Source organism: Cupressus sempervirens, chromosome 10 (genome assembly GCF_028749045.1).
Source record: "Cupressus sempervirens isolate cs-2001-9-10 chromosome 10, ASM2874904v1, whole genome shotgun sequence".
Lineage (NCBI taxonomy): Eukaryota > Viridiplantae > Streptophyta > Pinopsida > Cupressales > Cupressaceae > Cupressus > Cupressus sempervirens.
In genome coordinates this window covers 780,756,877-780,828,965 of record NC_143127.1, presented here as the reverse complement: position 1 = coordinate 780,828,965, position 72,089 = coordinate 780,756,877, and positions in this window count along the sequence as shown.

Below are 72,089 nucleotides of genomic sequence, written 5' to 3'. Positions count from 1 at the left end.
TGTTTTTTTTCTATTTATATCCCTTTGTTTCCCAAATATTCAAACAATGTCGTAAAATAGTATTCCATAAAAAAAAAAATTCTTTTTTTCATCACTAATTTAAAATTGATACTCTCTTATAATGACTTGTGCTTGATATGTACTTTACACACCATTTGAATTTATTTGTGGATGTCAATAAGACACCTAATCCATAATACTAATGTTGTAGGAGCACCTAGGTAGGCTAAAGCTTAGACCTAAGGCTTCTTTGGTGTTTTTGGCATATAGTGATGCTAGCCACATACCTAGAGTAATAATGGAGTCAACTTGTCCCTAAGATGGGGTTAAATAGGTTTGAAGAGTCCCACAATACAACATTGCTCTTAATTGCTCAAAAAGTGCTCATTTGGCTACATAGAGAATTTTTGCATTTTGAGGGACAGATAGGGAAAGAAATATTTTTAGGGTCCTAATTAGGTGTTTTGGGTTCATATTAGGCCTTTTGAAAATTTTGGTAACAAGGAAAGTATGGGTAGATAATTTGCAAAATTGCAAAAATTGCTCATTTCTTGCAAAGTTGTCATTGACAACTTTTGCAACTTTTTATGCAAAAAGAGAAACTTCCTCATGGAAGCTCTTCAACCACTTAAATTAGGTGGAAATTTACATTACAATCCTATATAAGGTTAAACTAACCCTTTTCAATAGATTGGAATAAGGAGAAATGACAATGGAATGCAATCATCATTTTCTTTATTACAATAGTTTTTTGTTTTGAGTGTTCCTTCATGCTTTGTATAGAGTAGTTTGAGGGTTTTGTGTATTTGAAGAATTAGTGGATGTTGGCCTTCATTTTTTAAAAGTTTTTTTGTTATTTTAGAGAGCTTTTTTTGTTCAAATAAATTATTTTATAAGTTAGCAGGTTGCTGTTCTAAACTGGGCAGCTAGCACAAAATGGGGTCTTAGGGCCTTTTCCCACCATATGAAATGTATGACCTTTTGGGATGTGGAAATATAATCCTTTTACATTATCTATAGAAAAGGAGATCCCATTGGAAGCAAAGAAAGTATTTTTAGTGTGATGCCTTAGGAAAGCAAACCATCTTTTGTCAGGGATCACAACTCTAAAAAAGAGTGTTTGGAGTGGATTGAAAGGTTTGATTCATCTATTCAAGAATATAGTGAGTAAGTAAATGGTGAAGGATAAATCCAATATAGTGGAGGATTCCTAGTAAGTAATTTTAGGAGGTTCAAAACCTAAGTACAACCAAAATCCTTAAAACCCTCAAATAAAGGCTAAAATTGTGTTGGGGTTGTACAAGCAAGTTAAGGGCTTAAGAGCTAAAAAATATTCAAGTACTCCAAAAAGGGTATAGAGAAAGGTGATTTTTTTTTCCATTGTTAAATTTTTTTTCAAAATATCTCAATTTTAGTGCATTTGAAGGGCTAATTCTTATAGCGTTTATCTAAGCAACCGAGTATAAATTGACCTGTGGATTGCAATCTTAATAGGATTTTGCACTCTTTTTGGGTGTAGTATGTTGATGAGTAACCTAAGTCATGCCTAGGTATTCATTTGACCAAATGGAAAGGTCCAAGGAGTAGTGGGAATATTTGTGTGTTTTTGTGGAAGTTTGAGCAATCTTATATTAACTTGTTGATGTACATCAGCAAAAGAAGTGGGATCTCTTTGATAGAATCCCTAGAGGAATAGGTTGTGAAAGAAGTTCTATTTTATTAGGTTTAAGACCTAAGAAGACCCTAGAGATCTTAGGGTTTGTGAGAAATATTGGTTGTCACTTCAGAGTGGTATCAGAGAAAATTAATGATTTGGAAACAATTGGTGGATGTGTGCAGCTACTAGAGAGTTAGTAGGTGAAACCATCATAGTGACAAATGTAGAAATAGCCAAGGAAGTTGATAAAAAAAGGGATAAGAAAAAATTTATTGAAGAATCTCTAGCAGTGGTAAAGTTGCAAATGGATGCATTTGTTGAAGCAGCCAGGATGAAAGAAGAAGAAGAATTTGAGAAGGGCAAAGAGGTAGTAGAGGATAATGTAGTCCTTGAATCTCACCCTATCTTGAATGAAGATCCATTCTTGAAGGCTATCAAATCCCTAGGAGGAAAATATTTGGAAGCTCTACAACTTTTAAGTGGAAAGATGGACATAGATGCAGTCATGGAATGGATAGATGGCATGGAGAATCATTTTCAATGTGAGGGAGTATTAGAGGCATAAAAGGTTAAACTTGATAACTCAAGGCTTAGAGGCTCATCTCTAGCATGGTGGAAATATGTACAAGATGAAAGAATCAACATGGCTAAGACTCCTATAGCTAACTAGAAGGATATGGTCACTAAATTAATGGTGAACTTCCTGCTTGAAGACTTTGAAATTCAGCTCCACAAGAGAAGGAAAGAAATGAAGAAAAAATACCTAGATGTGACCTCTTATACTGAGAAATTTCAAAGGTTATATCTAAGATCTAAGAATCAAGAAGATGAACCAATCAAAGTGGCAGGATATCTAGGTGGCTTGAAGTGGAATATCCAAGAGGAGCTTAGTTTGTGGGCATCTACCATAATTTAGAGATGTCATTAGCTTTCTCTAAAGGTGGAGGAAAAGAACAAAAGAAAAGGAGATTCTAACTTCAAGGATAGAGGCAAGGGAAAAAATGAAAGAGGGAAAAGAGGTGGCTACTAGGGTAGAGGTAGTGAGCAGAAGAATCAAGGAGAAAGCAATTTCACAGAGAAACCTAGTGATAACTCCTTGAGAGGTGGTTATAATAGAGGGAGAGGCAACCAAGGAGGGTCAAGTAGATAGAGAGGATCAAGTAGATTCAATTCATACTTTGCAAGTATGAAATGTTACAATTGTGTTCACTTGGGTACTCTAGCCTCAAATGCCCAGAGGAGCCTTCTTCCTCAAATCAAGACAAAAGAATGACATATGTGCAAAAGAATTGCAAGAAAGAACCTGATGTAGAACACATTGAGTCTAAAAAATGGTGAGAACCTCAATTTTAGGATACTGGTGATAAAACAACCATCTCCTAATGAACCTAAAAATAGAAGGGCATTTTTTAGGATAAAATACAAAAATCCTAGGAAAAGTATGCAAAGTAGTGGTTGATTCTAGTTTTATTGATAATGTAATATCAGTGGAGTCTATTACTAAGTTGAAATCATAGAAGATATCTCATGACAACCCTTACAAGGTTACTTGGCTCAACAAGGAACAAAGAATCTTGGTGAATGAGAAAGTTTGGGTGGATTTCTCCATAGTAGGATACAAGGAAAAACTATTGTGTGATGTTTTGCCTATGGATGCTTGTCATCTTTTGCTAATTGGACCTTGGAAATTTGATAGGATAGTTGTGTATGATGGTAAAGAAAATGCCATAACTTTTAATAAGGGAGGAAAGACCTTCAAAATTTAGTCCTTATTGGAAGGGAACGAATCACAAGAAAAAGTTCGTAGTATACTATTTTTTAGTGGGAAATAGTTTGTTAAAGACCTCAAGGATGAGGAATCTCAAAGTCTTGAAGTCTAAAGCAAAGAAGAATGCAGCCAAGGAACTCTTACCAATTAAATTCCAAACATTGGTCATCAATATGTACAAGGATATAGTGAGTGATAGTACTCCAGCTATCCTACCTCATAGGAGAGTTATTAGTCATCAAATTGAATTTTTTCCATGTGCTTCATTTCCTAATAAAGAAGCATACAAGTTGAATCTAGATCAAAACATAGAAGTGGCAAGACAAGTCCAAGAATTGATGGATCAAGGATTGATAAAAAAGAGCATAAGCCCATGTGAAGTTCATGTTGTGTTGGCATCTAAAAAGGGAGGGAAATGGAGATTATGTATAGACTCAAAATTCATGAATATGGTTACAATTAGGTATAGGTTTCTCATACCTAGTTTTAAAGACCTTATGGATTGTCTTGGAAGGGCTAAATACTTCACCAAGATGGACGTGAAGAGTGGTTATCACCAAATAAGGATAAAATAGGGAGATGAATGGAAAAGAACATTTAAGACTAATAATGGTCTTAATGAATGGCTCGTAATGTCATTTGATCCTTCTAATGCTCCTAGCACATTCATGAGGCTCATAAAATGAAGTGCTCTAGGATTTCATAGGTAGATTTGTATTTGTATATCTAGATAATATACTTATTTTTATCAAGACTAAAAAGATCATATCAAGCATGTTGAGGCATTTTGAAGAGGCTTCATGTAGAGAAGCTAGCCATAAATCTTGAGAAGTGTGACTTCTTCAAGGAAGAATTTGTGTACCTATTCTTTGTGGTGTCTCAATGCATATTAAAGATGGACAAGAAGAAGGTTGTTTCTTTACTAGATTGGCCAACACCTACCACATCTACTGAGTTAAGAAGTTTCCATGGGTTGTCTCAATTCTATAGGAAATTCATTAGGAATTTCAGTTGTATTTGTGCACCTTTGTTGGATAACATAAAGGGTGGAGTCAATTCTATGTATAAGTGGACTTTAGAAGCTGAAAAGTCAGTTGAAATGTTGAAGAAACAAGTAGCTACTCAACCTATCCTACAATTGCCTAGTTTTGAGAAATTGTTCACCTTAGAATGTGATGTAAATTTCTTAGCAGTAGGTGTTGTTTTGAGTCAAGGTAGACTAGTGGCTTTTTATAGACAAAAGCTTAATGAGGCCAAAAAGAAGTATTCATCCTATGTCCTAGAGATCTATGCCTTAATTCAAAATCTTAGGAAGTGGAGACATTATTTTTTGCCCAAATAATTTGTTGTGTTTACAAATAATCAAGATCTTAGCTACATAATAATTCTAAAGAAATTGAGCAATAGACACTTGAAGTGGATGTGCCTTTTAATTCACAATCATGCATAAGAAGGGACAATTCAACAAAGTAGTAGATACACTAAGTAGGAGGATTATGATAGTCCGCGAGATTTAACTGCAAAGTGTTAGAATAGAGAGTTTTTAGAATCTTTACAAGGAAGATGAAGAAATTTTTGAAGCCTATAGGGTATGCATGTATTTTGAATATCATTTTCATAGCAAATTTTTAGAATATACCTTGTAAAATTGATTGCTATTCAAGGGTGATAAGTTGTGTGTACCAAGGGATTCCATGAGAGAGAACCTAATATATTAGAATCATAATGAAAGCCTAAGTGGTCATTTTGGTATCAATAAAACCATAGAACTAGTGCAATGGTTATATTATTGGCCAAAACTAGCAAGGGATGTAACCAAGTATGTGGAGCAGTGCATGGTGTGCATTAAAGCCAAAGGAGGAATCAATAATGTAGGTTTATAATAGCCTTTACCAATTCTAAATAGGTCATGAGATTGTGTAAGTATGGACTTTGTTATAGGTTTACCAAAAACCAAGAAAGGATAGGATAACATTTATGTTGTTGTAGATAGACTCAACAAAATGGGTCATTTCATTCCATGTAGGACAAATAATGATGCTAGTCACATTTCCTACATATTTTTCAAAGAGGTTTTATAGATTTATGGACTCATGTTAAGAATTGTATTAGATAGGGATGTTAAATTTATGAGTCATTTCTGGAAAGCCTTGTGGAAAAAGCTTGGTACAAACATATCATTTGGTTCAACTTACCATCCCCAAATTGATGGTCAAACTTAAGTGGTAAATAGGACCTTAAGGAACCTTCTAAGGTGCCCAACTAAGGAATGTGGTCAAGGTTGGAATGCTATCATTTCACAAGAGGAGTATGCATATAAAAAGAGTATAGCCACTAGAAAGAGTCCTTTTGAGATAGTTTATGGAATGCATCCAAGGGGTGTATGTGAACTGATATATCTTGGTGATACAGATCAAAGAAGTGGACAAGCTGAAGACTTTGTTAAAACCATGAAGGAGATTCAAGAGCAAGTCAAGAAGACCATCCAAGATAACACTCAAAATCTCAAGGCGAAAGTGGATGAAAAGAGGACAAATATTGATTTTGTTGTTGTTTACTATGTAATGGTCCATTTTGATAAAGCATAGCTTCAAAAATGTTTTTGTAACATACTATAGATGAAGAGGGTAGGTCCTTTCAAAATCTTGGAAAAGAATGTAGAAAATGCCTATAAGGTAGACTTACCTTCATGTTTAGGCATATCCACCATTTCCAATGTGCAAGAGTTGGTGGCATAAAAAAGTACTATACCTTATATTAGTCCATATGTTCATCTTAACCTTGAACCTACTACAACACCTAGTATCAACAAGTTGGAAGCAATGAAAGTGTTAGACTTAAGGGTGAAGAAGTCTACAAGGGACAAGATGTATATGGAACATCTCAGTCAATGGAAGGGAAATCAAACTTGAAAGGCTAATTTGGTTGCTGAAAAAAAGATAAATGAGGTTGGAATATCCTTAAAAATGTTTCCATTAGGTAGGACTTTTTTTTTTTTTTTATGGAGGATGTATGGTGCAGGAGCACCTAGGTAGGTTAAAGGGTAGACCTAGGGCTTCTTTGGTGTTTTTGGCTTGTAGTGGTTCTCAGCACATCATAAGAGAAATAATAGGATCAAATTGGTCCTAAGGTGGGGTTAAATAGGTTTGAAGAGTCCCACAATGCAATATTGCTCCTAATTGCTCAAAAAGTGCTCATTTGGCTCCATTGAGCATTTTTGGGTTTTGACAGCAAAATACAAAATGCAAGTATTTTAGGGTCCTTATTACTTGTTTTCTATCCATATTAGGAATTTTGGAAATATGTGTAGCAAGTAGAGAAAGTTTTGGTAGATAATTTGCAAAATTGCAAATATTGCTCATTTCTTCCAACGTTGTCATTGACAACTTTTGCAACTTTTATGCAAAAAGAGAAAATTCTTTGTGGAAGCCCTTCAATCAATTAAAGTAGTTGGAAAGGTACATTCCAATCCTATATAAGGTTGAACTAAACCTTTTTAAGAGGTTGGAAGAAAGAGAAATGATAGTGTATAGTATGTAATCAACATTTTCTTTATTACAATAGTTTCTTGTTTTGAGTGTTTCTTCATGCTTTATATAGATTTGTTTTAGTGATAGGGGAACAATCCAAGAAAAAAATGAACACAATAGGAAATGGGGAATATTATTATCATAAATGATATACTATTTCATTTAGTACAACAAAAATAGACTCTACGACCTACCCTATGGGCTTACAATGTTATTAGATTATGGAGAAAACCCTTCTTATAGTACCCTCTCCCAAACTCCATCAAAATCTACCTTTACAATGTTAGAAATATCTTTAAGTAAACCAAATTAGGTTTAGAGTTAGGAATATATTTTAGAATATTCCATTTGGCATCCCTTTCCAAAACAGAAGGTTCTAGAAAACATGTTAGAAGTCAGTGTGAAATTAGAAGAATCCAGAAATGGTGGTCCAACTTTCAAGAGGCATAACTTTTGATTTGGGGCTCCAATTGATGAACTATTTATATTTCCAAAAAGAACTTCAAGAATGCTATAGACCTTAGGATGAGCTCTAATCATCCCCAATTTTTTTTTCCCATATGAGGCCATTTAGTGACTCAAATTTGACTTTAAAGTACTCTTAGGGGGTCTCCATGAAACGTAAAACTACAATAACTTTTAAACCGCAAAGTCGTTTGACTTGATTCTTTTTTGGGAGTACTTTAAGTTACAATTATCATCATCCTTCCATCTTACACCCTATAACTCATCACAATTATGGCTCAATTATAAAATAACCTATTTTCTACATTAGCACATACCCCAAGGTGCTCAAAAACACTAAACCAAAAAACTAATAGTGGAACTATGAGAGTTGGAATCTTAATTCGACCCAAATGGGTATCTAGAAATGAAAAAACATTATATAGAAGCTAAAAATATGTATATTTTTGGGTGATATAGGATTGCCCTTACACCACTGGATGCTCTTGCATCAGACACCCAGGGTAGATTAAAAAGTGACCCTATCACTTTTTAGCTGGTAGAGGAAAACCCAAATGGGAAACCTTTATTGTAGATATCCGAGTTGAGTCTTCTATTGGTCATCCTTTCCATTTCACTATGTATTCTTCATACTGCCTATTTTTGGTACTCTAGCCCACATGACTTTCCAAAATTTCTTCCATCTATTCCTTTGCACAAATTAGAATTGGACATGGCTCCAACATTAATTCCTCATCTACACCACCATCATGATATTCTGTTAAGTTTGCAATATTGAAAATAGAAGAAATATGAATCTCATCTTGTAACTCCACCTCATATGCATTTCCTGAGTATGTTTCTTTAAAATTTTGCAGGGGCCAAATTTCTTCATCTTTAGCTTGTTGTAGCTACCCACTAGAAATCATTCCTTCCTCAAATATACCATAACCTGATCTCCAACTTGGAACTCCTTATGTCTCCTCTTTTGATCTACCCTACCCTTATACTGTAGGTTCATCTTGATAATATGTGCTTGCACCTCCTAATGTAGGTTCTTGAAATGTTTAACAAAGTCTCCTGCTTCAACATTTGTCCTCTCTCCTTGCTCCATCTTCCCCAACTCTAGTAGAGTCCTTAGACTACTCCCATACAAAATTTGGAATGGTGATCTACCAATATTCCTACCTATAAAATTATTTTAAGAAACTTTTGGTTGTGGTAGAATCAAATCCCATTCCTTGGGTTTATCTCCTACTAAACACCCTAGTAAATTTCCTAGGCTTCTATTCACTACCTATGTTTTTCAATCAATTTTTAGATGATGTGTAGAACTAAAATTCAATTTTATCTTCAACTTCTTCCAAAAAGTCCTCTAGAAATACCCAAAAAATTTAGTATCCCTATGATAAACAATAATTTTTGGGAGACCATGTAGCCTCACCACCTCTTTGAAAAAAATTTGCAATATGCACTGCCTCATGAGTCTTGTGGCATGGAATGAAATGTGCCATCTTGGAGAACCTATCAACCACCACAAATACTAAGTCATTACCCCTTTTTTTTCCTAGCAATTCAAGAACAAAATCCATACTTATGTCCTCTGAAGACTTTGATGGAACAAGTAATGGCTGATAAAGTCTAGTATTTTCACTCAATCCTTTGGTTGTTTGAGATACTTGACAACTATGCACAAACTTCTTCATGTCTTGAGACAATTAAGGCCAAAAATAATGTTCTCTAATAATAGAAATGGTCTTATCTTGACCAAAGTGTCATGCCATCCCTCCACTATGCTTCTTCTTGATCAAGTTTTCCCTCATGGAACTCCTTGGAATACATAATTGACTTCCCTCAAACAACATACAATCCTAAATCATGTAATCTAGTCACCTAGTCCTATCTAGAGTAATAGGTTCTTTACAAGCCTTCCAAGCCTCTACAAAATTAGGAACATCAGGGTACAGATTCTTGAGTTCATCAAGCCCAACCACTTCAACATGCACTATTGCTAGAAACAGCTATCTCCTACTTAATGCATCTATAATTATATTAGACCTTCCACTTAATACAAATGTATAGCTTTGCATGAACTCTACCCATTTCAAATGTCTCTGATTCAATTTACCTTGGCTATTTAGGTATTGTAATGCCTGGTGATCAGTATACAAGACAAATTTATTTGCTAACAAATAATGCCTCCATTTCTTTAAGGCCTAAACTATTGCATATAACTCCTAATCATAAACATAATACTTCTTTTCATCATTCAATTTTTCACTAAAATAGGCAATAGGCTTACCTTCTTGGCTCAACACACCCCCAATAGCACTAACACTATCATCACAATCTACTTGGAACACTTTGTTGAAATTAGGAAGTGCCAACATAGGTTTCTCTGTCACCTTCTTCTTTAGCAATTCAAAACTCCTTGTAGCTCATGTAGTCCACTTGAACTCTTTTCTATCCCTCCTCATTGTTTTATGTAGAGATGCAAATATACTACTAAAATTCCTAATGAACTTCCTATAAAAACTAGCCAAACCATGGAATGACCTCACCTTAGTTGTAAACCTTGGAGTAGGCCATTCCAAGATGACCTTCACCTTTTCTGGGTTCATTTTGAAACCGTCAATTGATACAAAAAACCCAAAATATACTAACTCCCTCTTGACAAAGATACACTTCTTCAAATTAAACAAAAATGAATCTTCCCTCAACCATTCAAGGACACTACCAATGTGCAATAAATTTTCATTCAAAGACTTACTAAAAATCAAAATATCATCCAGATAGACAATAACAATTTTTTTCAAAAATTTCTTGAGTACATCATTCATAAGACACATGAAGGTGCTTAGCACATTGGTTAGTCCAAAGGGCATGACTAACCACTCATATAGACCCTCCTTGGTCTTGAATGTAGTCTTCCACTCATATCCCTCTTGTATCTGTATCTTGTGATAACCACTCTTGAGATCTATCTTTGTGAAATATTGAGCTCCACTCAAATAGTCCATAAGATCATCCATTCTTGGCAAAAGAAGCCAATACTTGATGGTTATTCTATTTATGGCCTAAGAGTCTGTACACATTTTCCACTCTACACCCTTCTTTGGTACTAGCACTATGGGTGCTAAACATGGAATCAGGCTCTCTTGAATCAAACCTTTCCTCAATAGCTCCTGAACTTTTCTATTTAGCTATTCAATCTCATTAGGAGTCATCCTATGAGTAGCCTTGTTAGGAAAACTAGCTACAGGGACTAAATCTATTTGTTGACTAATTTTTCTTACTGGCAACAACCCTTTTGGAACATAATCAGAGATGACATTTCCATACTCACTTAATAGACTTGAGACTTCAAGTTAAACTTCACTACTACCTTCCTTACCTTTTCTAGGAATCAAATCATAACACATATGCTGATGTTTCATGCCATCCAGAAAATTCTTCCATCAACAAGACATACCCTAGCACTATTGCATACCTTTTCACCCTCCTTTGTCAAGGGCCTCAATTTGTGGTGAATTCCATCCTTTGTCAAAGAGTATGTATTTTCATGACCATCATGTATAGCATGCCTATCTATCAGAATCTACCTTAGGGTAGAATTTACCCAAGATCAAGGAACTCAAAACATAAGCACAACTTAGACCAGAGTAAGATCAGAATAACTATGTAGTATTCAATACAATGTACAAGTACACTAGGAGTGCCTAAATATAAAGGCCTCTAAGATTCATCTAGAATGCCTCAGAATCACCATCATGATACATCCAATAACTAGGCACATGTCCACCAGATATGGGTTATCCTCCATTAATCATGAAATTAAATTGCAATAATGAGAGGATAAGCCTACACAGGTGTGGCACTCAAATCAGTGTTGTAGACACCATGTGCTAAATTAGGAGTGAAAATAACTATGTTTTCAACATGACAACTTAGTGAATGATCCAACCTCTTGTGTTGTAGACACCATGTGCATAATTAGAGTTGCATACTTCTATTTGTCAACATGAAAACTCAAAAATGTGCACAAGCTCCTAAGTGTCTCATCAAGAGAAATAATAAAATAATACACTAACCTAAGTAAACTTAAGTAAAGTGTAAATAGTAAATACCTATTTACACCAACACCCTCCCTTAAGTGCAACTTATGGGAATGCACCTAAGCTCACTAATGCATAATCGGTCCTAGCTACAAGGCCATGTTAGGTGTCCATGTACAAAAGCAATGCTTGAAAGATGCAATGAAATCTCTCATAAAGTAGAGAAAGAGAGAAAACTCATAGGAAAAACCCTCCTCTAAAAAGAGAGATAAGTACAATAGAGAAGATGAGAGCGAAGAATGCCTCAAAAGAGGAAAAATTCCCTCCTAGAAGAAGAAGAAGAAGAAGAAGAGAGAAGTCAAGGGACTCCCTTTTTGCAATATCCTACACCCCCAAGAGATCTTACAAATGAGTATACTTGACCTTGGTGAAGGGTTTAGTAAAGATATCAGTGACCTGCTCTGCTGTAGGATAGTACTATAGTGCAATGATTTTCTCATGTATAATCTCTCTAATACAGTGCATATGAACCTCAATGTGCTTTGTCTACTGATGCTAAACTAGATGCTTAGAGATTTCAATGGCACTTTGATTGTCACAATGAATAACTATCAACTTAGGTAGATCAAATCCAAAGTCCTCTAGGATGTTTTGTAATCAAAGAGCCTCTATAGATGCATTGATAGTTTCTCGATACTTAGCCTCTATGGAAGAAAAAGAAACATTGTTTTTCTTCTTACTTTGCCAATAAAGAGGGTCAGAACTAAGGTGTAATATGTATCTTGAATTGGACTTGCAAGAATCTAAGTCCACTACGTATCTGAGTCTATAGATCCAATCAACTGAAGCCCTGTACCTACTACATAATGTATCCCATGTGTATGTGTACCCTTGATGTAGTGCAAAATGTGCTTGGTAACCTTCCAATGAAGCTCATGTGGTTCTTTCATAAAGTGTGAAACCATGCCAACTGTAAAAGCAATATTAGGGCATGTATGTGTCAAGTAGATAAGGCTCCTAACTAATTGTCTGTATAAAGTAGCATCAACAAGCGGAGTAGTACACTTAGCCTCTAACTTGACACTTGATAGGAAGGGAGTAGGAGTAGGCTTATAGTCACTGATGTGAAACCGAGAAAGAAAGTCAAGAGAATACTTGGCTTGTGAAAGTGATATCCCTGCTGAAGACAGTGTGATCTCAATGCCAAGGAAGTAATGTAGCAAACCCAAGTTAGTCATGGAAAATCTATCTTGTAGAGAGGTCTTGACACTAGCTATGATGGATGAAGTGCTTCCTGTAATGATCAAGTCATCTACCTAAAGTAGTAGTATCAAGTTAGAGTCATCTTTCTAAAGAATGTAGACATTTGAATTAGAGTGACTTCTGGTGAAACCTACTGAGAGGAGGAAGGAATCCATTTTTGCATACCAAGCCCAAGGATCCTGCTTTAGACCATAAATAGACTTCTTCAATCTGCAAGCCATAGTAGAATCCTGTACAAACCCCTATGGCTACTTCATATAAATTTCCTCATGAAGTTCACCATTCAAAAAAGTTCTCTTAACATCCATCTAGTGTAGAACCCATCGTTGAGCTATAGCAATTGCTAGTGTTAGGTGAATGGAGTTCATCTTGGCAACTGGTGCAAAAATCTATGTATAATCAATACTTGGAACCTACAAGAAACCTTTGGCAACTATTCTAGCCTTATGTTTATCCACACTTCCATCCATTGCAAATTTGGTTTGATAGATCCACTTACATCAAACCACTTTTCTTCCCTTAGGATGGGTAACTAAATCCCATGTGTTGTTTTTCATCAATGAATTATATTATTCCTCCATAGTCTTATCCCATTTTGGAATCCCTGATGCTTCCTTAAAAGACCATAGATCAAAAGAAATGGCTACATATGGATGTGGAAATGACTTGTGTTGTGACCTAGTCCTTCAAGTGTCTAAAGGATTTCCCACCAATGAACTAGTTGCATCAAGAGTTTCCTGTGCCCAATGAGGTTTAGTGGAAGAAGATAAAGGAATGTCCTCAACTATTTTTTGATCCTATGAAGGTGGTGTCATACAAGTCAAAGTTGGAGGAATCTCATCTTCCAAGTCACTTTCATCACTATGATCACTATCCACAAAGGAGGAAGAAGGAGTTGAAGAAGCCAAACTTGGACATGTTTCTTCAAAGTGAACACTCCTCTCATAAAAGATTTCATGAGTCTCTGGATCCATTAGTTTTTATGCCTTGAGATGATCAGGATATCCAACAAATATGCATGGTTTTCTTTTTGGATTTCTACCACACCAAGCCTCAGAAGGTGTTATTCCATCTAAGGCCTTATGCAAACTTTTGTTTTGGATGTAGTTGGCACAACACATGGCTTCAGCCAAAAAACACTAGATCAAGAGACTTGTGTTGAAGCATGCAAGTAATCATTTCCTTAAGGGTTTTGTTCTTTCTTTCAACTACACTGTTCTATTGTGGTGTGCATGCAACTAAATGTTGAAGATCTATCCCCTCATGTGTGCAAAAGTTTATAAGTCTGTAGTTGACATATTCTCTACCATTATTTGTCCTTAGGATCTTGATGGCTTTCCCTGATTTTTTCTCAACTTGAGCTTTGAAGGTGATAAAGTTGTCAAAGACTTCACTCTTATGACCAAGGAAAAAGACCCAAGTGTACCTTGAAAATTCATCAATAAATATGAGAAGATAGCAGGCCTTACCAAAGGATGGTACAAGAAATGGGCTAGCTACATCACTATGAACCAATTCTAGAATAGTAGTTGTCTTCCAAGACTTCCCCTTGTCATATTTCTCTTTGGAATGTTTACATGCTTGACAAACTAGACATACACCCTCTAAAAAATTGACTTGAGGTAGACTAATGACCATTTCCTTGCTACTTAGTTGCTGAAGGTAGTGATAATTAAGGTGTCCAAATCTCTCGTGACATAGTTTACTTTGTGTGTTTGAATGAGTCAACAAGGCAAGAGAAGTGAACTTAGGTACAAAATGTGAGAAAGAATAAATTCTTGTCTTATGGTTTGCCTTTCCAACCACCACCATAGAATCATCTTTGAGATTTTTCACCACCACTATGTCAGGGAGGAACTCTACTTTGTTGCCACATTCATACTGAGTTATTTGATAGATGGAGAGAAGGTTGGTACTAAGGTCAAGGACATGAAGTACATCCTTGAAGATGTCATTCTCCAACTCAACATTCCCTTTACCTTCTACTTCAACTTGAGTATCATTTCCCACATAGAAGTAAGGTACATTTTATGGTTTCAATGAGGAAAACTTCTCCCTTGATGCACCTATATGATGTATTTCTCCTAAATCAAGAACCTATTCCTCAACATTGTTTGTACTTGCAACTAAAGCTTGTCCCTTGCCCTTTGAAGTGGATGAAGATCCTTTATCCTTCTATGCATTTGGTATATCAAATTTGTGTTTCCTCATAATGTTGACCAATTCATCAATCTACTTATCCTTGCACTCACATTCTTCATACCATTCCTCTTACAAAAGGAACAAGTTTTCTTGTCTTTTTTGTTGGAATTGTTCCCCTTTTGATTATTCTTGGAAGAAGACTTTCCCTATTGTGAAGAAGAATCTTGAGTGGAAGAAGATTGATTTAAATTATATTGTTGTTTTTAGGAGGACTATTGTGTGTCGTCTTGTGGCTTGGCCTTCCATTGCTTCTACGTCTTGTTTGAGTTTTTATCACTTGAATTACCTTCATTTTCTACCAAGGCTTTTGTTTTGGAAGACTTGAGAATTCCCATACCCACTAGATTTTCATGTTCCAGGATCAAAATTTCTAAGAATTTCTCAAATTAAGGCTTAACATAGGCACTACTCATTGTCAATTTGTGTATATTAAAGCTAGAAACAAAAGGAGCATATTCAGGTGGAAGATGAGTCATGATGTGCTTGATCATCTTTCCATCCTTAATGGGTTCACCACAATCCCCAAGTTGTGTTCTATACATTTCTACTATGGTAAGATAGTCCTTGATGGTGTCAAAATTTCTAGGATCCAACTTGAGAAGTTTATCCTCTATAGTGTAAGCCATGTCTTCATCTACTGTCCCATACAAAGCTTCAAGTTTAGCCCAAACCTCTATTGGATCTGTAAGCTTCCTACTATGAAATTTGATAGAATCAAAGATATTTTTCAACAAGATTCCTAGGGCCATCTCTTGTTTGGATTCCCAGTCTTCTTTTTGAGCTTCATCGACATCAATAGGAGGTTTCTTTGTTGCACTAGTGACATAATGTAATAAAACTTTTTCTACCAATGGCCCTTTAATTTTTTCTTTCCAAGTAGCATAATTATGTGGAGTTAACTTTGAAAAAGAACCCATAATGCAAGAACACAAGATAAATGAGACACTGTACAAAGTACACACCCCCCCTTTTTCACTCAATCAAAAAATCCCCCCCCTGAAAGAATGATTCTGGCACTTTATATATAGTGCTTTTACAAGAAGCCACTTGCCAAAATGGACAAAGTGGGCTTTTGAATTTTGTTGATTACAACCTCTTGTAAAAATCTAGACTTTTACGATGTAGCTCAAAATTACAATAATTGTGAAGCAATACAATGAAAAATAGGACCTATCTCTGAAAGTAGTATTTTTGTCCAAATAAAACTACAATTTAACTATAGATCTAAAAACTAGACCAGAAAAATACACTTTCAAAAAAATGAACCTAAAAAGGAGTCTAGATAAGCTAGTCTGATGCATTTGAAGTTGCAAAAAGTAGGATTAGGTAGTCATAATCACTAAAAAATGCTTATACTAACAAATCTATGCACCAAAATAAGAAAATATTTGCACCACTAAAAAAATTTAGGAAATTTTACCCAAAAAATAAAATTGCACCTAATTTGGAGTTCAGATGACTAAATTATGGCCATTTGAAGCTAGGCTACCAAATCAAAACTGCATATGAAGAGAGGTCTATAGAGGAAAACACTGTGTTAAATTTGATAGTCAAATGGTCATCGTAGTAGTTTGAAAATGCCCTAGAATGATAGTAAAATGATTGTCAAATTTAGGGTCATGATTTGCTGATGTCGGTGACTATGAAAGCCTATGATGATGTCACTTGGTATAGATGATGGCATCAGTGGCACAACAAGGTACATCTATACTATATAGATAGTACAAAAATTATAGACGTGTATGGCTAACCTATTGTACAAAATTATGATCTGTCAACCTAGTTGGTACTGACGTGGGTCTAACAGGGATGATGTGTTAAACCACCTGCTTGGAAGCCACATGGCATGACTAGAAGCTATTAAATATCAGTTGACATGTCCAGACTATGATTCTTTTATTTAGTTGTGACATGTTACGTAAACAGTTCACATGGGAAAGAATCTCAAATGCCTCAAAAATCTAACAAAGGCACTGGTTTTTAAACAGTCTATCAGAACTTTCAAACTCGTTGCCAATGTTAATCATGCATAGACCACATAGATGAAATATGCCTTATGCACAGACAAAATCTAATCTACAATGGCCAAAGTTCTAACCACATACCAGAAAGGTGTGTGAACATCAAAAGAGTTGAATAATGCCAAGAAATCTCAATTGTGACCATTGGATTTTGAATTCTGGTGAAGTGGGATAATCCCACATTCACCATGTGGAAGTCTTCTAATGTGTTTAAAAAGAAAATCCCACCCAAGGGAATACAAAGGCAAGTTTCCAGTTGTGTGGGCTTTGCTAGAAGGAAATTTGAGGCACTGGTATGAGGAATTCTTGGCCGCCGGTTGGAAATGATTCCTGCCAGTTTGAGGGCTAGTCTACCAAAATTTGTGATGTCATCTATGCCATATGTCATTGAGTGTAGAATATTGCCTACCAAAACAAATATACCCTACGTAGGGTTGGGAGCTGATAGCCCAGTTCCTATGCTAAAAAACTTTCTCTACACACCCTACTAGGCTGAAAATAAATTTGGAAAAAATAGTTCGAAAATATAGAGAAAAATTGTTGAATTAATAGATCTAAAAAATGAATTTATTAGATCGTAAAATGACCATATCCGTACTTGCAAATTGGGCCTTTGGGTTTTGATTTACAAAAAAATTGCCTCCCATTTGACAATGGCCTAAAATAGGCAAATTTATAGTCAATCTCACCAAATTATTGCTCTGGGTACAATAGCGAGGTTCACTTCAGCTCTAGATGTTCCCAATTGTTGTTGATGCTTTGGATCTAAATCAGGTCCCTTTAAGAGATGAAGCAATGAGGTCTCCAATGGCTATGTGACAAGTATCTCCCTTAGGTCTAATACCATGTAAGAATCCACCTTAGGAAAAATTTACCCAAGACCAAAGAACTTAAAACACAAGCACAAATTAGACCAAAGTATGATCAAAATAACTGTATAGTATTCAATACAATGTACAAGTACACAAGGAGTGCCTAAATATAAAGGCCTCTGAGATGCATCTAGAATTCCTTGAAATCAGCACCATGATAAGTCCAACAACTAGGCACATGTCCACCAGATATGGGTTATCCTCTATTAAGAATGGAAGTAAGTTTGTTGATGAGAGGATAAGCCTACAAAGGTGTGACATGCAAATCAGTGTTGTAGACACCATGTGCTAAATTAAGAGTGTGAATAACTATGTTGTTAACATGATAACTCAGTGAATGATGCAACCTCCTATGTTGTAGACACCATGTGCATAATTAGAGTTGTGTACTTCTGTGTTGTGAACTTGACAACCTAAAAAGTTGTGCAAACTCCTAGTGTCTCATAAAGAAAAATAATAAAATAATGCACTATCCTAAGTAAACTTAAGTAAAATGTAAATAATAAATAACTATTTACACCAACACTATCAAACTACCACAACCTTCCTAGTAATAAATGGTAGACATCCATTGGAATGATGTCACAAAGAGCCTTGCCATGATAACTCCCAATCTTGAACTTTACCAAACATTGCTCACTAACTAGGACATTATGATCATCTTGTACCCAAGCAATCTAATAGGGTTGGGGGTGTTTCTCCCTCTTGAGCTTTAGCTTTGAGACCATCTCCTCTAACATCAAGTTGTCATTGGTCCCAACATCAATAATCACATCACAACATTTACCCTCGCACTTGCACCTAGTACAAAATAATCTCCTCCTTTGTTCAGGGTCAGTCTCACCATTCAATAAGACCCTTTCATTAACTAGAACCTATCCTCTTTCTACATCCTCTAAATGTGATGACTATGCATCATCATCCACATGAGCAACCCTTTATTGACCATCGCCTCTCCTATCTGTCCTTGGTGTTGAGAGCATTCAAAGACACAATGACCTTCTTTATTACAATGAAAATATGTATCATGGAATCCTCCTCTTTCTAAAACTTGTCCATGTCCTCTACCTCTTCCTCTCTAATCTTCAAATTTTTGATCACGGGAGCAATTGAAACCCTTGTTCCTCTAATTTCAGCTAGTACCCACATCTTCATTTTTCTTCTAGTTCTCATTTCAGCCTCCAAATGACCTGGCACCTCCCCTTCATCCTTCACTGTGTCTTCTTTGGTTTCCATCAAATTTTTTTTTTAGTTTCTCCTCAACTCACAAGGAAAACTAGTATGCCTCTTCAATGCTAGTCATTCTAACTAGACTTAACTCCTCCTAAATGATAGGTCTTAACCCACTAAGCTAACAAGCAACCTTCTCCTTGTTTGCTTCTGCATGCCTCACCATAATAAGGACTTGGTAAAATTGTTCTATGTATTCCTAGATAGATTTTCTAGCTTTCTTTAACCCTTGCATCTTTTTGAAAAAATCAAGCTTGTAATCAACATGAATGAACTGCTTCTTTAGTTTGTCCACCTTGTTATCACATCTTGTGATTTTCTCCTTTCCTCTTCTATTTCTTTCCAACTTAATCTCTTGCCACTAGATTTTTTCATAGCCTTTCATTTTGGCCTTCATAAACTTAACCCTATCAGGTTCTTTGATATCCTCACTCAAAATATTCCTCCATCTTATTAATCTAGTTGATCAACTCATCTGGGTTTAGATTTCTTGAAAAAATACTGACATCAATTTTAGGTCTTTTTCGAAGCTTGGCAATGGCCCTAAAAAGTCTCTCCTCCACCTAGTTTAGGACTTCTATATCTCCTTCCCCTTCCTACCCAATATTTCCTTCTTCATTTTCTTCCTCACTTTCATCACCTACGACAACATTCATCCTTTATGAATCTCCTCCTATAATGCTTGGACTTGTCTCTGGAGGGATCTAACCTTAAGAGTAACAACTCTAGCCATTCCACCATGCTCCCTTTCTGGATGCATCTTCTTGTATCAAAACCCACAACCACATAGTCATAGTGCAAACTACCTCACAATCGGTGCTCTATCTACACACTCAAAAAAAATGGCTCTGATACCACTTGATGGGGGCACAATCCAAGACAAAAATGAACAAAATAGGAATGGGAGAATATTATCATCAAAAATGATATGCTATTACATTTAGTACAATAAAAATAAACTCCATGACATGCCCTATGGGATTAAAATGTTATCAAATTCTAGAGAAGACCCTTTTCACACTACCCTCTGGGTAGGTTTAGGATCATAGTCAACCAAACTATGGCCTTAAATGGCAGTGAAAATCCAACAAATTAGGGTTATGTCAACTTGGCACATAGTTTTAAAGTAGTTATGGACTTTATATCAAAAATTTGTAATAAAATAATCTATAGGAAATTGAATGTAGTTTCTAAACTACTAGACCTTATGTGAAGAAAAAAATATTGGTCAAAGTTTGGATTTTAATGTAGTACTATGAAAATTTCAATGCAAAAATAAAAAGTAAGTGTATGTCTAACCACCTTAATCAAAATGGAATGATAATATTTTTTTAATATAATTATAGATATAAAAAGTAGACTCATGCCCAGATATGACGCATATTTTTGGTTATTTTTATTCCAAATAAATAATTAAATATGAATTTTCTACTAAAACTTTTTTGGAAAAAAAACTCCCATCTCTGACCACGTTAACTAATAGAAAAAATTACCAAATTTTATTTTAATTTTAATTTTCTTATACTAGGTGAAGTATAGAATGTGATGCAACTTTTAGATTTAAAAAGTGTTATACTATTTAAAAGTTATAGCTATTTTTCAATCAGTATGTAAATTAGCACTTTATAATCATCTTCATTGAAAATTAACTAATAAATACTTATTTAACTTAGATTTTGACAACAATTATATCAATGGAATCTTGAGAGTTACAAAAAAATCCTTTTCATTTCATTCAATTTATATGAAAATAACATTGTCAGATAGCTACCCGAAGTCTGAGTGTCAATGAAAATCTTCTCAAACACATTTTTTGGGTTGACTAGGCTTGGTAAATACTAAGGCTAATCGGATATCGAATTTCAAATCAAATACCTAATTTCAAATCGAGTATCCGATCAAGTCCAAAAATTTTCAATTGAAATTTGGAGGAAAATTTGAGAGGAGAGATTTTCCAATGTCAAATTTGGAGGGAGGAAAATTTGAAAGGAAATAAGTTTAAGAGGGAAAATTTAGAGTATTTTAGAGAAAAATTTATTTGGGATAAGTGTGGACATTGATATTATTATTATTATAAATGATTATAATTATTATTATATTATAGTAATAGGTATGATTATTATTATTAAATATATATAGTAATATTATATGACTATTATTATATATAATAATATATATGGTTATTATTATTATTAAATCTATAATCTAGTAACATATATAATAATTATTGTTATATAATCTAATAATATATTATTATTATATTAAAATATACAAGATTATGTTATTATTATTAAATATAATGTTGTCATCAAATGTATCAAAACCTATGACCCATTTTGATGCATTTCCAATGGGTCCCTAGGGGTCCTACGGGTCCTAGGGATATAAATTGTCATGAAATGCATCGAGAGGGGTCATATGCTCAACTATGACCCCTCTCGATGCATTGCAACCCACCAAATGCATCCCTAGGAGTCCTAGGACCCCTAGGGACATAGCTTGTGATGAAATGCATAGAGAGGGGTCATAGGTCATCCTATGGCCCCTTTTGACCCATATAAACTATTATAACATTTCTTTAGGGGACCCAGGACACCTAGAGATATATGTTGTCATGGAATGTCTCGAAAGGGGTCATAAGTCATCCTATGAAAACTTTCAACCCATATAATCAATTATAATATGTCCCTAAGAATCCTAACACACTTCGAGACATATGTTGTAATAAAATGTATTGAAAGGGGTCATAGGTCATCCTATGGCCCCTTTCAACCCATACAAATGATTCTAATATGTCCCTATAGGTCATTGGACACATAGAGACATATGTCATCATGGAATGTATTTAAAGAACTCATAGATCATCATATGGCCCCTTTTGACCCATATAAATAATTTTAATATGTTATTAGGGATCTTAGGGCCCCTAGCCACATATGTTGTAGTAAAATGTGTCGAAAGGGATCATAGGTCATTTTATGGACCCTTTCAACCCACATAAATAATTGTAATGTGTCCCTAGGGGTCCTAGGACCCCTACAGACATATGTCATCATTGAATGTGTCGAAATGGGTCATAGGTCATCCTATGCCTCCATTCAACTCATATAAATGATTCTAATATGTCCCTAAGAGTCCTAGGGCCCCTAGAGACATATGTTGTAATAAAATGTGTTACCCCTTTCAACACATATAAACAATTGTAATATGTTGCTATGGGTCTTAGGACCTCTAGAGACATATGTTGTAATAAAATGTGTCGAAAGGCTCATAGATCATTGTATGACCTCTTTCAACCCATATAAATGATTCTAATATGTCTCTAGGTGTCTTAGGACCCTTAGAGACATATGTTGTCATGAAATATGTCAAAAAGGGTCATAGGTCATCCTTTGGCACCTTTCAACCAATATCGATGATTATAATATGTCTCTAGGAGTCCTAAGACCCCTAGAGACATATGTCATTATGAAATATGTCGAAAGGGATCATAAGTCATCCTATGGACCCTTTCGACCCATATAAACAATTGCAATATATCCTTAGGGGTCCTAGGACCCCGACAAACATATGTCAACATGGAATATTTTGAAAGGGGTCATAGATCATCCTATGGTCCCTTTCAACCCATATAAATGATTGTAATATGTCTCTAAGGGTCTGAGGACCCCAGCGACATGTATCATCATGAAATATATCAAAATTTTTCATAGGTCATCCTATGGCCCTTTTCGACCCATATAAATAACTCTAATATCTACTTAGGGGCCCTAGTACCCCTAGCAACATATGTTATCATGGAATGTGTCAAAAGCAATCATAGGTCATCCTATGGCCCCTTTTGACCCATATAAATGATTTTAATATGTCTCTAGAGAACTTAGGACCCGTAGAGACATATGTCATTATGAAATATGTCGAAAGGGGTCAAAGGTCATCCTGTGGCCACTTTCAACCCATACAAATAATTATAATATGTCCCTAGGGGTCTTAGGGCACCTAAAGACATATGTTGTAACAAAATGTGTCAAACTATGATCACTTTTGACTTATAAAGAATTATAATATGTCCATAGGGGTCTTAGAACCTTTAGAAACATATGTTGTAATAAAATGTATCAAAAGGGGTCATAGGTCATCCTATGGTTGCTTTCGATATGTCCCTAGTGGTCCTAGGACCCCTACATACAAATGTTATCATAGAATGTGTCAAAAGAGGTCATAGGTCATTCTTTGGCACATTTAAACCCATATAAATTATTACAATATGTCCCTAGGGGTCTTAGGACCCCTAGAGACATGTTGTCATAGAATGTGTCAAAGGGAGTCATAAATCATTCTATGGCCCCTTTTGACAAATATAAATGATTGTAATATGTCCCTAGTTGTCCTAGGACCCCTAGAGACATATTTCGTCATGGAATGTGTCAAAAGGGCCCATAGGTCATCCTATAGCCCCTTTCAACCCATATAAATAATTTTAATATGTCACTAGTGTTCTTAGGACCTTTAGATACATATGTCATCATGGAATGTGTTGAAAGGAATCATAGATCATCCTATGGCCCCTTACAACCCATATAAATGATTTTAATATGTCCCTAGGATTCCAAGAACCCTTAGAGACATATGTCATTATGGAATATGTCGAAAGGGGTCATATGTCATTCTATGGCCCCTTTTGACCCATATAAATGATTGTAATATGTCCCTAGGGGGCCTAGGACCCTTAGTAACATATGTCATTATTGAATGTGTCAAAAGGGGTCATATGTCATTATATCGCCTCTTTCGACCCATATAAATGATTTTAATATATCCTTAAGGGTCCTAGGGCCCCTAGAGACATATGTTGTAATAAAATGTGTCGAAATGGGTTATAGGTCATCCTATGACCACTTTTGACCAACATAAACAATTATAATATGTCTCTAAGGGTCTTAGGACCTTTAGAGACATATGATATAATAAAATGTGTCGAAAGAGGTCATAGATCATCCTATGGTTTCTTTTGACTCATATAGATTATTGTAATATGTCCTTAGGGGTCCTAGGACCCCTAGTAACAAATATCGTCAAGGAATGTTTCAAAATATTTCATAAGTCATCTTGTAACCCATTTCAACCCATATAAATGATTCTAATATATCCCTAGGGGTTTTAGAAGCCCTAAAGATATATGTTGTCATGAAATGTGTGAAAAGGGGTCATAGGTCATCTTATGGCCCTTTTTGACCCATATAAATGATTGTACTATATCTCTAGAGGTCCTAGGACCCGTAGAGACATATGTCATCATGAAATGTGTCAAAATGGGTCATAGTTCATCCTATGAACCCTTTCAACCAATATAAATGAAGATAAGATGTTGCTGGGAGTTGCAGGGCCCCTAGAGACATATTTAGTAACAAAATATGTCGAAAGGGGTCATAAGTCATTCTATGACACCTTTCAGCACATATTAAAAATTATAATGTTTGTAAGGGTCCTTGGACCCTTAGTGACATATGTTGTAATAAAATGTGTCGAAAAGGATCATAGGTCATCCTATGGCCTATTTCAATCCATATAAACAATTCTAATATATCATCATGGAATGTATCAAAAGAGGTCATAGGTCATCCTATGGCCCCTTTTGACTCATATAAATGGTTGTAATATGTTTTTAAGAGTCTTAGGGCCCGTAAAGACATATTTTGTTATAAAATATGTCAAAAGGGGTCATATGTCATCCTATGGCTCCTTTTGACCAATAGAAATGATTATAATATGTCCTTATTGGTCCTAGCACTTCTAGAGACATATTTTATAATATAATATATCGGAAGGGGTTATAGGTCATCCTCTGACCCCTTTCAACCCATATAAATGATTATAAGATGTCTCTAGGGTTCCTAAAACCCTTAGACACATATGTCATCATGAAATGTGCCGAAAGGGATCATAGGTCATCCTTTGGCACCTTTTAACCCATATAAATGATTATAATATGTCCCTAAGATTACTAAGACTCGTAGTGACATATGTCATCATGAAATGTGTTGAAAATGGTCATAGGTCATCTTATGGTCCCTTTTCAACCCATATAAAAGATTATAATATATCCCTATGGGACTTAGGACCCATATCAATGATTGTAATATATCTCTATGCGTCATAAGGACCCTAGAGTCATATGTTGTAATAAAATGTGTCAAAAGGGGTCAAGGTCATCATGTGACCCATTTCAACCTATATAAACAATTGTAATATGTCCCTAAGGGTCGTACAACTTCTACAGACATATGTTGTAATAAAAGATTTTGAAAAGGGTCCTAGGGTTCCTATGGGTCCTATGACCCCAAGAGACATGTCATCATGGAATGTGTCAAAAAAGATTATAAGTATTCATTTGGCACCTTTCATCCCATATAAATAATTATAATATGTCCCTAGGGGTCCTACGACCCCAAGAGACATATGTCGTCATAGACTGTGTCGAAAGGGGTCATTGGTCATCCTTTAGCACCTTTCAACTCATATAAATAATTATAATATGTCCCTAGGGGTCCTAGGACTCCTAGAAACATGTCATCATATAATGTGTCGAAATATGTCACAAGTAATCCTATGGCCCATTTCGACCCATATAAAAGATTGTAATATGTTTGTATGGTTCTTAGGACCCTTAGACACATATCTCATTATGAAATGTGCTGACAAGGATCATAGCTGATTTTATGGTCCCTTTCAACCCATATAAATGATTGTAATATGTCCCTATCGGTCTTAGAGACATATGTCCTCATGAAATGTGTCAAAAGTGGTCATAGGTCATTATATGGCCCCTTTTGACCTATATAAATGATTCTAATATGTCCTTAGGAGTCCTACGATCCCTAGTGACATATGTCATTATAGAATGTGTTGAAAGGGGTCATAGGTCACCCAATGGCCCCTTTTGACCCATATAAAAAATTGTAATATGTCTGTAAGGTTTCGATGACCCGTAGCGACATATGTTGTCATGGAATATGTTGAAAGGGGACATATGTCATCCTATGACCCCTTTTAACCCATATAAATGATTGTAATATGTCCCAAGGGGTCCTAGGACCCCTCGCGACATATGTCATCATTGAATGTGTCAAAGGGGGCCATAGGTCATCCTATGGCCTGTTTCGACTCATATAAATTATTGTAATATATTCCTAGGGGTCCTAGGGTCCCTAGAGACATATTCTATAATAAAATGTGTTGAAAGAAGTTATAAGTCATCCTCTTACCAATTTTGACCAATATAAACAATTATAATATCTCTATAAGGGTACTATGACCTTTAGAGACATATGTTGTAATAAAATGTGTTGAAAGGGGTCATAGGTCATTCTAAGGCCTCTTTTAACTCATATAAATGATTTTAATATGGCCCTAGGTGTCCTAAGACCCCTAGAGACATATGTCATCATGAAAATTATCAAAACGGTTCATAGATCATCTTTTGGCACCTTCCAACCCATCTAAATGATTTTAATATGTCTAGGGGTCCTAGGACCCCTAGAGACATATGTCATCATGGAATGTGTTGAAAGGAGTCATAGGTCCTCCTATGACCTCTTTCAACCCATATAAACAATTTTAATATGTCCTTAAGAGTCATAGGACTCTTAGAGACATATGTTGTTATGGAATGCATTGAAAGGGCCTATGACCCCTTTCAACCCATATAAATGATTGTAATATGTCCCTAGGGGTCCTAAGGCTCCTAGAGACATATGTTGTAATAAAATGCGCGAAAAGCACTCATAGGTCATCTAATGACCCCTTTCGACTCATATAAACAATTATTATATATCTCTAGGGGTCATATGGCCCCTTTTAACCCATATAAATTATTCTAATAAGTCAGTAGGGGTCCTATGACCCCTAGCGACATATGTCATTATGCAATGTATTGAAAGGGCTCATAAGTCATTGGATAGCCCCTTTTGACCCATATAAAAGATTGTAATATGTCCCTATGGGTCCTAGGACACCTAGGGACATATGTTGTTATGAAATGTGTCGAATGGGGTCAAACATTATCTTATAACCCCTTTCGACCCATATAAACAATTATAATATGTCTCTATGGGTCTTAAGACTTTTAGAAAAATATGTTGTAGTAAAATGTGTTGAAAGGGGGCATAGGTAATTCTATGGCCCCTTTCGATCCATATAAATGATTCTAATATGTCCCTAGGGGTCTTAGTACCTTTATTGACACATGTCATCATGAAATGTGTTGAAAGGGGTCATACATCATTCTTTAGCACTTTTCAGCCCATATAAATGATTATAATATGTTCCTAAGTTTCCTAAGACCTCTAGTGACATGTCATCATGTAATATGTTGGAAGGGGTCATAAGTCATCCTATGGCCCCTTTCAACCCATATAAATGATTGTAATATGTTCTTAGAGACATCTGTCATCATGAAATACTTTTAAAAGGGTCTTAGGTAATATTATTTCCCCTTTCAACTCATATAAATGATTGTAATAATTCCTTAGGGGTCCTTAGGACCCTATAGATATATGTTGTAAAAAAAGGTGTTGAAATGGCTCATAGCTCATCCAATGGCCCCTTTTGCCTCATTTAAACAATTAAAATATGTCCCTATGAGTCTTAGGACCCCTAAAGACATATTTCATCATGTAATGTGTCAATAGGGGTCATAGGTCATCCTATGGCCCTTTTCGAACCATATTAATATGTTGTTAGGGGTCCTAGAACCCCTAGAGACATATATCATCACGAAATGTGTTGAAAGGGGTCAGAGGTCATCCTATGGCCCGTTTTGACCCATATAAACGATGATAATATGTCCCTATGGGTCCTAGGGCCCCTAGAGACATATGTTGTAATAAAATATGTTAAAAGGCATCATAAGTCATCCTATGACCTATTTTGACCCATATAAAGAATTATAATATGTCACTAGGGATCCTACAACCCTTAGCATAATAAAATGTGTCGAAAGGGGTCATAAGTCATCTTATGACCCCTTTTAACTCATATAAAAGATTCTAATATGTTCTTAGGGGTCGTAGGACCCCTATAGACATATGTCATCATTCAATATGTTGAAAGGGGTCATAGGTCATCCTATGGCCCCTTCTAACCCATATAAATGAGTGTAATATGTTCCTAGGAGTCCTAGGGCCCATAGAGACATGTTGTAGTAAAATGTGTCAAAAAGTGTCATATGTCATCCTATGACCCCTTTCAACCTATATAAATAATTATAATATGTCCCTAGGGGTCCTAAGACCTTCTAGAGATATATGTTGTAATAAAATATGTCGAAAGGAGTCATAGGTCATCCTATGCTACCTTTGGACCCACATAAATGATTCTAATATGTATATAGGGGTGTTGAGATAATGGGTGTTGCACACATTGCATAATATTGTTATTTTATTATTTTATTTTTATTATGTAATGTTGTACCTAGATGGACGTGCAACATGTAAAGATTCCTATGGAATATTCTTGATGAGTTGTATTGTAACATTGTGATAATATTTGATGTAATTATTTAATATTGGGGAAAAGAATTAAAAGCCCAATATTAAATGTGGGGTCAGTGGGTTAGGTAGCACATGGTTTTAGCACATGGTTTATGTAATACCACTTAGTGGTTTTGTGGGACTTGCTACTATATAAGCAGCCACAAGGGTAGTTGTCAGGACAAGGCTTGACAGGTTAGCCAAGGGAGCATTTGTGAAGGTTGAAAGCATGGCATGGGATGTGTGGATTCATGCTTGTTCATATAGTTTGCTCGGTTGTGGCTATGGCCATGAAGACTTCCATGGTTGTATAGCAATGGTATTTTTTGCTGAATAATACATGGTGATGGATGCTTTTGGAGGCTGGGTTTTTTCTCTCAATGAGGGTTTCTCAGGGTATATCTTGTGTCACAATTTTGTGGGTATGTTGTCTATTCTCTTGCATGTGGATTTTAATTTCGTGTTTATTTCAGATCTATTATGGGTTATGTGGAAATGGTTATATTTTTTATTGCCAAGTTTCCTTACAAGTGGTATCAGAGCTATGATTTTATTATTATAACCCTAGATTGAATCCATGGGAATGCATGAGAGGATGAAAGAAAAGGGCAAGATATATGAATGATTTATTGCAGATCTGAGGGTTTTGGATTTGCTATTATAATGGGATGTTAAAATATTTTGGGCATGTGAAATTGTTGGAGAAAAAGATTTTTTCGGATGTTTCATTTAAATGAGGGTTTTGGGGGGTAGCTTGCAAAAATGACCTCCTGGGTAGAAACAAACCTCACCATTGGATCCGGGTCAACATTTCCATAAAATTTGATATATAATATGCCCTAGTTTGGCCATGTTGAAAGGAAATGAAAGAGTTTTTTGGTTTCAACTCATGATGGCCGTCAAATTTAATCCCATCGGAATTTTCGTCACTGAAAAAATAAATAAAAATAAAAAATCGTACTGAAAATGGTAAAAAGACTGTCTTAGTAAAATGGCCATAACTTTCTCTCAGAATATCAAATTTTAGAGTTCTTACAGGCGTTGGAAAGCTAATTCAGAGCACTACAAGATGGTGTAGGTTTGGTTCTATGATTTTAAAATTTTTTCAGGTTTTAAGAGCCCTAAAGTCAGATGTTATTTATTTTGAGCACGGATTGGGGCATAACTTGGGCATACAGAGTCGGATTTTGGACTTCGAGTAGTCAACAAAAAGCTCTTGGAGAGCTCTACACATTGGTTTAGATTTGGTGCAGGTTTGGTATGATTTATTTGTTGATATATTTATCTGAACATTTTATAGATAAATTTTGACTATGGTAACATTGTGAGTTTATGACATTGGAGATTTAAGATTTGATGGCATTATATACTCAATTCAGATTGGTCTCATGCTGATATGGTTATCAGTGTTTGGTTTGGATATGCATGATGACTTGTTGGGTCTACAAGTTGTGGAGTGTTGTAAGCGGTCTATACTTACAGGTTGCATTTATGGCTTGGCTATGGGTTGTCTTTGCCCATTGATCTTTCATTATTGATGCATATTCAGATGGGTGGCTTGGATTTGGGTTGTCTATGCCCTAAGTCACATGATTTACTATTTTCTTCATGTAGAAGGGATGAGATGTTGTTACCAGGTACAATCATGGTAGAGGATTGTGGTTGACTATGCTAACAGGTTAGACATATTGAGAGCTAGATGCTCAGTTCATGGATGTGATCATGGTGTCATAGATTTTGGCATGACATGATTGGTTATACAGGTACATCCTTGATGTTCATTAGCTTGGATTTTCTGATTCAGTTATGGTGGTATATCTTCTTGGTTGAGGATCATGGTTATTTGGTTTCTTTTAATGAGCTCATGATGTGCACTTTGAGTTCTTTGATACTTTAATGCCTTGGTTGATTCTCATGGTTAGAGGATGGTATTTTTCATCATGATGTCATGGATAGCTTGGATACACAATTTAGTGGGAGCTTGTGATAGTGATGGGGTGACAGTGTAGGATTAGTTCCTAGTTTGGTTTGGATCTTCAAGTAGGAGATGGATTTTATGATGCCATAGGTGGCTTGGTACCACGGTTGAGTGGGAGTTGTTGGCATTGATATATTTATTGAGTGGTTGCAGATGTTGGAGGTTTGTCTTAGATCTTGTTGCTGCAAAAGCGTCTTTGACATTTGCATGGTGCACTTGTTATCTTCATGGTGTTTGAAGATGATTAGATCTTGAGGACTCATGGAGTTCTTGGTTATCTTCATAGTGTGTGGAGATGGTTCTTCCTGGTATGTGGATATGGTTTTCTTCATGGTGTGTGGAGATGGTTGCATCTTGAGGACTCACAGAGTTCTTGGAAAAAGTGTGGTTTATGTTTTTATTTGACATGTTATCCTTGGTGTGAGGATGGTTTCATTATTATGTCATGGTATACTCTTGGCACGCGTTTAGAGTTGTGACATGTTATAGTATGTTCATGTGGAGCATGTTATCTCTTTGGTTGAGATGGTAAGATCATGTTGTCATAATTATGTTCCTGAGGCCATGGTTGGAAGTTTGACATTGATCTTTGTTTAGTTTCTTGGTATTGAGTACACTGATCATAAGTTGGATACTTCATGATATTGCTATGTTGCATTTGGAGTTGGCATGGATTGATTGGTTACAGGTGCTCATGGATACTTAGAGATGGTGGTGACGCTGATTTCTCTTGGATTAGAGAAGTATTTGTTGGCACAGTTGATGGTTTCAGCAGGAAGTCTGAGGGGCAGTCACCTGATATGGACTTGAGAGGAGCTTGTTCTTAGAAGAGTCTTGGTTGGAGACTTGGATATCTTTATGAGCATTCTCATTCCCCACTCTTGGTCTACTCGACGGTTTGCTACTTGAGAGGTATAGCCCATTATTTTCTCTCAGTTGCATTATATTTATGCTTGTCTTTCATGGATATGGATCTTGAGCTATGGTACATGAGTTAGTTCTGGAGGGTTCATTTGAGAGATGGTTTAGCATTGGTTATCTCCATGTGCATATGTTGCTATGCTAGTTGAGTTTGGGAGATGGTTTTATATTGGACATTTTTCTTTGGATTAGAAATGGTTATTCCTTGGTTTAGGAATGGTTTATTGAGTTTGATCTTCTTGTGAGAGGCTTACATCCATGATTAGTTATATGGTATGTTTTGGGTGTTGTTGAGGCTTCTTGTTGGGGTTTTATGGAGGAGATCTAACTTGCACAATTTACATCTAGAGGTGTGTGTAGAAGGACATGATACAGGTTATGATTTGCATAGTTTCTCCAATCTTGGTTATCTTCCTGGATGTTTAGTTTTGCCTACATTGGATTTGAGATTGGTTAGATATTGTGATCACTTATTTGTGCTCATGTATGTCATGTGAGAGATGACATGGTTATTTTTTTATCTCTTTCCTTTGTTGGTTGTGGAGAATTTGGGCAACTATTGGAGACTTGTTATGAGAATTTATTCTTGCAGGATATTGGATTATGTATTGTGGATGTCCTTGATACTACATGGATTCACTTCTTTGAGATGTGTTGAGTGGATTAGTTATAGATTTGACATTATCTTTTGCAGTGGGAGCTTCTTGGTATATATGTGGTAGGTATTGCTCTTGAGGCTTGTGATTGTAGGTTATAGATTGGATATGTCGGTGATATGAGATTCACTTGTTATACCTTTGAGGTATGGATAGTTGGATGGGTTTGACACTTTTCTATGGGTGCTATTTCAGCTATGGATATTTTGACAACTACGGATACATGTGATTACCTTTGGATCAGGTTATTTGTGCTTGGAATTTTAGTTGGTACAAGATTTTATGATCTTCTAATGCGACAAGTTGGGTGGTTTTCTCTTTGGATGGCTTCTATGTATGTCCAGTGGGAGTGGCATAATAAGAGGTGAGATCATTCATGTTTGAGATGCTGGATACTTTGGTTTTGTTGCAGGTACTAGGATAGAGCACTTGGTATATTTTGATCCATGATGGTGGATGTGCTGGGAGGGATTGTTCCCTTGTTCATTTATGTGGCTACGGATTGACCCTATGCAATATATACAACAAGTAGGAGATTGTTGAGATAATGGGTGTTGCACACATTGCATAATATTATTATTTTATTATTTTATTTTTATTATGTAATGTTGTACCTAGATGGATGTGCAACATGTAAAGATTCCTATGAAATATTTTTGATGAGTTGTATTGTAACATTGTGATAATATTTGATGTAATTATTTAATATTGGGGAAAAGAATTAAAAGCCCAATATTGAATGTGGGGTCAGTGGGTTAGGTAGCACATGGTTTATGTAATACCAATTAGTGGTTTTGTGGGACTTGCTACTATATAAGAAGCCACAAGGGTAGTTGTTGTAGAGAGAAAAAAAAGAGAGACAAGGAGAAGAAAAAAGGCAAGAGTCGAGCAGGACAAGGCTTGACAGGTTAGCCAAGGGAGCATTTGTGAAGGTTGAAAGCATGGTATGGGATGTGTGGATTCATGCTTGTTCACATAGTTTTCTTGGTTGTGGCTATGGCCATGAAGACTTCCATGGTTGTATAGCAATGGTATTTTTTGCTGAATAATACATGGTGATGGATGCTTTTGGAGGCTGGGTTTTTTTCCCTCAATGAGGGTTTCCCAAGGTATATCTTGTGTCACAATTTTGTGGGTATGTTGTCTATTCTCTTGCATGTGGATTTTAATTTCGTGTTTATTTCAGATCTATTATGGGTTATATGGAAACGGTTATATTCTTTATTGCCAAGTTTCCTTACAAGGGGTCTTAGGGCCTCTACAGTTATATTTCATCATGGAATGTGTTTAAATGGGTCATAGGTCATCTTATGGTCCCTTTCAACCCATATAAATGATTTTAATATGTCCCTATGGGTCCTAGGAACCTTAGAAATATATGTCATCATAGAATGTGGTGAAAGGGGTCATAAGTCATCTTATGGCCCATTTCAATTCATATAAATGACTATAATATAACCCTATGGGTCCTAGGACCCCTAGATACATATTTTCTCATGAAATGTGTCGAAAGGGGTCATAGGTCATCTTATGGTCCCTTTCAACCCATATAAATCTAGTTGTAATATATCCCTTGGGGTTCTAGGGCCCCTAGAGTCATATATTGTAATAAAATGTATCGAAAAGGGTCATAGGTCATCCTATGACCCCTTTCGACCAATAAAAACAATTATAATACATCCCTAAGGGTCATAGGATCTTCACAAAAATATGTTGTACTTAAATGTGTCAAAAGGGGTCATAGGTCATCCTATGGCCCCTTTCAACCCATATAAATGATTCTAATATTTTCCTAGCAGTCCTAGGACCCCTAGAGGCATATGTCAGCATGAAATGTGTCAAAAGGGTTCATAAGTCATCCTATTGCCCCTTTTGACCCATATAAATGGTTAGAATATAACCCTAAACATCCTAGGACCCCTAGAGACATATGTTATCATAAAAATTATCAAAAGATATCATAGGTCATCCTATGACCCCTTTCAACTTATGTAAATGATTGTAATATATCACTAGGGGTCTTAGGGCTCCTATAGTCATATATTGTAATTAAATGTGTCGAAAGGTGTCACAGGTCATCCTATGACCCGTTTTGATCCATATAAAATATTATAATATGTCCCTAAGGGTCTTAGGACCTCTAACAACATATGTTGTAATAAAATATTTCAAGAGGGGTCATAGATTATCATTTTCCACCTTCCAACCCATACAAATGATTATAATGTCCCTGCGGGTCCTAGGACTCTTAGAGACATATGTCATCATGGAATGTGTCAAAAGGGGTCATAGGTAATCCTATGGCCACTTTTGACCCATATAAACAATTGTAATATGTCCTTAGAGGTCCTAGGACCCTTAGAGACATATATCATCATGGAATGTGTCGAAAGAAGTGCCTTCAACCCATATAAATGATTGTAATATGTCCCTAAGGGTCCTAGGGACCTTAGGGACATATTAAAATAAAATGTGCTAGAAGGTATCATAGGTTATCCTATGAACCCTTTCAACTCATATAAACAATTATAATATGTCCATAGGGGTCATAGGTCATCCTATGGCCCCTTTCAACTTATATAAATGATTGTAATATGATCGTAGAGGTCTTAGGACCCTTAATGACATATGTCATCATGGAATGTGTCAAAAGGGGCATAGGTCATCCTAGGCTCCTTTCGACCCATATAAATGATTATAATATATCCCTAGGGGTCCTAGGGTCCTTAAAGACATGTTGTAATAAAATATTTCAAAAGGGTTCATAGGTCATCCTATGGCCCCTTTCAATCCATATAAATTCTTATAATATATCCCTAGGGGTCCTAAGACCTCTAGTGTCATATGTTCAAATAAAATGTGTCGAAAAAGGTCATAAGTCATCCTATGACCCTTTTCGACCCATGCAAACAATTATAATATGTCCCTAGGGGTCTTAAGACTTTTAGAGACATATGTTGTAATAAAATGTGTCGAAAGGGGTCACAGGTCATCGTATGGCCCCTCTCGACTCATATAAATGATTACAATATGTCCCTAAGGGTCTTAGGAGCCATAGAGATATATATCATCATGGAATGTGTCGAAAGGGGTCATAGGTCATCTTTTGACCCATTTCAATGAATATAAATGATTATAATATGTCCCTAGGGGTCTTAGGACCCCTAGGGACATATGTCATCATAGAATCTGTCTAAAAGGGTCATAAGTCATCATATGGCCTCTTTCGACCCATATAAATGATTGTAATATGTCCTTAGGGTTCCTAGGGCCCCTAGAGACATGATATAATAAAATATGTTGAAAAGAGTCATAGCTTATCCTATGACCCCTTTCAACCCATATAAAAAATTATAATATGTCTCTATAGGTCCTAAGACCCTTGGTGACATATGTTGTAATAAAATGTGTCAAAATTGGTCACAAGTCATCCTATGACCCCTTTCAACATATATAAATGATTGTAATATGTCCTTTGGGGTTCAAAACTTTTAAAGACATATGCCATCATGGAATATGACAAAAGGGGTCATAGCTCATCATATGGCCACTTTCAACCTATATAAACGATTGGATTATGTCCTTAGGGGTCTTAGGACCCCTAGAGACATATTTCATCATGGAATGTGTCAAAAGGGGTCATAGGTCATCCTATGGCCCCATTCAACTCATATAAACAATTGTAATATATCCATAAGGGTCTTAGGGCCCCTAGAGTCATTTGTTGTAATAAAATGTGTCGAAAGAGGTCATAGGTCATCTTATAACCCCTTTCAACACATATAAACAATTATAATATATCCCTAGGGGTCTTAAGATATCTACAAAAATGTGTTCTAATAAAATATGTCAAAAGGGGTCATAGGTCATCGTATGGCTCCTTCTCACCGATATAAATGATTCTAATATTTCCTTAGGGGTCCAAGGACCCCTAGAGGCATATGTCATCATGAAATGTGTCAAAAGTAGACATTGATCATTCTATGGACACTTTTGACCCATATAAATAATTAGAATATATCATTGAGGGTTCTAAGACCCTTAGAGACATATGTCGTCATGGAATGTGTCCAAAGTGGTCATATTTCATCCTATGGCCTCTTTCAATCCATATAAATGATTGTAATATATCCTTAAGGGTCCTAGGGCCCCTACAGTCATATGTTATAATAAAATGTGTTGAAAGGGGTCATAGGTCATTCTATGACCCCTTTCGCCACATATAAATAATTATAATATGTCCGCAGGGGTCTTAAGACATCTAAAGACATATGTTGTAATAAAATGTGTCGAGATGGGTCATAGATCATCCTATGGCCCCTTTTGACCCATATAAACAATTCCAATATGTTCCTAGAGGTTCGTAGAGACATATGACAACATGGAATGTGTTGAAAGATGTCACAAGTCATCTTATGGCCCCTTTCAACCAATATAAATGATTCTAATATGTCCCTAAGAGCATTAGGACCCATAGAGACATATGTCATTATGTAATATGTTGAAAAGGGTTATAGGTCATCATATGGCCCCTTTTAACTAATATAAATGATTATAATATGTCCCTAGGGGTCTTAGGACCCCTCGACACATATGTCATCAAGGAATGTGTCAAAAGAGGTCATAGGTCATCCTATAGCCCCTTTCGACCCATATAAATGATTGTAATATGTTATTGAGTGTTGTAGGGCCCTTAGAGACATATGTTGTAATAAAATGTGTCGAAAGGGATCATAGTTCATCCTATGACCCCTTTTAACCTATATAAATAATTATAATATGTCTCTACGGGTCCTACGACCCCTAGAGAGATATCTTGTAATAAAATGTGTCGAAAGTGGTCATAGGTCATCCTATGGCCCATTTTGACCCATATAAAAGATTCTAATATGTCCCTAAGAGTACTAGGACCCCAAGAGACATGTAGTCATGAAATGTGTTGAAAGCAGTCATAGGTAATCTTTTGACACCTTTCAACCAATATAAATTATTATAATATGTCCCCTAGGACCCCTAAAGACATATGTCACCATAGAATGTGTTGAAACTGGTCATAGGTCATCCTATGGCACCTTTGGACACATATAAATGATTGTACTATGTCCTTAGAGATCTTAAGAAACCTAGAGACATATGTCTTCATGGAATGTGTCGAAGGGATTCATAGGTCATCCTATGACTCATTTTGACACATATAAATGATTGTAATATGTCCCTAGGGACTCTAGGGCCCCTAGAGACATATATTGTAATAAAATGTGCCGAAAGGGATCATAGCTCATCCTATGACCCCTTTTGACACATAAATAATTATAATATATCCTTAGGTGTCATAGGACCTGTAGAGACATGTTCTAATAAAATATGTTAAAATTGGTCATAGGTCATCCTGTGACCTCTTTCAACCCATATAAATGATTCTAATATGTCCCTAGGGGTCCTAGGACTCCTAGAGACAAATGTTATAATGGAATGTGTCAAAAAGGGTCATAGGTCCCACTTTGGCACCATTCAACCCATATAAATGATTATAATATGTCTGTAGGGGTCTTAGGACCTATAGAGACATATGTCATTATAGAATATGTATAAATAGATCATAGATCATCCTATGGCCCCTTTCTACCCATATAAATGATTGTAATATGTCCCTACGGGTTCTAAGACTCATATAGACATATGTCATCATGGAATGCGTCAAAAGGGGTCATAAGTCATCCTATGGCCCTTTCCTTTCAACCCATATAAATGATTGTAACATATCCCTAGGGGTCTTAAGATCCCTAATGATACATTTCATAATAGAATGTGTCAAAAGGGGTCACAGGTCATCTTATGGCCCCTTTCGACTCATATAAATGATTCTTATATGTCCTTAGGGGTCCTATGAACTTTATAGACATATGTCATCATGGAATGTGTCGAAAGGGGTCATAGGTCATCCTATGGCCCCTTTTGACCCATATAAATAATTTTAATATGTCCCTATAAGTCTTGGGACCCATAGAAACATATGTCATCATTAAATGTGTCGAAAAGGGTCATAGGTCATCCTATGGCCCCTTTTAACCCTAGTGACAATCGTTGTAATAAAATGTGTTAAAATGGGTCACATGTCATCATTTGACACCTTTCAATCCATATAAATGATTATAATATGTTCTTAGGGGTCTTAGAAACTCTATAGACATATGTTGTCATGAAATGTGTCAAAATGGATCATAGATCATCGTATGGCCCCTTTTGATTCATATAAATTATCGTAATATGTCCCTAGGGGTCGTAGGACTACTAGTGACATATGTCATCATAAAATGTGTTGAAAGGGGTCATAGGTCATCCTATGAAACCTTTCAACCCATATAAATGATTGTAATATGGCCTTAAAGGTCATAGAACCTATAGAGACATATATAGTCACATAATGTGTCGAAAGAGGACATAGGTCGGCATATGGCCCCTTTCGACCCATACAAATGATGATAATATATCCCTAGGGGTCCTAGGGCCCCTATACACATATGTTGTGATAAAATATGTTGAAATGGGTCATAGGTCATCCTATGATCCCTTTCGACCCATATAAAGAATTATAATTTGTCCCTATGAGTCTTAGGATGCCTAGAGACAAATGTTTTAATAAAATATGTCGGAAGCAATAATAGGTCATCCTATGGCCCCTTTCAACCCATATAAATGATTGTAATATATCCCTAAGGGTCTTAGGACTTTTAGAGACATATGTCATCTTGGAATGTGTTGAAAGGGGTCATAGGTCATCATATGACTCCTTTCTATCCATATAAATGATTATAATATATCCCTAGTGGTACTAGAGATGCTAGAGTCATGATATAATAAAATGTGTCGAAAGGGGTCATAGGTCATCCTATGACCCCTTTCAACCCATACAAATAATTATAATATGTCCCTAGGGGTCCTAAGGCCTCTAAAGACATATGTTGTAATAAAATGTGTCAAAAAGTGTCATAGGTCATCCTATGGCCCCTTTTGACTCATATAAACGATTTTAATATGTCCCTAGGGGTCTTAGGATCCCAAGAGACATATGTCATCATAGAATGTGTCAAAAGTAGTCAGAAGTCATCTTCTAGCACCTTTCAACCATTAGAAATGATTATAATATGTCTCTGGGTGTCCTAAGACCTTTAGAGACATATGTAGTCATGAAATTGTTGAAAAGAGTCAGCTCATTTTATGGCCCCTTTCAACCCATATAAATGATTATAATATATCCTTAGGAGTCCTAACTCTTAAAGATATATCAAAATGTGTTGAAAGGGGTCATAGGTCATCTTGTAGCCCCTTTCAACCCATATAAATGATTTTAATATATCCTTAGGGGTACTAGGGATGCTAGAGTCATATATTGTAATAAAATGTGTCGAAAAGAGTCATAGGTCATTCGGTGACCCCTTTTGACCCATATAAACAATTATAATATGTCCCTAGGGGTCCTAGGACCTCTAGGGACATATTTTGTAATGAAATGTGTCAGAAGGGGTCATAAGTCATCCTATGGCACCTTTCGACCCATATAAACAATTCTAATATGTCCTTAGGGGTCTTAGGATGCCAAGAGACATAGGTCATTATGGAATGTATCGAAAGGAGTCTTAGGTCATCTTTTGGCAACTTTCAACCAATATAAATGATTATAATATGTTTGACACATATTTTGTTATGGAATGTGTCGAAAAGGGTCATAGGTCATACTATAGTCAATTTCGAGTCATATAAATGATTGTAATATGTCCTTAGGTGTTCTAGGGCCCCTAGAAACATATGTTGTAATAAAATGTGTCGGAAGGGGTCATAGGTAACCCTATAACCACTTTCAACTCATATAAATAATTCTAATATGTTCCTAGGGGTATTAGGTCTTTTAGAGATCTATGTTTTAATAAAATGTGTCAAAATGGGTCACAAGTCATCTTATGGCCCCTTTCAACCCATATAAATAATTCTAATATGTTCTCAGGGGTTGTAAGACCCCTAAAGACATAGGTCATCATGGAATGAGTTGAAATGGGTCATAGGTCATCCTTTGGCACCTTTCAACTCATATAAATGATTATAAAATGTCTCTAGGGGTTCAAGGACTAGTAGAGACATATGTCATCATAGAATGTGTATAAACAGATCATAGATCATCCTATTGCCCTTTTCTACCCATATAAACAATTTTAATATGTCCCTAAGGGTCCTAAGACACATAGAGAGATACATTATCATGGAATGTGTCGAAAAGGTTCATAGATCATCTTATGGCTCTTTCGACCTATATAAATGATTGTAATATGTCTCTAGGGGTCTTAGGACCCCTAGCGGCACATGTCATTATAGAATGTGTTGAACCTTTTCGACCCATATAAATGATTTTTACATGTCCGTAGGGGTCCTACGACCCCTATAGATATATACCATCATGCAATGTATCGAAAGGGGCCATAGGTAATGCTATGGCCTCTTTCAACCCATATAAATAATTGCAATATATCTCTATGGGTCCTTGGACCTATAGAGACATATGTCATCATTAAATGTGTCAAAAGTGGTCATGGTCATCCTGTAACCCCTTTTGACCCATATAAATGATTGTAATATATCTCTATAGGTCCTAGGGCCTCTATAGACCCATATAAATGATTCAAATATGTTCATATGGGACCATGGAACCTTATAGACATATGTCATCATGGAATGTGTCAAAAGAGGTCATAGGTCATCCTATGGCCCCTTTCGACACATAAATGATTGAAATATGTCTCTAAGGGTCATATGACCTATAGAGAAAAATGTCGTCACAAAATATGTCAAAAGGGGTCATAGGTCATCCTATGGCTCCTTTCGACCCATATAAATAATTGTAATATGTCCCTAGGTGTCCTAGGGCCCCTAGAGACATTTTGTAATAAAATGTATCGAAAATGGTCATAGTTCATCCTATTACCCCTTATACTCATAAAAAATTATAATATGTCCCTACGGGTCTTAGGACCCCCGGTGACATATGTTGTAATAAAAGATTTTGTAAGAGGTCATAGGTCATCTTATGGCCCCTTTCAACTCATATAAATTATTATAATATGCCCCTATGGGTCTTAAGACTCCTACAGACATATGTCATTGTGGAATGTATCGAAAGGGGTCATAGGTCATCCTATGGCCCATTTCGACCCATATAAATGATGATAATATGTTCTTTGGGGTCCTAGGGCCCCTAGAGACATTTTGTAATAAAATGTGTCAAAAGGTGTCATAGGTCATCCTATGACCCCTTTCAACCCATATAAATAATTATAATATTTCCCTACAGATCCTTGGACACTTAGAGACATATGTTACAAACAAATGTGTTGAAAGTAGTCATAGGACATCTTATTTCCCATCTCGACCTATATAAATGATTCTAATATGTCTCTCGGGGTCTTAGGACCTTTAGAGACATATGTCATAACGGAATGTGTTGAAAGGGGCCATAGGTCATCCTATAGCCCCTCTTTACCCATATAAATGATTTCAATATATCTTTAAGTGTGATATGACCCCTCAAGACATGTCATCATGAAGTGTGTCAAAAGGGGTAATAGGTAATCTTAAGGACCCTTTTTACCCATATAAACGATTGTAATATGTCCCTAGGGGTCATATGACCCTTAGAGACATACCATCATGGAATGTGTCGAAAGGGGTCATAGGTCATCCTATAGCCCCTTTCGACTCATATAAATGATTGTCATATGTCATCAAGTGTCATATGACCCCTAGAGACATGTTATCATGGAATGTGTCAAAAGGGGTCATAGGTTATCTTATGGCCCCTTTTGACCCATATAAATGATTGTAATATGTCCTTAGGGGTCACATATGTTGTAATAAAATGTGTTGAAAGGGTTCATAGGTCATCTTATGACCCCTTTCGACCCATATAAACAATTATAATGTCCCTAGGGGTCTTAGGACCCCTAGCGACATATGTTGTAATAAAATATGTTGAAAAAGGTCATAGGTCATCTTATGACCTCTTTCAACTCATATAAATGATTATAATATGCCCCTATGTGTCTTAGGACCCCTACAGACATATCTCATCACAAAATGTATTGAAAGCAGTCATAGGTCATCCTATGGTTCATTTCAACTCATATAAATGTTGATATTATGCTATTAGGGGTCCTAGGACCCTTAGAGACATTTTATAATAAAATGTGCCGAAAGGTGTCATAGGTCATTTTATGACCCCTTTCGACCCATATAAATAATTATAATATGTCCCTAGAAATCCTTCGGCCTCTAGAGACATATGTTGTAATAAAATGTGTTTAAACTAGTCATTGAATATCTTATGGCTCCTTTTGACCCATATAAATGATTATAATATGTCCCTAGGGTTCCTAAGACCTCTAGAGACATGTCATCATGAAATGTGTCAAAAGAGATCATAGGTCATCCTATATCCCCTTTCTACCCATATAGATGATTATAATGTGTCACAAGGGGTCTTAGGACCCCTAGAGACATGTCATAATAGAATGTGTCAAAATGGGTCATAGGTCATTCTATGGCCCTTTTCAACCTATATAAACTATTGTAATAGTTCCTTAGGCTCCTAGGGGCCGTAAAGACATATGTTGTAATACAATTTGTTAAAATGGGTCATAGTTCATCATATGACTTCCTTTGACCCATATAAATAATTGTAATATGTCTCTAAGAGTCCTAAGATGCCTAGAGACACATGTTGTAATAAAATATGTTGAAAGGGGTCATAAGTCATTCTATGACGACTTTTGACTGATATAAATGATTCTAATACATGTCCTAGGACACTTAGAGGTATATGTTATCATGAAATGTGTTGAAATGGGTCATAGGTCATCCTATGGACACTTTTGACTCATATAAACAATTGTAATATGTCTTTAAGGGCCTCAAGACACCTAGAGACATATGCCATCATTGAATCTGTTGAAAGGGGTCATAGGTCATCCTATGGCCCTTTTCAACCCATATGAATGATTGTAATATGTCCCTAGGGGTATTAGTACCTCTAGTGACATATGTCATCATGAAATATGTTGAAAGGGGTCATAGGTCATCCTATGGCTCTTTTCACACATATAAATAATTTTAATATGTCCCTATGGGTCATAGGACCCCTAGCAACATATGTCATAATTGAATCTGTCGAAATGGATCATAGGTCATCCTATGGCCCCTTTTGACTCATATAAATGATTATAATATGTCCTTAATTATCTTAAGATTTTAAGAGATATATGTTGTAATAAAATGTGTTGAAAGTGATCATAGGTCATCATATCGCCCCTTTCAATCCATATAAATGATTCTAGTATGTCCCTATAGGTCCTACGACTCTTAGAGACATGTCATTATAAAATGTGTCAAAATGGGTCATAGTTCATCATTTGGATCATTTCAACCCATATAAATGATTATTATATGTCCTTGGGGTCCTAGGAACTCTAGAGACATATGTTGTCATGGAATGTGTCGAAAGGGGCCATAGGTTATCCTATGACCCCTGTCGACCCATATAAATGATCGTAATATGTCCCTAATCATCCTAGGGCCCCTAGAGACATATGTTGTAATAAAATGTGTCGAAAATAGTCGTAGGTCATCCTATGATTGATTTTGACTCATATAAACAATTATAATATGTTATAAGGGGTCTTAAGAGACATAGCAACATATGTTATAATAAAATGTGTCAAAAGAAGTTATAGGTCATCCTATGGCCCCTTTCAACCCATATAAATGATTATAATATGTCCGTAGGGGTCCTAGGATGCCTACAAGCATATTTCATCATGGAATGTGTAGAAAGGTGTCATAGGTCATCCTATGCCCCTTTTCTACCTATATAAATGATGATAATATACCTCTATTGGTCCTAGTGCCCCTACAAAAATATGTTGAAATAAAATGTGTCGAAAGGTATCATAAGTCATCAAATGACCCTTTCGACCCATATAAACAATTATAATATGTCCCTATTGGTCCTAGGACCCCTAGAGACATATCTTGTAAAAAAATGTGTCGAAAGGGGTCATAGGTCAACTTATGGCCCCTTTCGACCCATATAAACAATACTAATATGTCCCTATGGGTCTTAGGACCCCTAGAGACATGTCATAATGGAATGTGTTGAAAAGGGTAATAGGTTATCCTTTAGCCCTTTTCTACCCATATAAATAATTATAATATGTCCTTAGGAGTTTTAAGAATTCTAGAGAGATACGTTACAATAGAATGTATCAAAAGGGGTCATAGGTCATAATATGGCCCTTTTCGACTCATATAAATAATTATAATATATTCTTAGGAGTCTTAGGACCCTTAGATATGTATGTTGTAATAAAATGTGTCAAAAGTGGTCATAGGTATTTCTATGGCCCTATTTGATCCATATAAATGATTCTATTATGTCCCTTGGGGTTCTAGGTCCCTTACAGGCATATCTCATCATGAAATGTGTCAAAAGAGGTCGTAGATCATTATATGACCTTTTTTTATCCATATAAACAATTATTATATGTTCTTATGAGTCCTAGAATCTGTAGAGATATATGTTGTAATAAAATATGTCAAAAGGGGTCATAGATATTCTTCTGGCCCTTTTTGACCCATATAAACAATTCTAATATGTCTATATGGGTCTTAGGATGGATAGAAGCATATGTCATCATGAAATGTGTCGAAAGGGGCCATAGGTCATCCTCTCGCTCTGTTCAACAAATATAAATGATTATAATATATCCCTAAGGGTGTTAGGACCCCCTAGAGACATATTTCATCATGAAATATGTCAAAAGAGGTCATAGATTATCCTATGACCCCTTTCAACCTATATAAAAAATTATAATATGTCCCTAGATGTCTTAGAACCTATAGAAACATATATTGTAATAAAATGTGTCAAAAGGGATCATAGGTCATCGTCTAACCCCTTTCGACCCATATAAACAATTATAATATGTCTCTAGGGGTATTAGAACTCTTAGAGACATGTGTTGTAATACAATGTGTCAAAAGTGGTTATAGGTCATCCTATGGCCCCTTTTGACCCATATAAATGATTCTAATATGTCCTTAGGAGTCCTACAACCCCTAGATGCATATGTTGTCATGGAATGTGTCAAAAGCAGTAATAGGTCATTCTAATGCCCTTTTCGACCCATATAAATGATTATAATATATCTCTAAAGGTCTTAGGAACCTTAGAGACATATGTCTTCATGGAATGTGTCAAAAGGGGTCATGAGTCATCCTATGACCCTTTTTAACCCATATAAATAATTAAAATACATCCCTAGGTGTACTAGGGATGCTAGAGTCATATGTTGTAGTAAAATGTGTCGAATGACCTATGACCCTTTTTGTCTCATATAAACAATTATAATATGTCCTAAGGGGTTTTAGGACCTCCAGAGACATTTGGTATAATAAAATGTGTCAAAAAGGGTCATAACCTATGACTCCTTTCAATTCATAGAAACAATTCCAATATATCTGTAGGAGTCTTAGGACCCCAAGAGACATATGTCATAATGGAATTTGTTGAAAAGAATCATAGGTCATGTTATGGCACCTTTCAACTGATATAAATTAATATAATATGTCCTTAGGGGCCTGAGGACCCGGAAAGACATATGTTATCATGAAATGTGTCAAAAGGGGTCATAGGTAATCCCATGGCTCCTTTCGACCCATATAAATAATTGTAATATGTTCCTAGGGGTCTTAAGACCACTAGAGACATATGTCATGATGAAATGTGTCGAAAGAGGTCATAGGTCATCCTTTGATTCATTTTTATCCATATAAATGATTTTAATATGTCTTTAGGGGTCCTAGGGCCCTAAAGACATGTTTTAATAAAGTGTGTCGAAAGGGGGTCATAGGTCATCCTATGACCCCTTTCGACCCATATATACAACTATAATATGTCCTTAGGGGTCTTAGGACCTTTAGAGATATAAGTTTTAATAAAATGTGTCTAAATGGGTCACCGGTCATCCTACGGCCTCTTTCAACTTATAAAAATGATACTAATACGTCCCTAGGGGTCCTAGGACCCGTAAAGACATGTCATAATAGAATCTTTCGAAAGTGGTCATAGGTAATCCAATGGAACCTTTCAACCCATATAAATGATTATAATATGTCCCTAAGGGTCATAATACCAATAGAGACATATGTCATCATGGAATGTGTCAAAAAGGGTCATAGGTCATCCTATGGCCGTTTCGACCCATATAGACGATTGTAATATGTCTTTAGGGATCTTAGGAACCCTAGCGACATATGTCATCATGGAATGTGTCAAAAAATGTCATATGTCATCCTATGCCCCTATTTGACCCATATAAATTATTGCAATTTATCCCTTAGGGTCCTAGGGCCGATAGAGACATATGTTGTAATAAAATGTGTTGAAAGAAGTTAAAAATCATCTTATGACCACTTTTGACTCATTAAAATAATTAAAATATGTCCTTAGGGGTCATTGGACCCCTACAGACATATATCATCATGAAATGTATCGAAATGGATCATAGGTCATCCTATGGCCCCTTTCAACCTATATACATAATGATAATATGTACTTAGGGGTCCTAGGGGACATCTTGTAATAAAATATGTCAAAAAGAGTCATAGGTCATCCTATGACCCCTTTTGACACATATAAAAAATTATAATATGTCCGTAGGGGTTTTAGGAACCTTAGTGATATATGTTGTAATAAAATATGTCGAAAGGGGTCATAGGTCATCCTATGGCCCCTTTTGATCCATATAAACAATTTTAATATTTTCCTAGGGCTCTTAGAACCCCTAGAGACATATTTCATAATGGAATATTTTAAAAGAGGTCATAGGGCATGCTATGGCCCTATTCAACCCATATAAATGATTCAAATATGTTCATAGGGGTCCTAGGACCCCTATGGACATATGGCATCATGGAATGTGTCGAAATGGGTCATAGGTCATGCTATGGCCCCTTTTCACCCATATAAATGATTGGAATATGTCCCTAAGGGTCACATGACCCCTACAGACATATGTCATCATGAAATGTGTCAAAAGGGGTCATAGGTTATCCTATGGCCCCTTTTGACCCATGCAAATGATTGTAATATGTCCATAGTGGTCCTAGGGCCCCTAGAGACATATGTTGTAATAAAATGTGTCAAAAGGGGTAATAAGTAATCTTATGACCATTTTCAACCCATATAAACAATTATAATATGTCCCTAAGGGTCTTAGGACCCCTAGCAACATATGTTGTAATAAAATGAGTCAAAAGGACCTATGGCCCTTTTAACCTCATTTAAATTATTATAATATTTTTGTAGGGGTCCTAGGACACCTATAGACATGTCATCATGAAATGTGTCGAAAGGGGTCATAGGTCATCCTATGGCCCCTTTCAACCCATATAAATGATGATAATATGCTCCTAAGGGTCCTAGGGTCCCTAGAGACATGTTATATTAAAATGTGTCGAAAGTTGTCATTGGTCATCTTATGACCTCTTTTCGACCCATATAAATAATTATAATGTCCCTTAGGGTCCTAGAGACATATGTTTTAATAAAATGTGTTGAAAGGGGTCATAAGTTATCCTACAGCCCCTTTTGACCCACATAAATTATTTTAATATGTCTCTAGGGGTCCTAAGTCCCCTAGAGACATATCATAATGGAATGTGTCAAAAGGGGTCATAGGTCATCGTAAGACTTATATAGACATATGTTGTAATAAAATGTGTCGAAAGGGATCATAGTTCATCATATGACCCCCTTCGACCCATATAAAGAACTTTAATGTCCCTAGGGGTCCTAGGAACCCTAGAGACATATGTTGTAATAAAATATGTCGAAAGGGGTCATAGGTCATTCTATGGCCCCTTTCGACCCATATAAGTGCTTCTAATATGTCCCTAGGGGTCCTAAGACCCCTAGAGGCATCGGTCATAAGGGAATGTGTTGAAATAGGTTATAGGTTATTCTATGGACCCCTTTAACTCATATATATGATTATAATATATACCCAGAAGTCCTAGGACCCCTAGTGACATATATCATTATTAGATTTGTCGAAATAGGTCATAGGTCATCTTATGGGACCTTTCAATCCATATAAATAATTTTGATATATCCCTAGGAGCTCTAGGGCCCCTAGAGTCATACGTTGTAATAAAATGTGTTGAAAGGGGTCATAAGTCATCTTATTACCCCATTCGACTCATATAAACTATTATAATATGTCCCTAGGTGTCCTAGGACCTCTAGAGACATATGTTGAAATAAAATGTATTGAAAGTGGTTATAGATCATCCTATGACCCTTTTCAACCCATATAAATAATTATAATATGTCCCTAGGGGTCTTAGGACCCTTAAAGACATATGTTGTAATGCAACATGTCGAAAGTGATCATTGGTCATCCTATAGCCTATTTCAACACATATAAATGATTCTAATATGTTCGTTAGAGTCCTACGACCCCTACATGCATATGTTGTCATGAAATGTGTCAAAAGGGGTCATAAATCATCTTATTGCCCCTTTTGACCCATATAAATGATTATAATGTATCTCTAGGGATCCTAAGACCCTTAGAGACATATGTCATCATGGAATGTGTTGAAAGGGGTCATAGATCATGTCATGGCCCCTTTCAACTCATATAAATGATTGTAATATATCCCTAGGATTACTAAGGATTCTAGAGTCATATGTTATAATAAAATGTGTTGAAAGGGGTCATAGGTCATCCTATGACCCCTTTCGACTGATATAAACAATTATAATATGTCCCTATAGGTCTTAGAACTTCTAAAGACATATTTTGTATTAAAATGTATCGAAAAGGGTTATGGATCATCCTATGCCCACTTTTGACTCATATAAATGATTCCAATATGTCCCTAGCATTCTTAGGACCTCAAGAGACATATGTCATAATGAAATGTGACGAAAGGAGTCATAGGTCATCCTTTGAAATTATTCAACTAATATAATCGATTATAATATGTCCCTAGGGTTCATAGGACCCAAAGAGACATATGTCGACATGGAGTGTCTTAGAAGGGGTCATGTGTCATCCTATGGCCCCTTTTGACCCATATAAATGATTTTAATATGTTCGTAGGGGTCTTAGGACCCCCAGCAACATGTCATCATGGAATGTGTCAAAATAGGTAATAGGTCATCCTGTGTCTCCTTTCGACCCATATAAATGATTCTAATATGTTTCTAGAGATCGTAGGGCCCCTAGAGACATATGTTATAATAGAATGTGTCGAAAGGTGTTATAGGTCATCTTATGACCACATTCGACCCATATAAATAATTATAATGTCCCTAGGGGTTCTCTAACCTCTAGTGATATATGTTGTAATAAAATGTATCAAAAGAGGTCATAGTTCATCCTATGGCCCATTTTGACTTATATAAAAAATTCTAACATGTCCCTAGTGGTCCTAGGACCCCTAACAACATATGTCATCATGGAATGTGTCAAAAGGGGTCATAGGACCACTAGGAACATATTATAATTATTTATATGGGTTGAAAGGTGTTAAAGGATTATCTATGATTTTCCTTTTTGACACATATTGTAATCATTTATATGAGTTGAAAGGGGCCATAAGATGACCTATGACCCCTTTTCGACAGATTTTATTACAACATATGTCGCTAGGGGTCCTAAAACTCTTGGGGACATATTATAATTGTTTATATGGTTCGAAAGGGGTCATAGGATGACCTATGAACCCTTTTGACATATTTTATTACATCATGTCTCTAGGGGCACTAAGACCCCTAGGGACATATTACAATCATTTAGATGGGTCAAAAGGGGCCATAAGATAACCTATGACCCCTTTCAACACATTTCATGATAACATATGCCTCTAGGGGTAATATGACACCTAAAGACATATTACAATCATTTATATGAGTTGAAAGGGTCTATAGGATGACCTATGACCCCTTTCGACATATTACATGATGATATGTCTCTAAGAGTTTTAGGACCCCTAGGGACATATTACAATCATTTATATGGGTGAAAAGGGGCCATAAGATTACCTATTACCCCTTTCAACAAACTCCATGATGATATATGTCTTTACATGTCATATGACACCTAAGGACATATTACAATCATTTATACAGGTAGAAAGGGGCTATAGGACAACTTATGACCCCTTTCGACACATTCCATGATGACATATGTCTCTAAGGGTCCTAAGACCCTGAGAGACATATTAGAATTGTTTATATGGGTCGAAATGGGCCATAGGATGTCCTATGATTACTTTCAACACATCTTATTGCAACATATGTCTCTAAGGGTCCAAGGATCCATAGGGACATATTATAATTATTTATATGGGTCAGAAAGGGTGATAGGATGACCTATGAAACATTTTGACACATTTTATTACAAAATTTTTGTAGGGGCCATATGACCCCTAACAACATATTATCATCATTTATATTGGTCAAAATGGGCCATAGGACGACCTATGACCCCTTTCGATACATTTCATGATGACATATATCTACAGGGGTCCTAAGACCCATAGGGGCATATTATAATCATTTATATGAGTTGAAATGGGCCATAAGATGACCTATAACCCCTTTTGACAAATTTTATTACAACATATGTCACCAGCGGTCCTAAGAACCGTAGGGATATATTATAATTATTTATATGAGTTAAAGGGGTCATAGGATGAAATATCACCACTTTCAATACATTTGATTACAAAATATGTCTCTAGGGGCCCTAGGACACCTAGGGACATATTACAATCATTTATATGGGTTGAAAGGAGCGATAGGATGACCTATGATCCCTTCCGACACATTTTATGATGACATTTTTCTCTATGGGTCATATGACCTTTAGGGACATATTTCAATCGTTTATATGTGTCAAAAAGGGCCATAGGATGACCTATGATCCCTTTTGACACATTCTATGATGACATATGTCTATAGGGGTCCTTGGACCCATATGAACATATTTGAATGGTTTATATAGGTCTATAGAAGCCCTAGGACCTATAGGGACATTACAATCATTTATATGCTAGAGTCATATGTTATAATAAAATATGTTGAAAGGGGTCATAGGTCATCCTATGACTCCTTTCAACTAATATAAACAATTATAATGTCCCTAGGGGTCCTAGGACCTCTAAAGACATATGTTGTAATAAAATGTATCAAAAGGGGTTATCGATCATCCTATGCCCACTTTGGACCCATATAAATGATTCCAATATGTCGCTAGGGTTCCTAGGACTCCAAGAGACATATGTCATAATGGAATGTGATGAAAGGAGTCATAGGTAATCCTTTGAAACCTTTCTATTGATATAACTAATTATAATATGTCCCTAAGGCTCGTAGAACCCAAAGAGACATGTCACCATGGAATGTCTCAAAAGGGGTCATATGTCATCATATGACCCCTTTTGACCCATATAAATGATTTTAATATTTCCCTAGGGGTCTTAGTACCCCTAGAGACATATGTCATCATAAAATGTGTAGAAATAGGTAATAGGTCATCATATGGCTCCTTTCGACCCATATAAATGATTCTAATATGTCCCTAAGGGTCCTAAAGCCACTAGAGACATTTGTTATAATAGAATATGTTCAAAGGTTTTATAGGTCATCTTATGACATATTTGACCTATATAAATAATTATAATATGTCCCTAGGGGTTCTATGACCTCTATTGATATATGTTGTAATAAAATGTATTGAAAGGGGTCATAGTTCATCCTATGGCCCCTTTTGACTTATATAAACAATTCTAATATGTTTTTAGTGGTCATAGGACCCCTAACGACATATGTCATCATAGAATGTGTTAGAAGGGGTCATAAATCATTCGTTAAGACATTTCAACCCATATAAATGATTATAATACATTCATAGTGGTCTTATGACCCTTACAGACATATGTCATCATGACATGTGTTGAAAGGGGTCATAAGACATCCTAGGACTCTTAGAGACATATAATATAATAAAATGTGTTGAAATGCGTCATAGGTCATCCTATTGCCCATTTCGATCCATATAAATAATTATAATATGTCTTTAGGGGTTCTATGACCCATAGAGACACATGTCACACAATGTGTCAAAAGGGGTCATAGGTCATACTATGGCCCCTTTGTAACCATATAAATGATTGTAATGTCCCTAGGGGTCCTAGGACCCGCAGAGACATATACCATCATGGAATGTGTCGAAAGGGGTCATAGGTCATCTTATGGTTGTTTTCAACCCATATAAATGATGATAATATGTTCCTAGGGGTCTTAGGGCCGCTAGAGATATATATTGTAATAAAATATTTTGAAAGGGGTCATACGTCATCCTATTATCCTTTTTGAAACATATAAAAAATTATAATATATCTTATGGCCCATTTTGACCCATATAAATGATTCTACAAATTTTGTAGAGGTCTTAGGACCCCTAGAGACATTTTTCATCATGAAATGTCTTGAAAGTGGTCATAGGTCATCCTATGGCCCTTTTCGACACATATAAATGATTTTAATATGTTCTTAGGAGTCCTAAGACCATTAGAGACATATGTTGTAATAAAATATGTTGAAATGCATCATAGGTAATCCTATGACTTCGTTGGACCCATATAAACTATTATAATGTCTCTAGGGGTCCTAGAACATTCAGAGATATATGTTGTAATAAAATATAATGAAAGGGGTTATCGGTCAACCTATGACCCCTTTCAACCCATATAAATAATTCTAATATGTCCCTAGGGTTCATAAGATGCCTAGAGACATATGTCATCATGGAATGTGTCGAAATGGGTCACAGGTCATCCTATTGCCCTTTTAAACCCATATAAATGATTAAAATATGTCCCTACGGGTCCTAGGACCTCTAGAGACATATGTTGTAATGGAATGTGTGAAAAGTGGTCATAGGTCATCTTATGGCCTTTTTCGACCCATATAAATAATTTTAATATGTCCCTGAGGGTTCTAGGACCCCTAGCAACATATGTTGTCATGGAATGTGTTTAAAGGGGTCATAGGTTATCCTATGGTTATTTAAAACCATATAAATGATTGTTATGTCTCTAGGGGTCTTGTGACCCATAGAGACATATGTCATCATGGAATGTGTTGAAAGGTGTCATAGGTCATCCTATGGCCCCTATTGACACCTATAAATGATTGTAATATGTCCTTAGGGGTCTTTAGACACCTAGAGACATATGACATAATTGAATATGTTCAAAGAGCTAATAGGTCATCTTATGGCCTCATTTAACCCATATAAATGATTGTAATATGTTCCTAGGGGTCCTACGACCCCTAGAGTCATATGTTGTCATGGAATTTGTCAAAATGGGTCATAAACTATTTTATGGCCCCTTTTGACCCATATAAACGATTGTAATATGTCGCTAGGAGTCCTAGGACACCTAGCGATATATGTCATCATTGAATCTATCGAAAGGGTTCATAGGTATCTTATGGCCCCTTTTGACCCATATAAATGATTGTAATATGTCCCTAGGGGTCCTAGGGCCCATAAAAACATATGTTGTAATAAAATGTGTCGAAAGTGGTTATAGGTCATCCTATGACATATGACCAATTTTGACCCATATAAACAATTATAATATGTCCCTAGGGGTCCTACGACCTCTAGAGACATATGTTGTAATAAAATGTGTCGAAAGGGGTCACCGGTCATCCTATGGCCCCTTTCAACCCATATAAATGATTCTAATATGTCTCTAAGGGTCCTAAGAACTCTAGCAACATATGTCATCATAGAATGTGTTAGAAAGGTTCATAGATCATCCTTTGACACCTTTCAACCCATATAAATGAATATAATATGTCCTTTTGGGTCATAGGACCCCTACATACATGTCGTCATAGAATATGTTGAAAGGGATCATAGGTCATCCTAGGACCTCTAGAGACATAATGTGATAAAATGTGTCAAAAAGGGTCATAGGTCATCCTATGGCTGCTTTCGACCCATATAAACAATTATAATATTTCTTTAGAGGTCCTAGGACCCATAGAGACATATGTCATCATGGAATGTGTCAAAAGGGGTCATAGGTCATGCTATGGCCCCTTTCGACATATAAAAATTATTGTAATATGTCCCTAAAGGTCCTAGGACCTATAGAGACATATCATCATGGAATGTGTTGAAAGGGGTCATAGGTCATCCTTTGGCCGCTTTAAAACCATATAAACAATTATTATATGTTCCTAGGGTTCCTAGGGCCTCTAGAGACATGTTGTAATAAAATATATCGAAAGGGGTCATGGGTCATCTTATGACTCCTTTCGACACATAAAAATTTATAATATGTCTATATGGGTTGTAGGACCCCTAGCAAAAAATGTTGTAATAAAATATGTCGAAAGGGGGCATAGGTCATCCTATAGCCACTTTTGACCCATATAAATGATTCTAATATGTCTGTAGAGGTCTTAGGACCCCTAAAGACTTATGCCATTTATGGAATGTGTCGAAAGGTGTCATAGGTCATCCTATAGCCCCTTTTGACTAAAATAAATAATTGTAATAAGTCTCTAAGAGTCCTGGGGCTCCCAGAAATATATGTTGTGATAAAATGTGTTGAAATGTGTCATAGGTCATCCTATAACCCGTTTCGACCCATATAAACAATTATAATATGTCTTTAGAGGTCCTAAGACTTCCAGAGATATATGTTATAATGAAATGTGAGAAAATGGGTCATAGGTCATCCTATGGCCCCTTTCGACCAATATAAACAATTTTAATCTATCCCTAGGGGTCCTAGGACCACTAGAGACATATGTTGTCATAGTATGTGTTGAAATGGGTCACAAATCATCCTATGGCCCCTTTCAACTCATATAAACAATTATAATATGTCCCTAGGGGCTCCTAGGAACATATGTCATCACGAAATGTGTTAAAAAGGGTCATACATCATCTTATGGCCCCTTTCGACCCATATAAATAATTGAAATATGTCCCTAGGTATTTAAGGACCCCTAGCGACATACGTTGTCATGGAATGTGTCCAAAGGGTTCATAAGTCATCCTATGTCCCCTTTCAACCCATATAAATGATACTTATATGTCTCTAGGGGTCTTAGGACCCCTAGAGACATATGTCATGATAAAATGTGTCGAAAGGGGTTATAAGCCATCCTATGGCCCCTTTGAACCCATATAAATGATTGTAATATGTCCATAGGGGTGTTAGGACCCCTAGAGATAAATGTAGTCATGGAATGTGGTTAAAGGGGTTATAAGTAATCCAATGACCCCTTTTCATGCATATATAAGTTGATAATATGTCCTTAGAGGTCCTACGGCCCCTGGAGACATGTTTTAATAAAATACGTCAAAAGAGGTCATAGGTTATTGTGTGACCCCTTTCAACATATATAAACAATTATAATGTCCCTAGGGGTCTTAGGACCCCTAGAGACATATGTTGTAATAAAATGTGTCAAAATGGGTCATAGGTCATCCTATGGTCACTTTCGACCCATAAAAGTGATTCTAATATGTCCCTAGGGGTCCTAGGACAGCTAAAGGTATATGTCATCATGGAATGTGCCGAAAGGGGTCATATGTCAACCTATGGCCCCTTTCGACCCATATAAATGATTCTAATATATCCCTAAGGGTCCTAGAACCCTTAGAGACATATGTCATCATGAAATTTGTCAAAAGGGGTCATAGGTCATCCTATGACACCTTTTGAAACATATATAAATGATTGTAATATATCCCTATGGTTCCTAGGGACCCTAGAGTCATATGTTGTAGTACAATGTGTTGAAAGGGGTCACAGGTAATCTTATGACCCCTTTCAACCCATATAAATTATTATAATATGTTCCTAGGTGTCCTATGACCTATAGAGACATATATGTTGTAATAAAATGTGTTGAAATGGGTCATAGGTCATCTTATGGCCCCATTCGACTCATACAAATGATTTGATTATGTTTCGAGGGGTTCTAGGACCCTAAGAGACATATGTGATCAAGGAATGTGTCGAAGAGAGTCATAGGTCATCCTTTGACACCTTTCAACTATTATAAACAATTATAATATGTCCGTAGGGGTCCTAGGACTCCTAGAGACATATGTCATCATGGAATGTGTAAACCCATATAAACAATTGTAATATGTCCCATATGACACCTAGAGACATATGTCATCATGAAATTTGTCAAAAGGGGTCATAGGTCATCCTATGGCCCCTTTCGGCTGATATAAATGATTATAATATGTCCCTAGGAGTCCTAGAGCCATTAGAGACATTTATTGTAAGAAAATGTGTCAAAAGGACCTATGACCTCTTTCGACCTATATAAACAATTATAATATGTTCTTTGGTGTCCTAGGACCCTTAGAAGCATATGTTGTAATAAAATGTGTCGAAAGGGGTCATAGTTCATCCTATGGCCCCTTTTGACCCATATAAATGATTATAATGTGTCGCTATGGTTCCCAGGACCCCTAGAGACATATGTTGTTATGAAATGTGTTGAAAGGGGTCATAGGTCATCTTATGGCCCCTTTTGACCCATATAAACGATTGTAATATTTTCCTAGGGGTCTTAGCACCCCTACAGAGATATGTCATTATGAAATGTGTTGAAAGGTGTTATCGGTCATTCTATGACACCTTTCAACCCATATAAATGATGGTAATATGCCCCTAGGGGTCGTAGGGCACTTAGAGACATGTAATAAAATGTGTCAAAAGGTGTCATAGGTCATCTTATGATTGCTTTTGACCCATATAAACAATTATAATATGTCCTTAGGGGTCTGAAGACCCATAGAGACATATGTTGTAATAAAATGTGTTGAAAGGGGTCATAGGTCATCCTATGGCCCCTTTCGACCCATATAAACAATTTTAATATGTCCCTAGGGGTCCTAGGACCCCTAGAGACATGTTTTGATGGAATGTGTCAAAATGGGTTATAGGTCATCCTATGGCCCCTTTCGACCCATATAAACAATTCTAATATGTTTGTAGGGGTCCTAAGATCCCTAGAGACATATGTCATCATGGAATGTTTCGAAAGGGGGCATAGGTCATCTTATGCCCTCTTTCAACCCATATAAACTATTCTAATATGTCGCTAGGGGTCCTAGAACTGTTAGAGACATATTTCATCGTGGAATGTGTTGAAAGGGGTCATAGGTCATCATATGGCCCCTTTCAAGCCATATAAATGATTGTAATATGTCCCTAGATTTCTTAGGATCCCTAGGGACGTATGTCATTATGAAATGTATCAAAAGGGGTCATAGGTCATCCTATGGCCTCTTTCAACCCATATAAATGATTCTAATAATAATAACAACAATAATATATATTGTTTTAGTAACAAATAAAAATATAATAATAGAATATAATATTTTCATATATATATATATATATATATATAGTAATAATAATAACATATATTATTATATTTAACAATAATATAATATAATAATACATTATAAGGTAATACATACCTCATAACTCATATATTTTTGTAATTCATAACTCTCTACTCACTAATAATGAATTGTAATTCATTTTTGCCTCCAATATTTGGGTTACAATATTAGATATCCGATTTGAAATTGGGTATCTGATCTGAAATTAGATACCCGATATTTACTGGCATTATTTTCCCCAAATATTCCCTATCACTGCAGACCTGACAACATCACTTTTTGTGTGCCTTTTTCACGATTTTTATGAAAAGTCACATTTTGGGGCACAAACAATCAAAAAAAGTTTGATAATATATTTCTAGGTGTCCGATATTGTCATCTGAATGGGGAGCAATAGTCGTCGGAAGGCTAAATGCAAAAGGAAGGTATCCAATGAAGACATTGTCGCATATAGGGAACGAGACAAAATAGAACACCAAAGGAAAAGGCAAGGTATGTTAAATGTGAGTCAAGTTGAAGATGAATTAGTCAAAGGTGAAATCATAGAGTCAGATAATGAATATGTGCAGTTGAGAAATGAAAATGTACCAATTGAAAATGATAATGCCTAAGTTGAAAATTTAGAGAATGAAATTTTGGAGGATGAAATGCTACCAAGTCATAATGTAAATTGCATGATTGACCATGCTGAACATGACAATGCACATGAACCTAATGAATAGGAACCTCACGTATGTCCTAATTATAATTGACATGAAGGTTCTGGAACACCAAAATGGATAATTGAAATTGATGAAATGATTATTACCAATTTGGAAGGAAAAAAATCAGAAAGAACCATTCGGTTATGGGCTTCAAGACTATATAAGATGTTTTTCAAAAACAAGATAGTGGTGGAGCAATGTCATCTTTTTATGCACTTATTAAAGATGCAAAAGATGAGACCTATGCTTTCCAAATTGAAGATTCACGTCAATAAAAAGTTGGAAAGAAATGCCGTTATTATGAAGAATCTTTTCAGTGCTCTCAATAGCATTGGAAAAAATAGTAGGGAGAATGATAAGAGAGCTACTCAAAGGGTTATTACAACCTCTTTGGTAAGTCATAATTTGAGAAAGGGTAAATATATGAGACAAACTTGTATTGACTTGAACCTAAATCATACTAGTTTGAGAAGAGCACTTAGTCAACGAGAGAGAATTGATGATCCTCTTCAAAATGAAACATGGGCTTTTGGTGGGAGACTTCCATGTTTTGATAAGAAGCTATCCAATGATGTGAAGGAAGAAATTACACAATTTTAGCACTTTAGCTCACAAGTATCACCCAATGCTAAAGATGTGTTAAAGTTGACAATTGGCATCAAAGATAGCATACCACATCCTAAATACTATTTGGAGGTAAATCCAACTATATTGTTGAAAAAATTTAGAGAGAGTCATCCAAGTATTCATATATCACAAAGGTCCTTTGAATCTTTGAAGCCATTTTATTGTGTTCCACTTAAAATTCGAAATACATGTTGTTGCAAATATCATGTTAAGTTTTCTATGCACTATGAACTATTACACTCCGTCTGTTCTACTTTGCATAGTAAAGAAATGTTGGAGAATTGTGGTGCTAGTGGGCTTCCAAAATCATCAAAAAACTTTCTAGATTAATTTTTATTTTATAGAGTTGATGGTTGTTTCTTTTATAGAAATTCTTGCTCAAATGAGAAGAGTTTAGAATGTGATGGCTTATCCAAGTTTTATACATGTTTTCATGAGGGGTACGAACAAGATCTTGGAAAGACAATTTAAAAAAAAATGATATATGAAATGGTGAAATATACATGGAAGAATGGGGGTGAGGGCTTTAGATGTGAATTTGTTGCAAAATAAATCACTATGGCTAATTTTATTTCAGATTTCAAGGCAAATATTTTTTACAAGTATGCAAGACATAGTCACAAGTCTCAGTGGTTGGATCCACAATTTAGAATGTGTAAGGAGACTTTTCCCATTGGTACTATCATATTAGTTGTTAATTTTTCTAAGAACTACACATTACAACCTCAAAATGAGATACAATCTCAGTATTATAACTCCATTCATATTGCTATTTTTGTCCACATAACATATAGACATGCCCAAAATAGTGTGGAAGATAATCGAAAGATTATTAGAGAGTACCATTTTTATATGAGTGATGATAAATCTCACTCTCATGAGTTTGTGCAACATTGTTTCGAGAATTATTTTGATTTCTTACAAGAGCATGCAATTGCTATGGATAGACATATCACTTGGTCAGATAACTATACATGTCAATTTAAGAATGCTCACATGTTTTATTGGTTGTGTATAATGAACATAGAGAGGGGGGTGCCTCATATTTAGAATTTTTTTGAGTCTAGCCATGGAAAAGAGGAACATGATAGAGCAAGGGCATGTGTGAAGAGAGCTCTAGTTTAGAAGCAATTGAAGATTTCAGCAGTAGAGCTTCTTGATACTTGTAGCATTGTTGATTGGTGTAATTTAGCATTATCTTAGGTGGGACTCTTGATTCAGTGGTATCTAGGTTCTTTTGGTTGGTTGAGGAAAGTTCCATAGGTGATAGATTAGATTGTGTTATAGTGAGAGACTCATCAAAAATGCATTCATTCTAGAGCTTTGATTCTAGTACATGGACTATTTGGACACGACAGCTAGCTTGCTTTTGTCCTAGTTGTTTTTAGTGTGATTGGGATTACTATGAGTCAAGTGAGTGGGTGGAAACATGGGTTCCACATTATCTTACTCCATTTTCTATCATACACTCTATCAAAAATGATGACATAGAAAGTTCACTTGAGCACAACCATCTATCAGATCTTCTTCAGCCAGAACATGTCTTTGCATTGGTTGCACCACAAGAGAATGATGAGAAATCTAATTATTGGTTAGCACATTCTGTAAGAGGTAAACAAAAGCTTGTGCAATTGATCATGGATGATGATGGGTTCAAATATCCTACTAGTTTAGTAGTTGTCGCCAGAACATGGCTACAACCATACATTCTTAGAAGGAAAGGAATTCCTACATTCAAAGACTATCAAAAGCACACAATAATTCTCATATATTTGCATCTTATTATAGCAACAAATGTAAAGTTGTTGAAGCATCAAGGAAGACCAAAAGTAAAAGGATTTTTTACGATTACTAATCTCGATCATGAAGCCCTATTGGAGACCCTAAAACAGAGAGAGGACCCTATTGGAACACTCGACTAGGTATATTTACTTCTTATGTTATTTTCTTCATAATGATTCAGTGAACCAATGATTATTTTTTTTAATACAATAAGTTACTAATTTTTTTAATTATATTGGAATGTAGGTACATCATGAAGAGTTGGGTGGGGGGTGGGTGTGTGTTGGGGAGAATTCTTAAGATTTATGATGTATTATGATATAAAATGTGAATTTTTTTTGTATATGGTTTTTGTAATAATGAAAAAGATAGGTTAAATTAGTTACACATTCTAATTTATATTTTGGTAAGTTATTTATAAAGAATTATAAGAGGAAGATATTGAACAATTTCTTGCAAATCATATTTGCATGTGATACAAGAGGACTGAATCAACATGTTTCATTTGATCCTCTCCATAGTCATCTTCATGTTCAAGTGCTAGTTTGAATGGTGACTCCTCCCTTGACTTGAGCTGGGAAAAATACCCAATTGCACAGCCTCTTGAAAGCACAAACTTTAAGCTTGATTTGCTGGTTTCTATAGAATTTCTCCTTTTTTTGGTTCATCATGGTTACCATGCATTATTTAAACCATGCCAACTCTTCCTCCATTGGAAAAAAGTGTGGCAACAATGCTTACCAAATTGATTTGCCCCCTAATATTAACTTGTCTCCTATATTTAATGTTTCTAACTTGTATGCTTTCAAAAGTACTTTTTCAAATAATGTGGATGTAGGTACACTTGAAGAACCCAAGGAGGAGTTAAAGAAATCCATACCACCTATGCCTAAACTAGTTGTGGAAGCTTGTTTGGACAAGAGGATTAGTAAGCAAACAAGGAGGAAAATATATTATGAGTATCTAGTGCAGTGGAAGGGGCAAACAATAGCAGATGCCACTTGGTTGACTGAGAAGGCTCTTAAGGCCTATGACATTGAACCTTCACTTCTCAACACTCTAGAGACTAGAGTTTCTTTTATGTAGGGGAGAATGATATAGAGTACCTATTTTTTTTTTCTCTTTTCTTGATGTAATAAGGTCTAGGGATAGATCTATTGATCTCCCTATGACCATCCACTTTTGTAATGGACACAAGACCCCATGCTGCAACTATAAGCCTTGGGCATCAATTGGTCCAATAAAGTGGATTTTTGGTTATTTCTATGTTTTCTAGGTAGTCTAGGTGTTTAGAACACTATTAGGGTCCCTAGGACTTTGTTGAATCCATTTACAAGAAAATTTGCAATAAAAGTTATCTTAGGGCAAAAATTGCAAAATGTTGCTTAACAAATTTTGCTATTTTCTTGACAAATTTTCAAAATGTAACTCCTAATGGCAACAACTATCCATAGGTTGGTCTAATCAGTTGAAAATATCCTATAAAGGCTCTGAACATTCGAAGAAGGAGATAGATTGAAAAAACACATTGTACTTTCTCTTAAATCAATAAAAACTTGTTGTTTCTAGTGCATTTTTTTTGATTTCCCATGTGCAGTACATAACCAAATGGTTGAAGGGTGAACTTTTTACATCGATAAGTTGGAACTATTCATTTAGAAGATCTTGCTTTTGGTTTGAAGTCCCTATCAATCATTTTGCAAAAGATATCCTATTTTCTTGGTTGTTGGTCTGAGAAACCCTTAAAATTAGGGTTTGGTCACAAAAATACCCTAACCTGATTCTCCATTGGTGGATTTCTTTCCATTTTGGCATGGAGCAAGTTAGGGATGTACTTTATCATATTTTTGAAGATTTGGAGTAGGAGGTTGCATTGGTGGATTTTGAGAGCGAGCCCTAGGTCAAATATCTCTATGTATTTGACCTTGTTTTGGATGAATTTGAGTGGATAAGATGGTGGAAAGAGTTTGAGGACTTGGTTTAAAAATAAAGTACCCTTATCTATGTTTGAGGCCTCCATGTCAATTTGATAATTTGACCATGTAGAGACTCATATAGGGGTTGATCTATTTCTTTGGCAAGGCTATGACCCCTAAAACTTGGAATCTCAAAAATAGGAGGTATACTTGGATATTGTAGAGGATCAACATGCCTAGAGCTTGGAAATTTATTTTTGAGAGCCTCCACTTTAATGGGTTGGTCCACTGACTAGGAACCCAAGGTGGTTGGGTCTTTACCTCTCGAAATTGAGAAAATTGCAATCGAATGTACTCTTCTTTTATAGTTATCTCTCTTGCAAGATATTCGTCATACTTCCTTTGTTGCTAATCCATTTTTTGTTGATCTTCGTACATACACTCATTATTATGTATGTAATACTCTTGTTTTCTATCAATACTCCTCATCTCCTCTTATGTTATCAACATGTAGAGGATAGTTCATAAAAGTTAATAGGTGCACCACATCCATAAAAGTTCATAAAAATAACATTTTACAACATTAAAGGATGATAGTACATTTGGACACACTCTTTAGCATCTCCAAATGAGCTATTCATTAATATGGTGATTTAACATCACCAAAACATGTTGAGCTCTTAGGTCCATCCCTTCAAACAAGAGTAAAATTGACAAGAATCCCTTTGCATGCAGTCTCAAGCCTCCCCAAATGAACTAGTCATTACCAAGGTGGTTCAACATCACCAATTAGTGTTGAACCCTTAGGCCCACCCTTCCAACTAAGAGGAAAACTAGTTCTTAGTACAATAACATTAATGAAATACAAGGTTGTTGATCATTCACATACCTAGTATGTCTAATAAAAAGAGTTTTCAAGAATGCATGACATGTTTCCAAATGCATATCCATAAAAATGCACAAAAATGAAATTCTAAAATATTAAAGGATGCTAATCCCTTTGCACGCACCCTTTAGCATCTCTAGAAGAGCTAGTGATTTTTGTGTGGATTCAATATCACCCAAACATGTTGAGCCCTTAGGCCCACCCATTTGAATTAGTAGGAAAATTGATTGGTTATCCAACAATGCTCATGCTAAGAAAGCTTGTCAATTGATCACATACCAACCACATCTCATCAAAAATAATAATCAAGTAACACATAGATGAGGTATGCAAAATCACTAACCATTCCATGAACTTTTTTATCACATCAATACATGGAACACTGGTGCAAAGCACCTAATCTTTTTTCTTTGCTTGATGTAATAAGGTCTAGGGATAGATCTAATGATCTCCCTATGACCATTCACATTTGTAATGGACACAAGACCCCATGGTGCAACTATAAGCCTTGGGCATTAATTTGTCAAATAAAGTGGATTTTTAGTAAATTCCATGTTTTCTAGGAAATTCTAGGTGTTTAGAACACTAGTAGGGTCTCTAGGAGTTTGTAGAGTCCATTTGCAAACGAATTTGCAATAAAACTTATCTTAGCGCAAAAATTGCAAAAAGTTGCTTAGCAACTTTTGCAATTTCTTTGACAACTTTTCAAAATGTAGCTCCTAATGGCTAGAACTATCCATAGGTTGGTTGAATCAGTTGTAAATAGCCTATATAGGATTTGAGCATTCAAAGAAGGAGATATATTGAAGAAACACATTTTACTTGCTCTCAAATCAATAAAGAACTTGTTGTTTCCAGTGCATTTTTTTAATTTTCCATGTGCAATACAAAACGAAATGGTTGAAGGGTGAACTTTTTGCATTGATAAGTTGGCACTATTTATTTATAAGATTTTGGTTTTTTCTTTTAAGTCCCTATCAATCATTTTGCAAAAGTCAATTTCCAAATACACATCCATAAAAGTGCATAAAAATAACATTCTACGACATTAAAAGATCACTACAGCGTAACTTTGAAACCACCAATCTTGGCATCAAATTATCAGTGGCATTAGCTCTGGGTGGGTGGGTGAACCCTAGTGACACCCTTTTTTTGGCCATGGAGACCATCCATCATCCGCAGCCACCTCGTATCAAGGAGTCTCCAAGGTGCTGTAAGTGCATTTTGAGGTTGATCTTCTGAGGGTCATAACTCGGAGCTCGTGAGGGCTATCAATGAAACATCAAATTCTAAAGGATGGTGATCATGCTAAGGCTTAAAATAACATATCTCATTTTTGAGAGATCACATTCTGTTTGGATTCAGCACAATGATCTCGCTCGATGCCAAAACTCATAATGTGTCATAGTTTATAGGTGCACCACAATGTAACTTTGAAACCACTAATCTTGGTATCGAATCGTCAATGCCATTAGCTCCAAATGGGCAGGTGAACCCTAGTGACACCCTTTTTTTGGTCGTAGAAACTCTCCATCATCCGCAACAACCCCATCTTCTGAGGGTCATAACTCAGAGCTCATGAGGGTTATCGATGAACCATCAAATGCTACAGGACAGTGATGCTAATGCCTAAAATAACCTATCACATTTTTGAGAGATCACATTTCGTTTGAATTTGGCACAATGATCTCACTCAATGCCAGAACTTGCAGTGTGCCTCAGTTCATAGGTGTACCACAATGTAACTTTGAAACCACTGCTCTTGGCATTGAATCATCATCACCACTTGCTCTAGATGGGTGGGTGAACCCTAGTGACACCCTTGTTGTAACCACAAAGACCCTCCATCATCTGCGGCTACCCTATGCTGAGGAGTCTCCAAGGTGCTCTAAGTGCATTTCAAGGTTGATCTTTGGAGGGTTGTAACTTAGAGCTCGTGAGGGCTATCGATGAACTATCAAATGCTACAAGAAAATGATGTTGAGGTCTAAAATAATCTATCTCATTTTTGAGAGATCACGTTCCATTTAGATTCGATGCATCGATCTCACTCAATGCCAAAACTCACAATGTGCCTCAGTTCATAGGTGCACCACAATGTAACTTGGAAACTGCTAATCTTGGCATCAAATCATAAGTGCCATTAGCTCTGGATGGGCAGGTGAAACCTAGTGACACCCTTCTTCTATCCAAAGAGACCCTCCATCATCCATGGCCACCTCGTACTGAGGAGCCTCCAAGGTGCTCTAAGTGCATTTTGAGGTCAATCTTATGAGGGTCGTAACTTAGAGCTCATGAGGATTATCAATGTACCATCAAATGCTATAGGATGATGATGCTAAGGCCTAAAATAAACTATCTCATTTTTGAGAGATCACATTCCATTTGCATTCAGCACAATGATCTCGCTCAATGCCAAAACTCGCAATGTGCCTCAGTTCACAAGTGCACCACAATGTAACTTCGAAACTGCTAATCTTGGCATTGAATCATCAATTCCATTAGCTTTGAATGGATAGGTGAAACCTAGTGACACCCTTGTGCTAGCCATGAATAGCCTCCATCATCCATGACCACCCCATACTGAGGAGTCTTCGAAGTGCTCTAAGTGCATTTTGAGGTCGATCTTCTGAGGGTCATAACTTAGAGCTCATGAGGGCTATTGATGAACCATTGAATGCTAAAGGATGATGATGCTGAGGCTTAAAATAACCTATCTCATTTTTAAGAGATCACATTCTATTTGGATTTGGCACAATGATCTTGCTCAATGCCAAAACTCGTAGTGTACCTTAGTTCATAGGTGCACCACAGTGTAACTTTGAAACCGCTAATCTTGGCATTGAATCATCAGTGCCATTAGCTCTAGATGGCAAGTGAACCCTAGTGACACCCTTGTTCTGGCTACAGAAACCCTCCATCATCCATGGCCACCCCGTACCAAGGAGTCTCCAAGGTGCTCTAAGTGTGTTTCAAGGTTGATCTTCTAAGGATTGTAACTCAGAGCTTGTGTGGGCTATCAATGAACCATCAAATGCTACAAGATGATGATGTTGAGGCCTAAAATAACCTATATCATTTTTGAGGGATCACATTTCATTTGGATTTGGCACAACAATGTCACTCGATGCCAAAACATGCAGTGTGCTTCAGTTCATAGGTTCACCACAATGTAACTTTGAAACTACTAATCTTGGCATCAAATCATCATGCCCATTAGCTTTGGATGGGCTAATGAACCCTAGTGACACCCTTGTTCTAGCTGTAGACACCATCCATTTTTCATGACCACCATATTCCAAGGAGACTCCAAGGTGGTCTAAGTGCATTTTGAGGTCGATCTTTTGAGGGCCATAACTCAGAGCTCATGAGGGCTATCAATGAATCATCAAATGCTACAATAAAATGAGTCATAAAATTTTCTTGCAAAATGAAAATGAGTGAAAAGAGTCAGTTAGGGGTTTGAGCACAACCATACAAGGTTAGAAATACCTATATAAGGTGTGAAATGATAACATGCATTAATGAAGTTAGTTTTGTTAAATGGATCAATATGGGTAATCTGATCAATGTAAGATATGTATGGATTTTATTCATATGGATATGTTATTGGGGAGCCAAGTTAAAAAGTTTTGATCCAATCAAGTCTCTTAAGTTAGGATATTTTGAGGTTATGTTGAAATTGAAAAGTTGTAGTATGAGAATAGTAACAAAGTGAAGTGCTAGTTATCAAAGATTATGAGTCTAGGAATGAGTTTGTGGTTGGGAATATAATCCATGGTTGAGGAGTGGAGTCCTTAAGTGTGTTGAGATTATATTTGAAGCCAAGAGTTACTTTCGAGGTTTAAGGTGGATTTTAAAATTAGATTTTGGGTTATGCGAACCTTGTGTAGGAGGTTAACAAGTGTGTTTATCTCATGATAGCACTTCAAATTAAACATTGCATCCAAATTTGATAATAAAAGTTTTTAAAATTTTATTCACAAATTATTTCATTTGAATTGAATATAAAAAACATAATCAAAATTAATGATATTCCATAAACATGAACAATGCATATGATCCGCGATAAATTGAACAATACTATCTAGATACTAAATTAATATGTATATCATTGTGCATATAAATGAAAAAATATATATTAAAATACATGTATCCATAGGAAAATTACACAAATATATATCAAAGATCATTTATCCATAGAAAAAGTACACAAATATATATCAAAATACATAGATCCATATACAAAATGTGGCTGATCATGCCATCAGAATGCATATAATATCAATGTTTCTATAAACAACGTGGCATATGCCATCTCAAAATATCTCATAATGCATCCTAGAACAACTATACTATCCTAGGGTGCTAGTGGATGATCAAAATGTAGCCTCTTCCTTGCACTAGGTGGATTGGATGCCTTCTACATAAACAAAAAAAGAAAACCCAAAGTTAGGCTACTAAATTTATATGATTCTTTGTATCTAATATTGAATTACTCAAATGCATAATGATTTTTTTTTTTATGAAGATTTATACTATTAAAATTTCATAATAAATACCTCTCTTGTCAAACTCCTGCACTGGTTAGGAATCCTCTCATATGCCCTCGACAATTCTTGTACCTTGCTGATTGTGGGTTGTGTATGTTCAAATATGTGTTGGAGTTGAGGAAAGCCAACTCCGAAGATGCCAAGATCACCTGCATGTGAACCTGTCAAAGAGAAGCCATAGAAGGGAAGAGCATGGAGCACGGGCAAAAACCCTAAATGGACATGAGAGCCAAAAATGCAAACACAATAAGAAATGTATTTACAATAAGAAATGGCTTTCGATGTGAAAATACAATGAGGAGAGCTCGAATATAAAGAGCTCATGGAAGCTTGTGGAACAAGCTAGAAGATAAGTGTGACAACTAGAAGGGAACAAACTCCCGTGTTGTCACAACATGCATTAAATATGAAATATTAAATAAATGCATGACCTAAGTAAACTTAAGAAATAGAATAAATAATTAAATATTAATTATTTACTCTAACACCCCCCCTTAAGTGCAACTTAGGGAAATGCCTTAAGCTCACAAAGCTAAGATGAAATGCATAATGGGTCCCGGCAACGAGGCCATTTTAGGTACCCAAGTACAATGCAAGAAGAAATGAAACCTCTGTAAACGGGGAAAGAGAGAAAACCACATGGGAAAAACCCTCCCCTAAAAAGAGGTAAGAACCCAGTGAAGAGCTGAAGAAGTCTCCAACTAGGGAAATTGTCCCCTAAAACAGGAACAAGAAGTGATCATGAAGAAGTAGCATCACTGAAGCATGAAGAAGTCGCAAATCTGTCAAACTGCTGATCTGAAGAAACCTCCATGGAAGAAGAAGGCACGAGCCGAGCATGTCTATATGGTAGATGATCCATCTCACCGAAATGCATAGGTAGCCAGCCACTGCAATCGCCTTGTATGTAGGATCAACCACTGAATACATAGTTCACACTATCGAACCATTGAACCATGGATGCATTAGAACATAGCATAATCCCCCCTTAATGCAGATGGGGTGCGATGACAGGCAACTGAGAAGGTGAGCCAAAATCTTTTGCAAACGAACCAAGAACGAGGAGAGAGGAAAAGAAGTACAGACACCGATAAAGACACGGTCTAACTGACTCTGCATGGGGCTAATGTCATGGAAGGGACACTCACTTGACAAAGGGAGAATGCCTAAAACAGCAAATAAATAATCCCCCCCCATGGTGCTTTATGAAATAGTGCAAGTACACCTGACTCCCAGAATGCAAAAGTGACAATTTATCTCAGTGCAAAAATGAAAAAGTGCTTCAAAAAGATAGCTACAATGATTAGAACTGAAAAAGACCTAAACCAAAAGAAAGTACAGCTGAAAAGAAAGCAAACCATGCCAGGAAAACGATCCTCGGGCCTAAAACACTCAAAATATCCACCATAGAGCAAAAATGCCAAAACTATGAGAGAAAGAGAAGAGGCCAAAAGTGAGAAAAAAAGATGACAGTTCTAAAAAATATACAGAACCAGCTTTCCAAAAATATAAATTTTTCCAAAAACTGACATGGGACGCAAAAGATATGCATGCCGGAGTCAAAAATAGGACTTCAGACTTTAACTAAAAAAAAAGCAATAAAAAAGCATCAAAACCTAAAAATACCTACACCAAAATCTCCGTCTTGGAACCAGCTTTCCAGCACTTCTTTCGGATCAGAAAAATACCTCCGTATGCAAGAGTTATGGCCAAAAAACCACAAGTAGGTCCAAAAGTGAATCAGGAGAGGTGCATGCAAGGGCTGATGCAGCGCTGACGTCAGCAAGTCATGCGATTAAATTTGACAGTTTGGTGGCCGTCGCAGCAAAAAAAGAGTGCCACGTGGCAGTGCTGACGTGGCAGGGGTGACGTGGCGGGTCCACGTGGCAAGGTGCCACGTGGCACCCATGCCACGTGTCACCCCCGCAGTGGCCACTCGGCTGACGGTGTTGCAGAGTTTTCTGAGCGGAGCAGAGGCGGGCGGAGGCGGCCGCAGGGGCGGCAGAGCCGGGAGGCGGTGGCCGCAGACGACAGAGCAACCGGTGGAGGTGGCGGACGGGCGGCGGCCGGGAGGAGGCCGGGACGCGGGCGACGCTGCTAGCTGCGGCCGCTGCGGGCGGCGTGCGGGTGGCGCGGTGGCGGCTCCGCGGTGGCGCGCCCGAAATATATATTTTTTAAAAAAAAAATCCGCGCTGCGTCCGAAATCGAAAAGCTTTATATGAATCCTGACTACAAACGGCCTTCCGGATCCAATGGTGATGTCCGTTTGGGCTGAAAGTGCTCCAAAAATTTGTTGATCCCCTGATTTGAAGAAAAATTGCACAAACAAACTAGGGTTTGTGACTCCAAATCATGGCTAATAAATTTCTTCAACGAAGCAGCAGCAGGAAGGCTCTGATACCATGTTGGAGTTGAGGAAAGCCAACTCCGAAGACGCCAAGATCACCTGCATGCGAACCTGTCAAAGAGAAGCCATAGAAGGGAAGAGCATGGAGCACGGGCAAAAACCCTAAACGGACATGAGAGCCAAAAATGCAAACACAATAAGAAATGTATTTACAATAAGAAATGGCTTTCGATGTGAAAATACAATGAGGAGAGCTCGAATATAAAGAGCTCATGGAAGCTTGTGGAACAAGCTAGAAGATAAGTGTGACAACTAGAAGGGAACAAACTCCCGTGTTGTCACAACATGCATTAAATATGAAATATTAAATAAATGCATGACCTATGTAAACTTAAGAAATAGAATAAATAATTAAATATTAATTATTTACTCTAACAATATGTTTGTCAAATGAATCTACAAGTTAAAATATAACATTATAATTCATAGCATGCTAAATTTATAACATATTTAATCATGAATTCAAACTACAACTTACTAGTGTAGGCTTCTCCTTAGAATATAGTGGCTACATCATCAAATCTACAAAACTCTCCTATCGCACCTCATGTACACTAGGAGTCTCGTATGAGATAAAAAATAGTAGTTGCTAATATCACAAAAATCAGTTTTTAATTTATTTATTAAGATAAGGAAAATAAAAAATAAATGATACTTATACATACAATGGGGCTCTCGGTGTGAATGGAAATCCCTGAAGCATCTACGACACGAAATCTGTATGGGCTCATCACCAGTAGCCACACCCTATATACAATAAAGAATGTAATTAAATTTCATTACCACAAACATTTTACAAGATTGAATCAACATTTAATCAAATAGAAAGAACCTAATTACCTATCCTTTGTTAATGGGTGGTGGCTCATCCCTCGTACTTTGTTCCCTAGGAACAGGTGGTACCTACAGGATAAAAGAAAGATTAATAACCATATATGCTACAATATCAAATAGAAAAAACAATGAGAACACAACATAATGTACCATAGATGTCTAAAGGCAAAATGAAATGGCTGAGAGCGTGGCATCATCAACCTGTCTAAGCTCCTTCTCGATCATCAACTAAACATGAATGAAGATCACATACATGTATAAGTCAGCATGGCTTAAAAATTAAAATTACTCTATTATAAAAATTAACTTTAAATAAAATATGTCATAACAAAAAAATTTATACACATACCAAAATAGAAGGATTCCATGCCTTTGCATTCCTCTACTCTCTTGCATCAAGGTTTGTACCCTCTGCATGTGTGTCTGGTGTATCCTTGTCTAATACAAAATGATACTTAGGAAGATCACCTATGGGACCTAGGCAAATATACTTTCACATAATGAAAGTGTGAGGCACACAAACATGTGATGAGCCAGCCAATGATGAACTTGGGCCAACATCATCAACACAGGGAGGCTACACTGACCTAGCTTAAGATATCAATAGGCTACTCAGCCTATGAATGGCTCTAATAGTCTGAGAGCTAGCCTCTGTCATAATATCAAGATTTTGTAC